General features: G+C 47.1%; 1 protein-coding gene across 2 annotated transcripts; it reads right to left on the bottom strand.

Moving 5' to 3' along the window:
* Nucleotides 1–29,322: 29,322 nt before the first annotated feature.
* On the bottom strand, nt 29,323–68,515 carry nudt21 (nudix hydrolase 21). Of its 2 annotated transcripts, XM_072518541.1 has the most exons (7): nt 68,313–68,513; nt 59,707–59,907; nt 57,307–57,370; nt 56,633–56,722; nt 48,622–48,697; nt 32,288–32,402; nt 29,323–29,611 (listed from the first exon to the last, which is right to left on the bottom strand). In XM_072518541.1, the coding sequence occupies exons 1-7, from the start codon at nt 68,423–68,425 to the stop codon at nt 29,590–29,592; spliced, it is 681 nt and encodes a 226-aa protein (XP_072374642.1). In that variant the 5' UTR covers nt 68,426–68,513; the 3' UTR covers nt 29,323–29,589. The 2 variants fall into 2 exon arrangements, with proteins under 2 accessions (XP_072374642.1, XP_072374643.1); XM_072518542.1 differs by lacking the exon at nt 48,622–48,697 and having other exon boundaries at nt 29,379–29,611; nt 68,313–68,515.
* Between the last annotated feature and the right edge of the window lie 3,574 nt (nt 68,516–72,089).

Genomic DNA, 72,089 nt, shown 5'->3' with positions numbered 1-72,089 from the left:
CCATGCTGCCTATTGTTAATAAGTCCGTTTGTTTCCAAATGCGAGTAAAAATCAACTTGCAACCATCCTTCAGAACAGGATGGACCAAGTAGGAATGCTGCCTGTTCTATTTCATTATCATTTACCTCACAACAAGAGTGAATCTGCATTCACTGTTATCAAATAACAGCAGTAATTGTATGGCTAACTGAACCGTGCATCCAATTAGTTTAGATTTTAGTTCACTTACTTTGTGTTTACGAAAGACCTGCCGCCGATGTTACCTGTCCGAAAGATGAAACTGAGAGAATAATTCATACTTTGCTGATTGAAAAGAGAAAGGAGATTTCAATGAAAGTAAAGACCTCGGGGAGTACATATAATATGTGAAGGTATCAGGATAAATGAGTAGGTAATTTAAAACAGAGGATTCGTCACTTTATTAATGCAATTTATTAATGCGAGGAGAATGCGATTTCGCGTGTTACTCCTCTCAGTTCCTTCAGCGGGCATCGCCCAACACAGAATGTCTGCCGATCAAAGGAGAGTTATATTCGGCTCGAAACATTAACTCTGTTTCTCTGTCTGCAGCTGCTGCCTGCTGAGTTTTTCCAGCACTTTCGGGCTTTTATTTCAAGTTTCTGATATCCGCGTTATTTTTCCCATTATTAAATGTCTCTTGTTGCGTATCAGGCCTACTGGACTAATAGCAGTAACATTGAAACCGGTAAACACATGACTAGAATGTCATCTCTGGCTCTGTGAGGTTAAAATTATCCTCAACAGCACTGAAATGAAAATTAGTGAGATGAGCAACATTGTTAATCCGCATTGTCATTCCAGTGATTTCTGCTACCAGCCCGCTGACTGGAGGCTGGTTGAGATCTCGATCGCACTCGGTTCGAAGTACTCAGGGCTAAATATGTGCACACCTTATTCTCCTACATGAATTGGAATGACTTAGATGAAATGCTGGAAGACCACCTGCGGCCTGCATTGTTATCTTCAGGATTCAATGGAAGATCAAAGGTCTGGTGTTGACCATAAACAACACTGGCTGAAAAACATTGCTCTTCAAGTGACAGCCTTTGGGCAGCAGTTAGTAGGCCAGCTTCTACTTCCAGACACACACACGTCTAAACCCACCTAATACGCTGTTTTAGTCATGTGACCTCTCATGTCCTGTTCACACGTTTCATATATTTACCCAGGAAATCTATTATTTACCCAAACCGTTCTGAATATCGTTCTTATTTACAGCAAGGAGCCAACTAACGTGTTATTTGCAATATGTCGATGCAGATTACAATTCAGTGCATGTCTCTACTGGGCATGGTTTGGACAGGTACCTTTAGCAACTAGATGCTGCCGGTTTCACAATGGCAGATCCTACTTTAAAAGATTCTACATCTGTTACACTTGTAAAATTAGATACTGTAACTTCAGTAACTCGATTGCTGGTGTTTCTTAATGGTTTTTATAATTTACTTGTCTCAGTTATTTTATCTATTCTTTATCACCGTCTTTGTTAATTTTCTAACAGCCGCCGGAGTAACTTCGGACAAAGTGGTCCAGTTCCCTAAATACTTGAAGGTTAGCAGAGGTGAGAATGCTTCCATGTTCTGCACATTTCCCGTATTTCGAGATCTACCTGATGTTCGTTGGTGGAGACGCGGAGAGCAATCCTTTCTCGAACCAGACAGCAGAAAGCGATTTGATGTGAACAAGGGAAGTGGTTCGCTGGAGTACCTAAATGTGACGTTTGCAGATTCCGGAGTTTAATTTTGCAAAGTAAAATATCGGGAAAAATCTAATGTAACTGGAACGGGCACCCAGCTCAATGTGTACGGTAGGTGTTATTGTAAACGGGAGGAATTCAGCTCTGTGCCATATATGTAATTTGTTCTTTTTAATACTGGAGGAAAACCTGATTGTAGCGAATTCATTTCACACAACACCGGATTGTCTTCCATTGACCCCGGTGGACAACATACATCTTAGTTTTGAAATGAAGCAATGGAATCATACCAAATAAAAATATATATTTTTTTAAAGTAGTCAGCAGGCCAGGGAGCCTCTGTGGAGAGAAACAAAATTAACTTTTCATGTCAATGATCATAATCGATCTGAAACGTTAACCTCAGTTTCTCTGCACAGATGTTGCCTGACCTGCTGAATAGTCCCAGCATTTCCAGTTTGGATTTCACATTTGCAGCATCTGCAGTATTTTGTGTTCATGTTGTAATGGGATGAGATGGTCTGCTTCCTTCTCGCTAAAATATCTGTGCCACAATTCAACAATGGGAGCAACTGGAACACCTTCCAGGTCAAGTCATTTACAAAACATCAAAGATCATTTAATTCACCTCAACCAGGAAGGAAGATTCCCGGTGCGCTGGGCGATTCCTGCAGATAGAACTGGGAGGAGTAATCAACAAAACCACCCCCATTGTGGTGATTGCAGGGAGAAAGGAGATTCCAATGAAAGTGAGACCGGTCATTCACGGTATTCGGTTTATTGCTGGTCACCGTTTCCAAATCCGCTGTATCGAATTAGTTGATGTGAATCAGGAGGTGAAAATCAATCGGGATTCCTACTCTCACCGCCGCCCATTTAAACTGAACAAGATGTCAACAAGAACTTCTCTAGTCTCCCACGGAACACAGGCCCCTTAACCCTTGTAAATTAATCACAAATCTTCGCTGAAGTCCCACTAAATGCCTTTTTTATAACCTCAGATCAAACCTCCTAGCACAGCGGCGAATATTCCACAACCCAGACAATTTTTCCGTCAATCCAATGCGCGAAATTGCCGATGTAACACTTTCTATACCGCACTGTCCGAAATTTAAGGAGGCTAGATTTTTGCTATATATGGGTATCAGGGAAATAGAATTAAGTCGGGCAAATGGAGTTAAGGTAGAGATCTGTGGTATAATCTAAATGAATGGCAGAACCGACTAGAGGCGCCAATTGGGTCCATGTTCCTAAGTCGGCAGATTCTACTTAATATTTGTGTCCATTAATAACTTGTTTGAAATTCCAAACTCTTTCCACAAAGGGATCCTACAATCCTGACAGAGGGGAGATGTTGATCCTGCCCTTAATTCTGGATTCCACCCCAATCCTTGAACCTCTGGGATACGACATCGGACTTTTCCTGATTCACTCACAACTGCTAAAGTGAAGGCTGGATATCACCGAACATTTCTATAAACGTTTGGGCTCCGTATTTGTAATTCATGATCCCCTTGTACACACTCCATGCTCAGACAGAGGTTACGGCAGGACACCGTACCAATACTGGCTTCTTTCTGCCCTGGAGGATTTCTGTCACATTCTGTATTGTACATAAAGCAGGTCCATGGGAAAATAATTTCTCTGGGACAAGTTCTGAGAAGTGGGATTTTCGTAGATTTAGTGTAGTTTTGTCGATGCAAATTCGATGGGCCGAAGGTTTTCTTCTATATAATGATAATCTTTATTGTCACAACTAAGCTCACATTAACACTGCAATGAAGTTACTGTGAAAAGCCCCTAGTCGCTACATTCTGGCGCCTGTTTGGGTACACAGGGGGAGAATCCAGAACGTCCAATTCACCCCACAAGCATGTCTTTCGGGATTTGTGGGAGGAAACTGGAGCACCCGGAGGGAACCCACGCAGACACAAGGAGCACTGCAGACTCCGCACAGACAGTGACCCAAGCCGGGAATCAAACCCGGGTCCCTGGCGCTGTGACTCAACAGTGCTAACCACTGTGCTACTATGTCGCCCATGAGAAGCATTTTTTGATGTTTTGCGCGGTATTGTATTGACTCTGTGATTATGAATTCTGAGGCTTTGCTGGGAATGAAGACGACCATAATTTTGAAAGTGAATAATGCATCTAATTTACTAATTTGCTGTTACTATACTGACGGAAAACTAAACTTGTGAATAAAATATAGTAAGGAGATTGATTATAACAAACAAAGCAATGCAAACGTCAGAAGGGACTTCACCTCGAGCTGAAAGGCGATTGTAGATGGAATGGACAGATAGTTCGAGCGGTTCACACAGAAAATGGTCAATTTGGATTGCTCCAGGCAGAGTATTCTCCAGACAAAATGCGTTTAACAGACCGAATAAAATCACAGAAGGACAACCCCCTGGAATTAGCCACTCAAAACAAAGCAAAATACTGCGGATTCTGGAAACCTGAAATGAAAACTCAGTCAGACCTGCCGAGTGAATCCAGCATTTTCTGTTTTTATCCCTGGAATTGAACCCTGGGTTAGTATTTCCTAATCTATTTGGGCAATCTGAATGGGCGTTGTGATATATACAGCGATATATAATTAGCAAAGTAAAATCTTTCCTGCCGTGCAACATATATCCACCTTCGGTCCCCCTCTCGAGAAAGATTCTTTGGTAAAAGATCCATGATTTTGAACCTCCACCATCGACACTGAAATGTTTTTTAACCAATGGTAACGCATGGATTTTAATCTGTACATACAACAGTATCGTGTCTGGAGACTAGTTAGATATCGGAGATATTGTGATTTCACACATCTTAATATTAACCGATAAAACAAAATATGTTTTGAAACATGCCAAATATTCGAAAAGGACATGTTTTTAATATCAGCACACAACTTTGAGCATAATGATTCTTACAAAAAATCCGGAGTCGATCCCAATGTTCATGCAGACTGCTTGGTGCTGCCTTCCTGACATATCCAGACAGGAATATCACTCGAGGTCGCTGATGCCAAACATATTCCCGCGCCAGGATCTGTATTTTAATTCCGAGCAGTAACATTGTTTTCCCTGGTTATAACCAAATCGGCGAGATTGGTCCTCTTTGTGCATCGCTCGTAAAACATCTGGCAATATATTGGATAAAATAAATGCAAATCCAAAGTTTAAAAACTCAACAGCACGGACAACTATTCTCGCAGTATGACTGTAAGAACATATCGAGGTCAGACAAGTGAGAATATGTTCCTTCAAATTCAAAAATGATTTTTTTTTCCCTTTGTTAAAGTTCCTCCAACTCCCCTGAAAATGGTTCAGATTGAAAAGAATTCAGGGACTTCTCTGAAGTTCGAGTGTAAAACGGCTGCTTTTTTCCCGGAGGATTTCAGAATCTCCTGGCAAAGGGATGGTGTGGAAATTCTGACCGGAATAGAAACTGTGAAAAACGAGACAGCGGAGGGTCTTTTTGCGGTTTCCAGCTCTTTGGAAGATGCAAGGCCTGTCCTGAATGGAGTAGTTTATATCTGTCTGGTATCTCATATCTCTCTTAAGGTGCCCGCCAGTGTCAGCTACACCGTTATTGAAGGCAAGATTGGAAACATTTACAGCAGTGAGCGCGGGAAAGGCTGCAACCTGTAGTTATTTATTAGACATGTATCGGAACTGCTCTTCAAACTCGATACGAAGTCTTACAACACCCTAGCTTTCGGAGCGCTGCTCCTTCCTCAGGTGAACTCGATATACAGGGAGAATGTGGCGTGTAGTTGGCCAAGACGGGTGGCAGCAGGGGGAGGGAGAAAATCTCCCTGAAAAGATCTTCTGATGTGGGAACCGTTCAAAAGCTGAAAGCTCAATTCTCGTCAGGTTATTGCCAAATGAAATGAATTTACACACAAAAGTGATGGGTTTTAGCATAGTTACTTTTATATCCTGAATATCTAAATTGAATCTATCGAATGTTATTATGTTAACCTGCTTTCTCTTCACAGTGCCTTCAGGCAGCTAGCTGAACCCTAAACTCCAGGGGCGGGATTCTCCTTTGGCCGAGGCCAAAATCAGGAATGCGTTTGGCGGAGAATTGGTTCGCAGCGGGCGCCGATTTGACGCCAAATTGCAATTCGACAGTGGCGCCGAGGCGTTCCAGAAGGCCCATATTAGGGGCCTGACCCGATATACTTGAGGGCCTCCAAAGGGGCGAATTCTGGACTGTGCAGTTCACTTATGTTTTTAAAAGGCGCGAATGGGGTGGCATGTGGCGCAGTGGTTAACACTGGGACTGCGGCGATGAGGACCCGAATCCCGGCCCTGGGTCACTGTCTTGCACATTCTCCCCATGTCTGTGCAGGTTAGGTGGATTTTCCACGCGAAATTGCCCCTTAATTGGAAAAAATAATAATTGGGTACTCTAAATTTATTTTTAAAAAGTCATGAAACCAGCCTAGTGGCTGCTGAGGGAAAGCGAGGAGGTCGGACATGGAGAGGCGCGATGTTGGGCTGCCACGCCGGACAGCGGTGATGCTGGCTGGAGTGTGAGGGCCCTGCCAGGGCGGGGGGAGGGGGTAATGGGCCATGTGGCCGGGGTGATCCCCACAGGACTGGGGTGGTGAACAAATATTTGTTTTAAAATATTTTTATTCAGTGTTTATATAAACAGTAAATACAAACAAAAACAAGAGCAAGAACAAACAGGAACATCATAATAAATAACTAGCTAATCAACACCCCAACCGCCCTGCGCTACACCACCTCCCATCCTGTCTTCCCCGTTTTAACCCCTTTATCCCACCCCCCCTCTTCCCACCTCCCACTGCTGACACCTCAATCCCCCTTAAAGAAGTTGATGAATGGCTTACACCTCCGGCAAACCCATCGAACAACCTGCTCAAGCCAAACTTGATTGTCTCCAATTTTAGGAATTCTGCCAGGTCACTCACCCACACCCCAAGTTTCGGTGGCTCTGGATCCCTCCACCGAAGCAAAATCCGTTTCTAGGCTATCAGGGAGGCAAAGGCCAGGACATCGGCCTCTCTCATCCTCTGGACTCCTGGGTCATCCGACACTCTGATGGACTCAGGACCACCTTCACCCTCAACAGCAGGCCAACTTAGACTGGGTATTGTGTAATGAGAAGGGAATCATTGCCAATCTGGCTGTGCGAGACCCCTTGGGGATGAGCGACCATTACATGATAGAATTTTTTATCAAGATGGAGAGTGAAGTAGTTGATTCGGAGACTAGGGTGCTGAATCTTAATAAACGGAACTATGAAGATATGAGGCGTGAGTTGGATTTGATGGATTGATGAGAGTTACTTAAAGGGATGACAGTGGATAGACAATGGCAAACATTCAAGGAACGCATGGGGGAACTACAGCAACTGTTCATTCCTGTCTGGCAGAAAAGCAAAGGGAGTAAGAGGGCCAATCCATGGCTTACAAAGGAAATTAGAAATAGTATCCGATCCAAGGAAGAAGCTTACAGATTGGCCAAGAAAAATAATAGGTCTGAGGATTGGGAGGAGTTTAGAATTCAGCAAAGAAGGACAAAGGGATTGATTAAGAAGGGGAAAGTACAGTATGAAAGGAAGCTTGCAGGGAACATAAAGACTGACACCAAGAGTATTTATAGATATGTGAAGAGAAAGAGATTGGTAAAGAGAAATGTAGGCCCCCTACAGACAGAAACAGGGGAATGCATAATAAGGGACAAAGAAATGGTTGAGTAATTGAATACATACTTTGGCTCTGTCTTCACAAAAGAGGTCACAAATCTGATACCAGAAATGTTGGAGGATGAAAGGCTTAGTGAGAGGGAAGAACTGAGGGAGATCAACATTTGTAGAGAATTGGTGCTGGGAAAATTGATGGGATTGAAGGTGGATAAGTCCCCAGGGCCTGAGAATCTGCATCCCAGAGTGCTTAAGGAGATGGCTCTGGAAATAGTGGATGCATTGGTGGTCATCTTCCGGGATTCTATAGACTCTGGAACTGTTGCTGCAGATTAGAGGGTAGCTCATGTCACTCCAATATTCAAAAAGGGAGGTAGAGAGAAAGCAGAGAATTATAGACCAGTAAGCCTAACATCGGTAGTGTGGAAAATGCTTGAATCCATTATCAAGGACTTTATAACGGAACATTTAGAAAACAGTGGCAGGATCAGTCAGAGTCAGCATAGAGTTATGAAGGGAAAATCATGCTTGACAAATCTGTTGGAATTCTTTGAAGATGTAACCAGTGCATTTGACAAGGGGAGCCAGTCAATGAGGTATATTTGGACTTTCAGAAGGAGTTTGACAAAGTCCCGCGTGAGAGATTATTGTGCAAAATTAAAGCGCATGGGATTGGGGGAAATGTATTGAGGTGGATAGAAAACTAGTTGGAACTTGAGGGAGTGCAGTGAAGGTTTACCAGACTGGTTCCAGGGATGGCGGGACTGTCATATGAGGAGAGATTGACTAGGTTGGGATTGTTCTTGCTGGAGTACTGAAGAATGAGGGGGGATCTCATAGAGACTTATAAAAGTTTAATAGGACTAGATAGGGTAGATGCAGGGAAGATGTTACCATGATGGGTGAGTCCAGAACCAGGGGTCACAGTCTGAGGATTCAGGGTAAACCATTTGGGTCAGATGTAAGGAGATATTTCTTTACCCAAAGAGTGGTGAGCCTGTGGAATTCATCACTACAGGAAGTAGTTGAGTTTAAAACTTTGAATATATTCAAGAGGCGGCTGGATATAGCACTTGGGGAGAATGGGATCAAAGGCTATGGGGAGAAAGCAGGATTAGACTATTGAGTTGGAGGATCAGCCATGATCGTGATGAATAGTGGAGCAAGCTTGAAGGGCCAAAAGGCCTCCTCCTGCACCTATCTTCTATGTATCTATGTAACACCTCGGACATTACGTCCGCGAATGCCTGCCAGAACCCCTTCAGTTCCGGACATGCCCAAAACATGTGAACATTATTCGCAGGCCTCCCTGCGCACCGCCCACACCTGTCCTCCAGCCCTTCAAAGAACCTGCTCATCCTAGCCACCGTCATGTGCACCTTATGAACTACCTTGAACTGGATAAGGCTGAGCCTCACACATGACGAGGACGCATTCAACCTCCTCAGAGCCCTCTCCTACATCCCGGCCTCCATTTCACCCCCCAGTTCCTCCTCCCATTTCCATTTAACTTCTCCGACCGGGGCTCCCTCCCAGTCCATTAGCACTTTATAAATCTCGGACACCTTACCCTCATCCACTCCTTCCCTCGATAGCACCTTGTCCTGTAATCCCAAGGGTGGCAAACCCGGAATGGACAGCACCTGCTTCCTCACAAAGTCCCAGACCTGTAAGTATCTAAACCCATTCCCGCTGGGCAGCTCATATTCCTCCTCCAGGTCCTTGAAGGTCGCAAAGCTGCCCCCACAAACAGGTCCCCAAACTGCTTGATCCCTGCCTGTTCATAGAATTTACAGTACAGAAGGAGGCCATTCAGCCCATCGGGTCTGCACCGGCTCCTGGAAAGAGCACCCTACCCAGGCCCACATCTCCACCATATCCCCATAACCCAGTAACCCCACCCAACACTAAGGGCAATTTTGGACACTAAGGGCAATTTAGCATGACCAATCCATCTAACCTGCACATCTTTGGACAGTGGGAGGAAACCGGAGCACCTGGAGGAAACCCACGCGCACACGGGGAGAACGTGCAGACTCTGCACAGACAGTGACCCAAGCTGGGAATCGAACCTGGGACCCTGGAGCTGTGAAGCAATTGTGCTAACTACTATGCTACCATGCTGTTCCCACGACCCGAAACCTTGCATCAACGTCCTGCACCCCCCCACCCCCGCCAGTACCCAACGAGGCACCTTCCAACCTCAGATGCTGCCGCTACTGCCCCTTTACGCTCAGGGCCACCACCACCACTGGGCTCATGGAGTGCCTGACCAGCAAGAATGGCAGAGGCGCCATAAACAGTGCTCCTAAATCCATCCCCCGACAGAGGCCACCCCCATCTGCCCCACGCCAATCCCTCTCCCACTACCCACTTCCTACCCATAACTATATTAGTTGCCCAATAATGGTTGATTTCTTAATGTGTTCATTTTGGAATAAGCACAACTTATCGCTGCTGTGACTTGGATTCGAACCGAGGTTGCTGCGGCCACAACGCAGAGTAGTAACCACTATACGATCATGACACCACATAATAACTGCAGCTGACCAATGATAATTCATTATATTTGGCAAGGCCAGCCAACACCCCACCCCCACAACCCCGCCCTTGCTCCAACAACAGCTTCTTAACCGTGTGGTTTTCCCTGCCCACACAAACCCCCAAATCACCACGTTGACCTTCTTAAAAAATGATTTGAGGACGAAGATCGGGGGGCTCTGAAAGACAAATAAAATCCTGGGAGCACTGTCATATTCACTGTCTGCACCTGCCCCACAAGCGAAAATGCAACACATCCTACCTCTTAAAATCTCCCTTCATCTGCTCCATCAACCGAGGCAGATTCAGCTTCTGCAGCTGTGCCTATCCCTGCACCACCTAGATGCCCAAGTACCTGAGGCTTGCCCCCACCACCCTTGAATGGCAGCTCTCCCAACCTCCCTTCCTGCCCCCTGGCCTCGGTCAGGAACACGTCACTCTTCTGCATATTTAGCTTGTATCCGGAAAACTGGCCAAACGCCTCCAGGATACTCAGGACTCCCCCCCATAAACCCCAATGGGTCCAAAATGTACAGCAACAGATCGTCCGCATACAGCAAGACCCTATGGTGAACCCATTCCCCCCCCACACACAATCCCTCTCCCACTCCTCGATGCTCTAAGCGCCATTGCCAGTGACCCTATTGCCAAAGCAAAATGCAACGGGGAGAGTGGGCACCCCTGCCTTGTCCCACAGTGTAAGTATCCCAAGCTCACCAGATTCATCTGCACATTCGTTGTACAACAGCCGGACCCAATCCACAACCCCCTGCCTGAACCCAAACTGTCCTCACACTTCCCACAGATACTCCCACTGCACCCCATTGAAAGCCTCGCTGCGTCCATTGCCACTGCCACTTCCATGTCCTGTCCATCCGGGCGCATCATTATCGCGTTTAATAATCTCCTAACATTCGGCGACAATTGCATCCCCACTACAAACCCCGTCTGATTTTCCCTTAACACCCCCGGGACACAGTCCTCGATACGCCTTCGCCAGCAACTTAACATCCACATTTAAAAATGATATCGGGTGGTATGACCCACATGGCTCTGGATATTTATCTTTCTTCAATATTAGGGATATGGATGGCTGCGATAGTGTAGTGGGGAGTTCCCCCTTTTCCCTCGCCTCATTACCAGCAGAGGCCCCAGGTCCCCCAAACCTCTTATAAAATTCCACAGGGAACCTATCCGGGCCTGGGGCCTTCTTGGCCTGTATTGCCCGCATGCTCTCCATCATCTCCACCAGCCCAATGGGGGCCCCCAACCCCTCTACCTGTTCCTCCTCCACCTTGGGGAACTCCAACCCATTCAGGAACCGTCGCATTCCCTCCCTCCACTCCCGAGTCGATGACCCTGCTTACAGCGTCTTGTCCACCCTGAAAAAAATCAATCTGAGAATACACCTGGTACATATGGCAGAAGTACGAGAACTTCTTCGCCCTCGGCCTCCCTAACCTCCATGGGTTCCCCCTCCACCCCCCCCCCCCCCCCAACCCCCACCCCTACCACCCTAATGAGCTCGTTGAACTCCTTTGCTGATCTCGGGCTCGACCGCTCTAAACCTGGCTCAATTACCGTGTTAAAGTACCCCCCATGATCAACAGGTGCAAGTGCAGGTCCGGGATCTTCCCAACACCCGCCTCATAAACTCCACATTGTCCCAGTTTGGGGCATAAATATTAACCAAAATTACCGGCATCACCTCCAGCTTCTCACTTACCATCACAAACCTCCCCCTGAATCTGCCACAATGTTCGCAACCTCAGACGCCACTCGCTTCTTTACGCGCACCGCCCCCCTCGTTGTCATGTCCAAACCTGAGTGAAAGACCTGTCCTATCCAGCCTTTCCTTAACCTTATCTGATCCCTAACCTACAGATGTGTTTCTTGCATAAAAAGCCATATCTGCCTTCAAGCTCCTCAAGTGCGCGAACACATGCAACCAGCTCTCTCACATTCCATGTGACCAGCCTGGTCAGGAGGCACCCTGACCCCCACCCCTGCCGATCAACCATATCCTTTCTTGGTCCAGCCCCGGCCCATGTCACGCGGCCCTGCAGACCCACCCTCGGATGCCCGCCATCAACACTCCTTTTTCTGCTGCACCACAGCAGCCACACTTTTGTCAGCAACCCCCCATCCCTCGTCCCTCTCCCCTGAACAAAGCAACAACCCCATTCCCCTCTACTGCACTAACCAACGGGCCACCCGCCACTTGTGTTCCCGTTAGCTAGCCCGTCAAGCTAGCCTGGCACCCCCCGCCCAAGGCTAGTAAGCCTCCTACCACCCCAACTGATACCCCTCCCCCCAGCGCACATACCTCCATGGAGCAAACAACAATGAACAAGAAAAAAGTGCACTCAACCTCGGCGCTCCCCGAGCATCCAGCCATCTGGCCCAACGAAACAGTTCTAAGGAGAAAGCTCTCCAACAACCAACAAATGAAAAGACAAAAAAAAACATCTCCGCACACTCCTCCAATGTTCAGTGTCCTCCTTCTCCTGCCAGTCCACTGTTTCTCAAAAATTCGATCGCTTCCTCTGGTGCCCCAAAATAGTGTTCTCGGCTGTTAAAAGTCACCCAGAGGCGAGCAGGGTACAGCATCCCAAACTTCACCCCCTTATTAAAGAGGGCAGCCTTCACTCGATTGAACCCGGCTCTCCTCTTCACCAGGTCCGCGCCCAGGTCCTGGTACACCCAAAGCTCACTCCCTCCCAGGTGAACCTTCTCACCTGCTTCACCCATCTCAATACCTTTTCCTTATCCAGAAATCGGTGGAGATGCAGCACCATCTCCTTCGGCGGCTCGTTCGACTGTGGCTTCATCAACGCCCTGTGTGCTCGGTCAACCTCCAGGAGCCGGTCAAAGGCCCCCTACCCCATCAACCTCTCCAGCATCTTTGCTACATATGTGCCAGCATCCACTCCCTCGATGACTTCAGGCATCCCCATGATTCTTGAATTCTGTCTCCTGGAGTGGTTCTCCAGGTCCTCCACCTTCTCCTTTAACCGCTTCTGAGTCTCCCGCATCACACCTATTTCGGCCGCCAATGAGGCAAGCTGCTCCTCGTGCTCCCCCACCACCTCCTCCACTTTCCGAATACCCTGGCCCTGGGACTCCAGCCTCTGTTCCACGCGGTCAATTTCTGCTTTTAGTGGCTCCACCGCCTTGGCTAGGTCCTGCTGTGCTTCCCTCCTCTGTCGGCTGAACCTCTCATTTAAGAAGTCCACTAGCTGCTCTGTTGACCATTGGGCAAGCAAGGCAGACCTTTTACCCTCCACCATCTCGACATGTGGCACACGAAGATTCTCTTGCTCCAATTGCTCCCTTCTTCTCGACCCACTTCTGGCACTTGGATCCATACACCAGCCACAACAGTGCAGTTTAACTTTCGTCAGTCACCCCTTCACCTTTTTTCAGCAAAACATCCACCCTACAAATGGGGAAAACATCCAAAAAATCCACCTCGTGCAGGAGCTGTGAAATGTGTGACCACTCACTCCATGGCCACCATTGGAAGTCGCAAGACATGTAGCCCGGTGGACCTGGTTGGCCACGGGGGCATACACGTCGGCCTTTCACCCCCTGCAGACAATGGATATTGGAATACAACCAGCAATGGTGGCCTTCTTGCTCGTCGCCACAGCCCTGGCAGATGACCTGCGGCTGTACAAGCTGGCGCTTCTCGAGGAGGAAGAGGTTGGAGTAGCGGGTACAGCAGCGGCGTCTGCCCCAGAGGAATAGGAAACAGGCGTCCAGGATGGCGAGGCGGTCACCCAATAGGCTGAGGAGGAGGAGGTGCTAAGGAAGCACCATGTTAGGCCTCTTGTATACTGGTAGCGCTTGCCATTCAAGGACGTGCCGGACCGGGCATGCTATCGAAGACTCCGGCTGAGCAGGGGGACAATGTAACATATTTGTCAAATCATGGCATACCTTAGACCGCAGGAGAATGGGGGAAGACACCCACTCCCGGTGGTCGTCAAAGTGACGGTCGCCCTGCACCTCTACGCAACGGGGTTCTTCCAGGCAGCAAGTAGGGATCTCACAGAGTTCAGTTGCATCCACACCATCATGGAGACCCTATATTAACAGATGTTTATAAATATTTACAGATACGTGCCCTAGCCCCGATCACTAAATTGTGCCATGCAACCATGCCAACTTAACTGGTGTCAAACTTTCTGACCTTACGCGCCCTAATACTACATTCAGTTGGATCCCCAGATGGTATATCAGGAGTGGAGGCGGCCTGCTGTGCTTCCCACCCTGCAACATGGGTCCCCGTTGGCAGCAGTATTTTAGGATGACTCAGTCTGGACAGACCCGGCTGCTGCTTAGATTTTTCAGGTGGCGATGTGCCGCCCTGTTCTGGCCGCTGCCCACCAGATGCACCAAGGACAGGAGGGGGTAGTCCGTGGTGTTCCAGCACCGCCCTGCGGGAGACACCGGCATGGGCCCCATCACCTCCTTCTCCCTGGGGTGCCCGATGGTCCCCGGGCTACTCCATGGGTCAAGGGTGTGAAAAGAGCTAACCCCTGAGGCTCCCCCGCCACCTGGCACCTGGAGATCCCCTCTGGTTTCGACCAGGGTCTGCATCCTCGTGACCATGGAGCACAGGGAGTGGACAATCGCCAACTGGGACTGTACCACATCATAATGTGACTGTGCCACCACCTTCTGGGTCTATATCACATCAGCCAGTTACTGCGCCATCTCCCTCTGCATCTGTGCTACATCAGCCAGTGCCTGGGCAATGTCGCCGACATTCTCTGCCATGGCCCGCTGTGACTGGGCCACGCTCAGAAGCACCGCTACAATTTCCAGGTGGCTCTGGCATATGGCTGCCTGTGATCGGCAACCCTGTCCTGGGCCACTGCCAGTGCCTGCACAGAATGCTCAAGGCCTTTGACATACTGATCCATAGCCAAAACCCTCGCCCTCAATGCCTCCATTGCAGACGGCACCCGTGCAGTGTTGGCCTGGGTGGCACGCATGGCTGACACCACCTCCTGCTCCTGCACACAGATGGACTCCTCAGCTGCACCAACAGGTACTGGATGTGCACTGACAACCTCTCATGTAGTCCCTGGCTCTGTGACTGCATCTCCACTGTAGATGGCACTGTCCGTTCCAGAAGCCGGAAACGCATCTGAACAGCAGCTAGACCCTGGGGCCGGCCCGCCTTCCGACCTTCCACCCGCTGATGTCCGGATCAGCTATGTGATACGCAACAGAGAGTGTCCCAGGACCTCTTCACTAAAGTGTCCAACCGAGGTGAGTGTCCCTGGGATGGTGGACGGTGTTGGAGACAGCTGTGAAGGGAAATCTGTGTCAACATCAGATTAGAGTTCCAGGATGTCTCTGGTCTCGCATCGAGGGCACCCGTCCGGGCTGCTCTCCTCATAGCTGCTTGGCTTACGGGGGGGGGCTCAGGGGGGGGGGCTCGGGCTGTGGCACTGGTTGGGGGACACAAGATGGACCTGCCCCATGTTGCTAATTGTGTTTCTCTTTATTTGGCTCTGAATATGGCGGCCAATATGGTTGCCTTCCTTAATTCTAATTACGTTTTGCTCTAGAGTCGCCAGGTATCTCTTGATACCACCACAAGGTTCAAACCAAATACTGATCAAAGACTCGATACATCAGTTAGTTAGTTCAAAGTCAAATGCTTATTTATTTACACACACAGTTAAATATAATCATGTACAAATACTACAGACTAAACTATCACTACTGCTAAAGCCTATACGTAGCTTCGGGTGCCCACTCAGTCAGAGGAACAATGGCCGTTGTTCGGTTCTGAGGCTGCTGGGGTCAAAGTGGTGAAGGGGAACAGCTAAGGTTGTCTGTCTGGTAGCGTGCGTTGACCTTGAACGTACTTGTTCTGGTGCAGCTGTTGGGCAGGTCTCTCCTCGGTGAGAGCCGGAGCCAAGATAACGATTCTCTCTTGGGGGATCCTTCTTATACCCAAAAGGGGCTTTGCGTACTTTTGGGCGGGCCTTGAACTTGGCCCCAATTAATTGGGCCATTTCTCAATCGTTCCTATCGACTTCCTCCAATAAAGGGGTTGGTGCCCTGATGGCTGGGCGTGTCCGAGGTGGCCGTTGGCCTGCTTTGTTCTGGTCTTCTCTGGCGCCGGGGTGCCTGCCTTAGTATCGGTTACTCAAATGTTACTCTTTTGTCCCCGGAGATGGGCCATTAGTATGCTAATGGGTTTGCAGTTTTGGTCTTGTCTGGGAGCTACGGCTCCAATCAACAGACAAACCCTGAACCTGCTTGTTTTCTCAGTATTGTCCATTTTCCCTGCAATCTTTGCAAAGTGTCCATTTTTTAATCGGGAAGTGGCCATTCCAGGTGGCTACACCCATCACCAGCAGGTCCTGCAAGACACAAGACAAGACCCATGATTAGACTGCGGGCTGGGGGAAGTGGCGGTGGTGTGGAGGTGAGGCTGGTGTGTGGGTGAGTGTGGTGGGGGTTGAGGGGGTGGTGGTGAGTGCTCTGTTGGGGGGGGGGTTTACATGCATGTCACGGGGAACCGCACCTCAGTGGGGTTTTACTTTCTTGCACGCAACTGACCTCCACCCCGGCGACTTCCCAATCTTTGAGCCCGCAGACCTCTTCCAGCGCCCGTTGCTCAGTCATGGTCAGGGGCCGCAGATCCGGCCATCCCCCACTAGTCTTCACTAGCTCCCAGTCGTTTAAAAAAATATAAATTTAGTGTACCCAATTCATTTTTTCCAATTAAGGCGCAATTTAGTGTGGCCAATCCACCTAGCCTGCACATCTTTGCGTTGTGGGGGTGAAACCCATGCAAACACGGGGAGAATGTGCAAACTCCACACGGACAGTGACCCAGAGCCGGGGTCGAACCTGGGACCTTGGTTTCGTGAGGCGGCAGGGCTAACCCACTGCGCCACGTTGCTGCCCCGCTCCCGGTGGTTATGGGCAGCCTTCTCCTGGGGGGGGGGGGGGGGGGGAGGGAGGGAGGGGGAGGGTGGTGAAACAGAAAACAACATTGTTAAGACAGTCTGACGCATGCAGCCCTGGGGACCGGTAGCTGGTGCCTTGAGTGGCCAGGGCACTCCAGCCCTGGCAGCTGGTATGGGTGCTGGCATGTGGTGCAGGTGGGGGTTCGGCCGTCCTCCATGTGATGCAGAGGTGGGATCAGCATCCTTAAATCGTGGAGCCGCTCTCATTATGTTGACTGGGATGGTGTGTGGGGGGAGTGAAGTGTGTACATGTGGCTGCAGTTTGTCAGCCTCCTGTGTGTCAATCTTGGACCTGGCGAATCCAGCACCGTTTTTCATTGGAATTGATTGTGTTCCACGTGGTGTGGGTGCTAGCTCTTTGACAGTCACTGGATTTGTCCAGGTGCGGCACCAGTTCTGCTGTCGTGGAAGTCCATGGTTCCTGCCCGTCGTCAACACTTAGTCTCAGGGACAGAGAATCATCCCCCAGACGACCCGCCAAAGTATCTCCGCCTCTCTAACTCTCCCCTTTTCGATGCTCCCTGAACTCGACCTCCAGCTGTGAGAATATCGCCTTGTGTGGCTTGATTGTGTTTGATAATGCTGCATTTTGCAATGCGAGGTGTTCTTGTTCCCAACTAAGAGCTGCAATACGTGTTCATTGGTCAAGCTGATTGGCAGTGTTGAAGAATGGAAGACTTTGCCACTCTTTGCATTTGGCATGCATCTGTCTGGTCTAGCATGGTACGGTGAAATCTGTAGGTCCCTTGTCCTCTCAACAAACAGTGCTCAACTTCAGAGAGAAGCTTCCTGCATCTTTATAGATTAGTTTCCTCCATGAATTGCATGACAGGCTTGCAGCTGATGTAGTTTGCTGCGTTACAATCTTTGCATAGCTCCTGCCGTAGAACCACAGAATCCCTCGTGTAGAAGGAGGCTATTCAGCCCATCGAGTTTGCACCGACCCTCTGAAAGAACATCCTACCTCAGCCCAAACCCCACCCTATACCTGTGACCGCACCTCACCTGCACATCCCTGGACACTAAAGGGCAATTTTATCTTGGCCAGTCCACCTTACCTGCACATCTTTGCCAATAGAAATAAAAGCGTTGGCCACTACGAAGAGTAAATGGACGCAATAACAGGAAAGACACCGTTGCACTTCACCTTCCCGTGCCTGACTCTGTATTAATATCATGGTGTTTTATAGTTTCTTATTTCAATCATATGTGGATCCTATAGCAAATTGCATTATTAATGTGATGTCGTTTGATAAACGTTATAATTATTGTACAGCTACTGCTAACAGAAATAAGCGGTCGAGCTCCACTGACGTTTAGGGTGATTATCCTGAGAGACACATTTGCAACCCGCCCTGTGTATGATCCTTGCTATGTCCCACAGTTTCTGATTTCAATCATTTGCTGATCCTGTAGATCCTGGTGTCAGACTTCCGCTCATTATTGTTTGTGCAGGTGGCATATTGGCTATTTTACTGTTGACAATTATTTTGACGACACTCAAATCAAAAGCTACAGCTGGTAAGACCTTTTATTTTGCAGCATATTTTTCTTTCCTGAGGCCCAGATAAACTGTTAAAACATAAAGGGCAGGTGAATAATGATTTGTTATAGAGAAATAAAAACATGTTGCTGCATCTTTAAAGAATAAAGTTGATACACATGAGCATTATGTGATTGAGAATTGAAAATGACAAAGTACAGAGGGTTTTGAAATGCAGATATTCCATCGTCCTAATCGAACTGTTCATTCGATTTATACACCTCCAATTTGCTACACTCGGAATCCTTAATGTTCCACTTTTTTTTTAAATAACAGGAAGGCTCCAGACCTTGAAGTGTAAATCATAGTGCCAGGGATCCCTGTTCAATTTCTGTGTTGGGTCACTGACTGTGCGGAGTCTGCACGTTCTTCCCGCGTCTGCGTGGGTCTCTCCGGGTGCTCCGGTTTCCTCCAAGTCCCTAAAAATGTGCTTGTTAGATGAATTGGACATTCTGAGTTATCCCTCAGTGTACCCAAACAGGCGCCGGAGTGTGGCGACTAGGGGATTTTAGCTTTATTTAAAAATAAATTTTGAGCACCCAATTCTTTTTTTATTCCAATTAAGGGGCAATTTAGCATGAACAATCACCTACCTGCACATCTTTGGGCTGTTGGGGTGAGACCCACCTAAACACGGGGTGAATGTGCAAAATCCACAGAGGCAGTGACCCGGGACTGGGATCGAACCCGGGATCTGGAGTATTTCCATTTTCAAGGCTCCTTTCCTTACACAGTAAAAAAAAATGTTCAGCATGGAAAACATGTTGTTGATTTTGCTTGTACATTCAGAAAGTTATTCAATCTCTTCTCTTTCCTTCAGGTGTCAAGAAAAATCCCGTAGGTGGTCAGAGTGAAGAGGCGGTAGGGCGACAATGTACTTTATGATTCGGGAGGAATAGCGATATATATTGCAATTGATTGAGAAGAGTTTTATTCAATTTCATAAAATCATGTTTATGCAGCCCCAGGACCCACCGGCCTGAAGTGTGCCAGTGGACACTGCGTGCTCTCTCTCCATGACCACACTGCCCTGAATGTAGCTGCAATAGAGGGGCAGGCCGGTCGGACGACTGCTCCAAACGCCCTCTGCCTGGAGGTAAACACCCCCAGCCCCCTCCCTCACCAGTGAAGTTTATGAGCTTGAAGCTAAAAATGCATCGATAAATTGAGGAGCTGCCTGTTGAAGAGGTCATTGCGCCTATACCACTTCCTTTTTTTCTATAAATTTAAAGTGCCCAGTTCTTTTTCTCCCCTAAATAAGGGTCAATTTAGAGTGGCCATTTCACCTACCCTGCACATCTTCGGGTTGTGGGAGTGAGACCCATGCAAACACGAGCAGAATGTGCAAACTCCGCAGGGACAGTGTGTGCCACTTATTTGAAATAACTATTCAATTAGCCCAATTTCCTACTCGTTACACATCACCCTTCATTTTAGTTTATTCAATGTCATCTCATTCTCGTTTTAAAAGTTTCCATTGTATTTGCTTCTGCCAGCTGGAAATGTATTGCAGACTATAACCCTTGTCTATCCCTGATGATCCTCAGTCTCTGCGTCTTGGATATCGAACCAACCATCATTGAAAACACTGTCCATATTTACTCCTGTCAAAATCTCTCCGAATATTTCCATTTATCATCCTCTGCTCTGAGGAGAACAACCGCAGATTTTCTATTCTCCCCAATGTAAGTCCCTCCCCCCAGTCCCATTCTAGTAAGTTACCTCTGCTACCGCACCCAAGTCTTACCTCCTTCTGTTCCAATCCAGTTGGTGTTAGGAATGTGAAGGTCCCAGAATGGAACCTTGATTCAAAAGAACATGGTCAGGATTCTCCGACCTGCTGCACTCATTTTGTGGTGTGGCACGCCCCCGCGGCAGTGGGATTCTCCGTCCTGGCAGCCGGTCAATGGGTTTCCCATTGTGGGCACCCCCACGCCATCGGGAAATCTGCAGGGGTGAGTGCGCTGCCCCCTCACCCACCCCCCATGCAGGTTTTTCGCACCCAGGCTGACAATGTTCCTCTCCCCGAGCCTGGACAAGCCATTCCACCCGCGGCCGGACTCGCATCCCTCCAGTGCCGTCCCAACCTCAGGATGTTCACAGCTTTCTCTTTTGAATTGCTATCCCACCGGAAACAGAGCAACCGGACACGCACACATTAAGCTCCCGCAATGTCCAGTGCGAAAGTTACCAGAACACCCGCTTTGAAACAATTTTGAAAAAGTTGTTTTGTTTTAAGAGCCCTTGATCAGGAACAGCTGTTCCCTCAGTTGAAAGGTCAGTCACAAGGGGACACAGGTTCAAGATGAGAGGCAGGGATGTGAGGCAAAACCATTTTACCCAGAGGTGCCAATCTGGAATGCACTGTCTAGGAGCGTGGTAGAGGCAGTTGTCTCATATCCTTTAAAAAGTGCCAGGATGAGCACTTGGCACATCATAACATTCAAGGCTATGGCCCAAATGCTGGCAAATGGAATTAGGTAGTCAGGTCAGGTGTTTTATGTGTCAGTGCAAACAGGATGGGGCGAAGGGCCTCTTTTGCACTTAGAACAAAAGAACTCGGAGTAGGAGTAAGCCACGTGGCCCCTCGAGCCTGCTCTGCCATTCAATAAGATCATGGCTGGTCTTTTTGTGGACTCAGCTCCACTTACGCACCTGCTCACCATAACCTTTAGTTCCATGCCTGTTCAAAAATCGTATCTGTCTTTGTCTTAAAAACATTCAATGAGAGTTGGCAAGGTGGCACAGTGGTTCGCGCTGCTGCCTACGGTGCAGAGGACCCAGGTTAGATTCCAGCTCTGGATCATTGTCTGCATGGAGTTTGCACATTCTCCCCGTATCTGTGTGGGTTTCATCCCCACAACCCAAAGATGTGCAGGTTAGGTGGATTGGCTAGGCTAAATTGCCCCTTAATCGGAAAGAAATAATTGGGTACTCTAAAAAAAAATGTATTTAATGAGGTAACCTCAACTTCTTCACTGGGCAGGAAATGCAACAGATTCTCAACCCTTTGGGTGAAAAAATTCCTCCTCAACTCAGTCCTAAATCTGCTCCCCCTTATTTTGAGGCTTTGCCCCCTAGTTCTATTTTCACACATCAATGGAAACAACCTCCTGCTTCTATCTTATCTATTCCCTTCATAATTTTATGTCTCTTTAAGATCCCCTTCATTCTTCTAAATTCCAATAAGTATAGTCCCAGTCAACTCAGTCTCTCCTAAAAGGCCAATCCTCTCAACTCCTGAATCAACCTCGTCAATCTCCACTGCACCCCCTCCAGTGCCAGTACATCCTTTCTCAAATAAGGAGACCAAAACTGTACACAGTACTTCAGGCATGGCCTCACCAGCACCCTATACAGCTGCAAGATAATCTCCCATGTTTTTTAACTCCATCCTTCGAGCAATGAAGGACAACATTCCATTTGCCTTCTTAATTACCTGCTGCATCTGCAAACCAACTTTTTGCGATTCATGCACGAAGACACCCAGGTCCCTCCACACAGCAGTATGCTGAAATTCTTTACCATTTAAATAATAATCCATTTTGCTATTATTCCTACCAAAATGGATGACCTCACATTTACCAACATTGTACTCCATCTGCCAGACCCTTGCCCACTCACTTAAACTATCTATATCCCTCTGCAGACTTTGTGTCCTCTACACACTTTGCTCTACCCTCATCTTAGTGTCATCTGTGAACTTTTGACACATTACACTTGGTCCCCAACTCCAAATCATCTTCATCAATTGTAAACAATTGCAAATCAAAACTGATCCCCGAGGCACACCACTAGCCACTGATCGTCAACCAGAAAAACTCATTCATCCCTATTCTTTGCTTTGTTAGTTAACCAATGCACTATCCATGCTAATACATTACCCATAACACCATGCACCTTTATCTTGTACAGCAGTCTTTTGTGCGGCACCTTGAATGCCTTCTGGAAATTCAGATAAGACCACATCCACCCACCGGTTACCCATTGTCCACCGCGCTGGCAATGTCCTCAAAGAATTCCAGTAAATTAGTTAAACATGACCTGCTTTTCATGAACCCGTCCTGCATCTGCCCAAAGGACAATTTCTATCCAGATGCCAGTTTGCCATTTTCTTTCAATTTTATACCCTCATGTATTTCCTTTGATTATCCCTTTTCCTACAGTCCTTCCTTTTCACTGGTATATACTTTTGCTGAGCACTGTGAAAAATCACTTTGAAAGCCCTCCACTGTTCAATTGTCCCACCATAAAGTCTTTGCTCCCAGTTTACCTTGGCCAACTCCTCCCTCATCACATTGTAGTCTCCTTTGTTTAAGCCCAAGATATGGGTATTGGATTTTACCTCCTCACCCTCCGAAATGTATTTTAAATTCAACCATATTGTGATTGCTCCTTTCAAGAGGATCCCTAACGCGATCATTAATTATTCCTGTCGCATTACACAGTACCAGATCTAGGATAGCTTGCTCCCTCGTAGGTTCCATTACATTCTGTTTGAGAAACTGTCACGGATACATTCTATGAACTCCTCCTCAAGGCTGCCTTGACAGACCTGGCTTGTCCAGTCGACATGTAGAGTAAAATCCCCCATGATTGCCGTACCATTTTTACATGCATGTTATTTTTTTATTGCCCGCCCCATCATAATGTTATTATTTGGTGGCCTATAGACTACACCTATCAGTGACCTTTTCTCCTATTTCCAATTTCCACCCAAATTGATGCAACCTTTTTCTCCATAGAATTTACATCATCCCTCACTATGCCCTGATGTCATCATTAAATATCAGTGCTCCACCAGCTAGACCAGCATTTATTGACCATCCCTAGTTGCCCTTGAGAAGGCAGTGGTGAACCACTGCATTCTTGAACCACTGCAGTCAATGTGTAGGTACACCCACTGTGCTATAAGGACAGTCAAGGAGGTCAACCCAGTGACAGTAAAGGAACAGCATATATTTTCAACTTGGGAGAACTTCCACACGGTGTACCTGGGTATCAGCTGTCCTTGTCCTTCTAGATGGTAACAGTTGTGTGTTTGGAAGGTTCTGCTGAAGGAGCCTTGGTGAGTTCCTGCAGTGTATCTTGTAGATTGCACACACTTCTGCCACTGTTTGTCAGTGGTAGAGGGAGTGAATGTTTGTGTAAGAGGTACCAATCAAATGGGCTGCTGGTCCTGGATGGTGCCCAGCATCTTCACTGTTGTTGGAGCTGCACACATCCAGGCACATATTCCCTTGTAGATAGTGGATGAAATCATTGAGTGTATTGTGACCTAATGTTATCCACTACTGTCTGCATATTTACTTTCTCAGGCTCAGTTCCAATTGATGACAGGTGGCTCTCTGCTTTCAGGTTTCAATGTTTTTTTTTCAGGTTAGAATGGGACCAAATGAATGTTGTTGCCAATGCTAGTCTAAACTTCATGACAACGGACCTTACAAATGGAAACACGAGAAAGAGCACACCATCTGTTCCCAGGTAGAACACAGGGATAGGGGCCAGTAATATCCAAACAATTCTCATACAAGATCCACATCGTGTTAACAGTGTTATTGCTGAAACTGGACAGGATAGTTTTGACTTCATGGAACAGAATAAAAAGACTCCTAAAGTCTCTCCCACTGACTTGCTTGGAAGTCGCAATCAAAGGCGATATCAAAAGGGTGGCGGCTTATTATCCTCGTTTCCTGGCCGGAGCTGGCTATGATGATTGTCCTAAATCACAAAATAAGAAACTCACTTAGCAAGAGTAGGAAGTATTTATATTAGAGAACAGCCTTCCCAACACCAGTCGAAACGAGCACCAGGAAAATGTAAGCCATTAGACAGAGGAGGGTCCGTTTGCACAAGCCTCATATGGTACCATATATTCCCAGGTACAGCTCAGATCGTTAATTGAAACACAGCAGAGTTTAGTACTATACTGAGCTTCAGAGAATGGGAAGGTCACAGGTCTAGTCAACCAACTGGTTGTGTCGGCTGAGCTCAGCCAAGGTTCAAATTTGCCTAGTGTCCCAGAGATTGGCAGTGGTAGGGAAGACAACTGGAAAAGGGAACCTTGAAGCCTTTCCCCATAGGCTAAGCAGATCACTTGGGCTGGCAGCGCCAAACAATTAGGGCTTAAGACTGTAGTTTGCAATATCAGCATTCGGAATACTGTTGTAGAAGTGCTGGGTTCCAATGACTGGTGACTAAGGACTCAGGACAACAGTTCATTAAATACACTGAGCAGCTGCGCGTGTCTGCTCCAGCGGGAACTCTCACGCTACCAACAAATAGAACCATAGAATTTCTGCAGTGCAGAAAGCCATTCGGCCCATCAAGTCTGCACCGACCCACTAAAAGGGCACTCTACCTCGGCTCACTCACCCACCCTGTCCCCATAACCACGCCTAACCTGCACCTATTTGGACATTAAGGGGGCAATTTATCATGGCCAATCTACCTCACTTGCACATCTTTGGACTGTGGGAGGAAACCCGAGCACCCGGAGGAAACCCACGCAGACATGGGGAGAATGTGCAAACGCCACAGTCACCCAAAGCCAAAATCGAACCAGTGTCCCAGGCGCTGTGAGGCAGTGTTAACCACTGTGCTGCCCACCCCTATAGTAACCCTTTAAACATTCACGTTATCACAGCATCCACGTAATCACCGGTATGAAATTCTTTGCCTGCTGTTTAATAAATTGCCAAAGATACCAAATTCAGAGGAATGGTTAACAAAGAATGAGAGGCAAATATAATCTAAAATGTGAGGTGATGGATGGCTGAAGGGTTAGGGATAAGTAACACCCAGTTACTGGCACAGTTCTAAAGATTGTGCAGGACAACTATGTGCATCAATGGCTGGACATATTACAGGAATGGTTAGCAAAAGGTGAAGAGTAAAAAGTTTTGCTTAGGCCACAGAGTTTTGCACCCAGTTCTGGCCACCACATAAGTGTTTGAGTCCAACAGAATGTGCAGAGGAGATGCAACAATGATTCCCAGCGTCAGGGGGGGGAGGAAGAGATTTTTTTTCGCTCCAATGCTAGATTGGAGAAGCTAGGGCAACAAAATGGCCCACAAGATTGAAGGGGAAGAAAGGGAAATTATGTGGCCACTTTCCTTCCAGGTTACTCCATCAGTGCAGGGGACGGAACTGCTCCAAGAAGAGCCTTTAGGCTTGATGGGCCTGGTGACTTTAAACTGAGAAAAAAAATTGATTACAGTCTTATGAACCCAGTTGCCCAAGTAATGCGTTGACGAGTTAACAGGTGGTGATAGTAAATATTACTTTCACAGACTAAACAAGGAAATGGAGATAACAAGTTGACTTACGCCACTCTGCAGCTCGCTGATTCCAAGAAAATATCGAACTCTAAACGACAAGACGAACATGTAGAGTATGCAGAAGTGAACGTGACAAAGAAAGACATGCCAAGAATCTGAAAACAACTCAAATATGAGAGCTATTTATAGGTGTAGGATCAGGTGCTCTGCCTGACGGCAGGTCTGACCCACAACACCATGATCCCCACCATAGATATGGCCAGGAGGCAGGTTCCAAATCCACTCCAGCTGGAATGGGGATTAAACCTCAGACTGTTGGCACCAATCCGATCTACACCATCTACTTTCCCCCCCACTTAAAAAAAAAGTTTAAAATGCCCAATTCTTTTTTTCCCCCAAGGAGCAATTTGGCGTGGCCAATTCACCAATCCTGCGCATCACTTTGGGTTGTGGGGGTGAGATCCACGGGGAGAATGTGAAAACTCCACAGTGACCCGGGTCCTCAGTGCCGTGAGGCAGCAGTGCTAACCACTGCACCACCTTTACACCAGCTACTTTTTACATCCAAGTTGTACCCTGGAACTATGGATAGCGGTGATAGGGGCTTCAGTTATTTCCATCACACGAATGAATCTCCCCCATTCTTACTGTGGGTCATAACCAATTTAGCGATCTTCCTGGGCTAACCGTTCTTGCCCATCAACTCAGAGTGGAGCTGGAACCCAAAGACTTAGAATCAGGGAGTATCTGGTATTTGATTGTACACTACAGTTTCATTTATTGCAAATTACAGAATAATGATGTGAAACAGCACAAGCACCTAGGGCGAGTGTTGAGACGGGCAGGTGAAATTCTCACCTTCAAATGTTGAAGTGGCAAACCAAGTCTGATAGCAGTTGCTTTTTATGCTATTGCATGGGTTTGCTAAGTAACAAGTCACAAATTTGCTCTGGTCGGTGTTGACTGGATTTGAAACATGCAAGTTTTTGAAATGAGATTAATCAAGTCATCCAAATTTTGCAACGCCAGCTTATGATAGTTCTTAAAACTGAGTTGCTATGGTGCGGGATTCCGTATGGAGCTGTTTAATAAAATGCATATTAATTTAGTGTTTAAGAATACAAGCTGCCTTTTAAAAATTTGTTCCATTTGTTTCTGTTTGAGGCAACAGCAAGTTGTAATCTTGAACATATGAATTAGGAGCAGAAGTAGCCTGCTCCGCCATTCAATCAGATCGAGGCTGATCTCTTCCCTGTCTCAAATCCACCTCCCTACCTGATTCTCATATCCCTTCAACCCGTTTTATCAGAAATATATCTATCTTTTTCTTGAAACCATTGAATGACTCAGACTCTACCACACTATGGGGCAGAGTTCACAAATTCACCACCCTCTGCGAGAAGTAGATCCTTCTCATCTCAGTTCTAAATCTAGTGTTAGTGACGTAGAATAAAAGGAAATCCAAAGTATAACTCTGTAAAATTCACCAAACTGTTTAATAGGATCTCAAATTCAATTGAGGGACAGACAAAGAACAATACAGCACAGGAACAGGCCCTTCGGCCCTCCAAGCCTGTTCCAATCATAATGCCCCAATTTTTATTTAAAAAAAAAAAAACTTCTGCCCTTAACTCGGTCGATATACGTCTATTTCCTCACTATTATTCATGTACCCACCCAGATACATCATGTGCCTGCTTCCAACACATCCTCTGGCAGCAAGTTGCAGGCACCCACCACTCCCGGAGTTAAAAACTTACCCCGTACATCACCCTTAAACTTTTCCCTCTCACCTTGAACCTATGCCTCCTTATAATTGACACTTCCACCCTGCCTATGCCTCAATTTTGTAGACCTCTATAAGGACATCCTACCTTTAAAGGGAAAGCATCACAAGGCTATTCAGAAAACTGCAGTCAGCAACTAATGAAACATGAAGAAATTCATTTTGTGCCACTGCCAGAGAGGTGCAGTTGTTAGTGTCAAACCCTGGAGATCAAAATAGCTCAAGGAGTCAGCACAGTTAACATTGACTCCAAAAGGCTCCACCATTATAAATCAACCCATTCCTAGGTTAGTACGCCAATAACATCTAGTAAGGGTGTTCTGGATACAAATGGGTCAGAAGGAGGTTGTAGGATCCATAGCCAGGTTCTACAACCAAGAATAGAAGGTATTTGGAGGGGCTCACCAACAGATGTATTTCTGAAGAACAGCAAAAAAAAAAAAAAAAGTGTTGACTTTCCTCTACAAATAGAATTGAAAATCTAGCCACTATTTACATTAACTAGTCAGCTGGTCGAATATCAGTGCCAATAGACTTGAGGGCCTGGGTGATATAGTTCAAGCATTTTGGTATGAATACTTAATCAGTGTGTGTGTGTGTGTGTGTGTGTGTGTGTGTGTGTGTGTGTGTGTGTGCATGCATGCGGGGAGGGGGGGGGGGGAGAGAAGAACCACTTGGTTACTTTGCCATAACTTGAAGATCAGTTCAAAGGGTCAAGGGAAAAGAGAGAGGGACTGAAACCACAAAGAAAAAAAGTGTAATCAACTGGGTTGTCAAACTTACAGCACGAGACCAATGAAAGTCCCACTGGCCGCTTCACTGTGACTCCGACAGTACTACTAACTGCATCTGCCAGAAGTAATGTTCTAGCATTCCATTCTGTCAGTGTGATGTATCATAATAGGCAAAACCTTCAAGATACAAGATACTTAACTCCATTTAAGAATGTGGATGATACAGGCACAGCCTCATTTGTCACCAAGGGACATTTCTTTAACCCACTGTGGTCGATAATGATTCTACAATTTCCATGTTCTAACTCTCATTTCTTGCCAAGCATGAATAAACACATCTCCTATGCAACGTATCTAATTGAACCATGGACACACTACCAACTCGGGACACAAAGCCAAAGCCTGGAACTGCATGTGGTTTGTTACCTTTCAGGATTACAATTTTTTTTGTTTAAAAAACAGCCCAGGCTAACCTCAATAGCTTTAGTCCAGTACAGATTTCTTCCTTTGTAGTTTTAACAATTTCCCAGTAATTTTTGAATACATGTTGACACAAATTCATGAAAATCTGCAAATAGCCTATGGACTGCCTGCAACGTGGCATTTACTACAGTACCCAGATTCTGATCATTGCAATTTTAAGATTAAAGTACTTTACACAATTTAAATTATACTCAGCAGACACTGAGCAAATTGGACAAGCCCACAAACCAGCAAAAGACAGGTCATTGGCACACCGCAATCACATGGAATGAGCAGAAAACATGAGCGTTTGTGCAAAATGTACAGAGTTAAAATCCCAACCAACAGTATAAAGCCACAAGTCCCAGATCTGATTGTAACCAAATCCAAATAGAATGATGGAGGTGGAATCCAAGAAGAGCAGCAAAAACCTTTCGACTGCATCAATCAAAGCAGCAGAATCCATTCAGTGAATTACCAATCCTACTAGATTGAGTGCTACATCCAATTATAAAGTAGAAGTTAAAAATGAACAGGGTGAAATACAAAAATCAGTATCTTTACACAATTAAAACCCTCAAAATGTATCTTTATCCATTTAATAAAGTAGAAAATGCAAAGAATTACACACGAGCAGAAAGTAACTTTAAAAAAAGCACACGTTCCTAGTCTTCATTTATTGTAGAGTTGAACAAGAGCACCAGTCAAGTAGAGCAGGTGCTGCAAAATGTCAGTGGGTTGGGTTTAAAGAACTGATCAATTCAGTGGCTGACCGAAGCCATGGTTGATGTTGTTCTTAAAAACTGGACTTAGATGGCCACCATGATCTTGTGCCGGAGATGTTCATAAACTTCAGTTATAAATAAAATTAAACCTAGAATTTAAAACAGTTGGAGAGTTTTAGATTACATAAACATTTACTGCAAGGAAATAAATTATTTTCTCCTTTAAGTATGAACAATACAATTCAAGAGCATTAATTAAATCTGTTCAAGGAAACCTGCATTATATTTCAGGTTGCCCAATTGTATGCACTAAAGCAGCCAATGTACCCTGAATTGGAATCTCCCAGAGTTAGTTATACCACACTCACAGGAATGGTTTTAAAAGTGAACTAATTCCTGGCAGAAAATAAAAGTTACAGAAAAACAAATCATGGTACAAAGGGTGGTGGGGACAGATACCCTTTGCTGGAAGTCTGGTCCCCCAGCTCATGCAAATATCCCAAATTTTATGGGAACAAAATTCTGAGGAAAACAAAATGTACAATACACTGCTTAGTGTGAAAATTAGCCACCAGCATTCAGTAGGGAAGGAGATATTCCCCAAAGTTGTGAACTTCCACAAGTTGCTGCACAAACTGCACCAGTTGATTTGGGAAAAGTTCATTTCACTTGAGATTTGCATATTAATTGTTCATTAAACTCAGCACAGAAAGTTAAACCTAGTAATTTTAAAATCATGCGAGTGAGGGTGGCACAGTAACAGTGGTTAGCACACTTGCTTCACAGCGTCAGGGTCCCAGGTTTGATTCCCGGCTTGGGTCACTGTCTGTGCGGAGTCTGCATGTTCTCCCAGTGTCTGCGTGGGCTTCCTCCAGGTGCTCCAGTTTCCTCCACAAGTTCTGAAAGACGTGCTGTTAGGTAATTTGGACATTCTGAATTCTCCCAGTGTATCTGAACACGCGCTGGAATGTGGCGACTAGGGGATTTTCACAGTAACTTCATTGCACTGTTAATGTAAGCCTTCTTGTGACAATAAAGATTATTGGGATCATTTTTAATGACTTACGGTTAACCTCAAGTCCAGAAGGTGAAGAGCACAGTCCTGTTACTTCAGGTATTAAGATAGAAATGATTCCCCCCCTCCACCCCAAATGTAATCTTTGTACCTCTTGCAGATTGGACTCACCCTCTTTTTCAGCCGTTCCATTTCTCAATCCTTAAAATGTAATTAAGGCGGTTCAGAAACTATGCCCCTCGCTCTCTCCTCCCATCGCCCCCCCCCCCCCCACACACCCTCTATCTACTTGCAGCTACAGCAATTTACAAAGCAAAAATTTTCACCTGAAGGTCCAACTAACCAGGCAACCAACAGGTAAAATGGGCAGAATTTGCTGCAGCTGAGCATCTACAGGAAGTGTCTAGGTGATCTAAAGGGGTATCCCCATCTCTATTTTTACACTTAGTGATGAGGTGCTTGAGAAAAATGGAAGACAGGCCCTTCATAGGAATTTAAACAAACACAGGACATGAGAGAGCACCTGGTGTGCAGAGTTCGGTCATAGGTCTGCCATGACATCACTGAACAGTGGAATAGGCTTGGAGGGTTAAATTACCTACTCTGTTCCCTAATCATACAATTTACAGTGCAGAAGGAGACCATTCGGCCCATCGAGTCTACACCCTACTCAAACCCACGCCTCCACCCTATCCCTGTAACCCAATAACCCCGCCTAACCTTTTTTGGGGGGCACCAAGGGTAATTTAGCATGGCCAATCCACCCAACCTGCACACCTTTGGACTCTGGGAGGAAACCGGAGCACCCGGAGAAAATCCATGCAGACAGGGGGAGAATCGTGCAGATTCCGCACAGACAGTGACCCAAGCCAGGAATTGAACCTGGGCCCCTGAAGCCGTGAAGCAACTGTGCTAACCACTGTGCTATCGTGAAATGAAATGAAAGTAGGGCAAAGTTTGATCTGCCCACAAAAACAGTTAACTTATAAACAAGGAAGACCGGTCTTGGAAAGGGTCCAGAGGAGGTTCACAAGAATTATCCCTGGAATGAAGAACTTTCATGTCATATGAGGAACTTTTGAGGACTCTGGGTCTGTACGCGTTGGTGTTTAGAAGGATGAGAGGGGATCTTATTAAAATTTACAAGATACGGCGAGGCTTGGATAGCGTGGACGTGGAGAGGATGTATCCGCTTGTAGGAAAAACTAGAACCAGAGGACACCATCTCAGACTAAAGGGACGATCCTCTAAAACAGCGATGAGGAGGAGAAATTTCTTCAGCCAGAGGGCGGTGAATCTGTGGAACTCTTTGCCGCAGAAGGCTGTGAAGGCCAATTCACGGAGTGTCTTAAAGACAGAGATAGATAGGTTCTTGAATAATAAGGAGATCAGGGGTTATGGGAAGAAGGCAGGAGAATGGGGATGAGAAAATATCAGCCATGATTGAATGGCGGAGCAGACTTGATGGGCCGAGTGGTCTAATTCTGCTCCTATGTCTTAGGGTCTTATGGTCAAACACATGTTGGCAAAGAGAAAAAAAAATGAAACACATTGCTCACAATTTTCTAGGTTGATCTCCCACCCCAGCGCCAGGGTCCTGGGTTCACATTTTAATGTGCAAGGATACAAATAAGTCAGTACAGATCAGATTCATGACTGATGTATTTATCACAGGTCTGTGAAGGCTGCTTCTGACCTTGCCAATGCAAAATAATATCAAAGTAAATTAGAGTTGATCCCCCTCCCCAGCCCATGTAAGCTCTAAACAATGAATGAAGCAGTGTGTGCAGGAACTATATTCCTTTATTACCTGCTCAAAAGCTGAGGAAGACTGGAGATGATGGGTCCATAACCTGGAGCGTTGTCATAAAGCTCAAATAATGGTGCAGCAACCAGCTTGTAATTCTTTGGCACTGCAAACAGGGCTGAAGTCCAACACACATCATTAGACACCAAAAGAAGTCACAAATACAGCAACAGGCATCCATAAAACTATCTATCCTAGTTGCTTAGCTAATAAAGATAGCAGCCTAAACCTTGTAAGAAAAAGTTCAGAACACACACTTATTACAAACAGAATGTTCAGCACAGAAACAGGCCAGTCAATCCAACTGGTCCATATTGGCATTTACACATCATACAAAACTCGCTTCTAGCGCGCCACTCCCCACCTGGGCAAGTTTCCCTTAATTTCCCTGTTGGAAACAACTTTTGTGCCTATCCTAGCAAACGCACTCAACCTTAACGTGAAAATCACTCAGAAGACATAAGCTAGTGACTTAATTCTAGATTAAATTTCTTTCGTCTCTTTCCAATGCAATATTTATTTTTCACACTTCTGCCAACTTAAGGTCACAAAATTGGAGCTGAAGTGTAGCAGGAACAGTAAAATCTAATCGAAATGGTACATGCAAAATGCCCTGTTCCATTAAGGTTTGGGGTTAGAGGAGATGGAAGATGACCACCGGCCGATCACACAAGCATGCACACGTCAAATGTTTGCCACTTCAGAGAAAGTGTCAGAGGGCATCTGTAAACAATATGCCAGATGAGAGATTTTGTATGGCAGGAGCCTTCACGGGCAAAAGAAATTTAAATATGAAAGCACACAAGATTGAACAGCTCAGAAAAATGCAAGCAGGAAGCCACTTGGATCAGACAACACCAATCTCCCCATATCTTCTCTCTCTTTCATCAGGTACAATGCTCTGAGAGGGCATTGATGACCATAGACCTCCACATTAACCTTGCTCTAGGGACATAGACAGTCTTTGTTGGTGGTATATTTATCCAGATTGCAAAGTGCTTCAAAAATACAGTTCTTTATTTATCTCTATCACTTTATTACTGGCATTTCCCATCAGCAGACCTTCTAAGTGCCCAGAATATTCCAACAATCTCAGTTAGCAGTTCTTTTGATCTCAGATTTAAACTAGCACCTCTTCATTGGCCATGAGACTGGTCCAAGATATCTTCATTATTTACCTTAAAAACATCAGTCCATCTTGCAGCCTCAATGGTTCTCTGCACTGTTTCACTGATGGTCCAACACACGTTTCCTATGTCGAAATTGCAGTATTCTGGCATCCCATTTGAATTGCTAATCTTTTTCATTTTTGAATGCATCTTTAGCCACTCCAATCCTTTGTCTTATTTCCTGGTCGCAGTTTGGTGTTAAAATACTTGCTTGGTAACAAAATTTGTCACCTGTTTGAACTTTACATTCTTCAGTGATCTTACATTATGGTATGATTTTCTTTTTGGACACTACTACACATTATTTCCTTCATCAATTTTGTCTCAGGCCTTCCTTCTCACTGACCCATAACGCAATCTAAAATCTTTGTTTCTCTTCAGAGTCAGCAATAAGAACAGGGTCATAGGTGCATCCTATATTAAGGTTGTAACCTCAAACTAATAATCCAGTAAGGTCCTCAATCTAACAATATTTGCACCAGACAAACCAAATAAATCTGGGGAGAAAACACCTCTAAACTTCTGCAAAAATCACTAGGATTGTTCCCAATAACTATTTTTCATCACTAAGATCTTGGAAATCGAGATCAAGATAACACGATCAGTTCCTCATGTTTCACTTTATCAAGTGCCTTCCTACAATGAATAAAATGCAAGAATACATCTTTTTTTCATCTCTGGCTCCTTCAGATAGTATGCATACCATAAGGATATCATTTCTCCTTCAATCTTTTAATAGTTGGCTTTTCTTCAGGTCAGTTGTCCTCAAAGTGTAGTACATATTCAGTCTATCTTGCAAGCACACTTGGGGAAGTTATAGAAAAGGGGCCATATTTCCCGTTGTCAAATCTGCAAGACATACATCCAACAATTCTTGTGTTTGCCCAATGTTGTTAGGCGTTATTCTTCAGTTTGTGTCTTCACATTTTTCTTCTCTTCAACTTGTTTGCTTTATCTTTTTACCAATTTCTGATATTTCCATTGATCTATTTTCTTCACCTGCCTCTTCTGTGCTCCATCAGGCCCGATATTTCGCTGGTCATTCACTTTGATCTCTTTAATTGGAATGGTGCTTCTTGTTCATTCTGACACTGAAGCTTTGAACATTACACATGTTCCCCATAAGTTACCTGCTCAAAACTAATGGCAAATTCGATTATTTCAGACAGATGCCACCATGACTTACAAGTTAGCTGCTGAGCCAACTGACATCTGTTTTACGCTGGGGCTAAAGGATGGTGAGAGGAATTTTGGGCAGATTTTGTTCACAGTAACATCAGCCATGGTTTACTGACAGCACTCGAGCTTCTGATCTTAGATTGAAGCACAAGTCCTTTTCCAGGACCTTTGCACACACAACCCGAGGCTGACTTTAATGCAATAATTGTCTATATGGACTTCAGTAAGACCTTTGACAAGGTCCCTCATGACAGACTGGTACAAAAGGTGAACTTGGTGTACAGGTCACTGAAAGGTGCAACACAGGTGGAGAAGGTAGTCAAGAAGGCATATGGCATGCTTGCCTTCATTGGCCGGGGCATTGAGTATAAGAATTGGCAAGTCATGTTGCAGCTGTATAGAACCTTAGTTAGGCCACACTTGGAGTATCGTGTTCAATTCTGGTCGCCACACTACCAGAAGGATGTGGAGGCTTTAGAGAGGTTTACCAGGATGTTGTCTGGTATGGAGGGCATTATCTATGAGGAGAGGTTGAATAAACTTGATTTGTTCTCACTGGAACGAAGAAGGTGGAGGGGCAACCTGATAGGTCTACAAAAGTATGAGGGGCATAGACAGAGTGGATAGTCAGAGACTTTTTCCCAGGTAGCGGGGTCAATTACTCGGGGGCGTAAGTTTAAGGTGCGAGGGGCAAGGTTTAGAGGAGATGTGCGAGGCAAGTTTTTTTACGCAGAGGGTAGTGGGTGCCTGGAACTCTCTGCCGGAGGTGGTGGAGGAAGCAGGGACGATAGTGACATTTAAGGGACATCTTGACAAATACATGAATAGGATGGAAATAGAGGGATATGGATCCTGGAAGTGTAGAAGATTTTAGTTTAGATGGGCAACATGGTCGGCGCAGGCTTGGAGGGTCGAAGGGCCTGTTCTTGTGCTGTACATTTCTTTGTTCAATACTGGAAGTGGCATTGCCATTTCCGAAATGCCACTCTTTCAGATTGGCCTTTGGCCAGTCTGCCTGCTCAAACAAAGCCCATGGCTTGATGAATAGCTGAGGACTTTCATTGTTACAAGAATGGAGGTTTTCTTCATATTTCAGGAGGAATAGTGTGTTTTTCAGTATAGAAGACCATATAAATGATTTAATTAAGTTGGGAAAAGGTTACAAGAAACCATTTGTCACGAAGAATTAAGTCATGAAAGGATAATGACTTTTGGTTTGTTCATTGGTAATGAGTATGGTGGGATTGAGTTACAAGTAATTAGGTTGGATCTAACATTTGCATTTTCTTTAAAGATGGGTTGAGAGGTTCATTACCAAAAGGGAAGTTCAGAGGTGACAAGAAACATTTTGCAACTTACAGGAGTTCCATGGATAAACCAAGGGTATATTACATATTACTGATCCAAAAGCAGACAAAATAGAAACTGGAAAGATGAGTCCGAGGTTAGGTGTTGGCCTGCGAGGAGGATCTCCTAGAAACGGCTATGGGCTGGGAAAAGGTGCAGTTTGAATCAGCCACCCAGTCAAGCCAGCAAATCCTTGGGCTACAATCTGTTCTGAAGGTTTCTTAGATGTCTACAGCAGAGTGGGGAGGAGGTTTGAGCGGTATGCCTTATTAAAGTGACAGCAACTTTGCCTTGGGTAATATTACTGGAATGTTAAGAGTTAAACATTCATAAGGGAGTGTTGCCTGGAAGTGGTTGGGAAGACTAATTTTAATTATGTAACTATAATCTTGTCGGTTCTAACTACTTTCTTCTGGTTAATAAACCTTTTGACTTATAAAATCCCCCAAAAAAGTATTACTGAACTTCTTTCTTCAGACATCAGTACTTATCTTCTCATTTATAGCATACAAAAAATTCAGAATAAAAAAAAGGTATGGCCTACAAGCCAAATTAATTTGGGATTTGGTTTACTCAGCAAATAACACCACTGTGGCCAAAATGTTACTCTCAACCAATGACACTAACAAAAATAGTAAAGGCACAGAGATGGTATGGGGAGACTTGCACAAAGTGTGAGCGAGTATATCTGAGAATTTGGCACATAACAGGATAGCGGTGCATCAGGCAAAGTTTACTGCAAGAAGTTGGACTTCAAATAGAATGCTGGGAATTGGATAATTGAGTAAGGGGAGGAAGGAAAGAGATGCTCTTTTGCTTTCTAACTTTCTTAACCTTCAGGAAGTGATATTGTGCTTTTTCAGGAGAAACAGCTAGGTTGTTTGGAGAGTATCTGGTGGGGGCTTAGTTGACTCGAAGGTGCAAAATAGTCAGGGGGGGGGAAAATCAGTCACACCTCTTAGGACAGGGCTTGCAAGTGAGGCAGGCAAGAGTATTCAAGAGGGCTGGAGCAGGTTGCCTCAGCTTTTAGAATTGTACAACAGGTCTGAGGCTCGTTTGGATGAGAGTGGAGGCTACAGGGTGGATGAGTTAACTCACCACTGTACTGTAGAAGCCATTCAAATAGGAGGATTGATATTGTTTCTCTGCAGCGAAGAGCACAAGTCCAGATGACCATGTTCCCTGCCAGTGTTCAGGATATCTGCTCAGGATTGGAGAGGAACTTGCAGTGGGATGGGGAGGATCCAGTTGTTTAGTCAACACAGGTACCAACAATATCAGCAGTACAAAAAGGAGCAGTACAAAAGGAGGATCCAGGCACTAAATTAAGCAGAACCTAAAGGGTCATAATCATTACCCGAGACATATGCAAATTAGCTTAGGACAAATCCGATTAGAGAGATGAAGGTTTTCGAATGCATGAATCACAAAAAGCTAGCAGGCAGGTCGAACAAGTAGCTACAGTGGCAAATGGTGTTTTGGCCTTTATTGCAAAGGGGTTGGAGTTAATTGCACAGGGCGTTCGTGAGGCCCCACCTGGAATACTTCATACAGTTTTGGACCCCTTACCTAAAAACAATACAGTAACATCGGAGGCAATTCAAACGAGATTCACCAGGCTAATTCCTGGGATGTCTCATCAAGCGAGATTAAATAGTCTGGATCGGTGTTCCTTTGAATCTCGAAGAGGGAGAGTGACCTTATTCAAATATACAAGATCCTGAGGGGGTTTGACAGGGTATACAGTAATGTTTCACTAGTGGGAGAGTATCGAATAAGGGGCATAACTGCAAGATAAAGGGCTGGTTATTTAAAACAATAGAAATTTGTTTTTGCAGTGGGTGGTAAATCTCTAGAATTCTTTGCCCCAGTTGGCAGATCATTAGAAGTATTTAAAGTGGATAAATATTTGATAGATCGAGTAATAGAGGGCCATGGGGAAAGGACACAGAAGGAGTTGAAGCCGCCATAGATCAGCCATGATCCTATTTAATGGCAGGGCAAGGCGGATGGTACACGGGGAGAACATGCAGATTCTGCACAGAGAGTGACCCAATGCGGGAATCGAACCTGGGACCCCAGAGCTGCGAAGCAACTGTGCTAGCCACTATGCTATCATGTCACCCATGGGGCACTGGCACCAGTACTAGGGAAAGTCAGATCTGTACCATTGGGATGCCCTACACCTGAACTATGCTGGGAGCAATGTTCTTGCCACAGTACTAGGGAAGTAGAGGGGGTTTCAAACTAAAGTGGGGGCAAGGGATTACATTTTGGAAAATGTAGCAAATGAAAGAGAAGAGACCAGACAAAAGAGAAAGCTATTATTATGGGAAATGAAAAGTGATAGGAAGGGATAGAGTGTACAAATCTAACAGTAAATCAAGGGACAAGGTTAGGAGATTAAAATAACAAAAGGATAAAACGGAAAACAGTGTCGGAATGGACATAGCATTCAAAACAAAACAGATGAACTCAGAACACACGGAAAGAAGTAAAATTTGTAGCCATTACAGAGACATGGCTGCAGGAGGATATGAGTGGGACCAGGATGTCAAAGGGCACAGGAAATAAGGAAGCACAGGGAGAGGGGAAAAAGTTGAGAACTGGCTCTGTTAGTTAATGATGCTAGAACAACACAGAGGGAGGGCCTACGTTCAAGAAACCAGGATGTGGAAACCGATTGGGTAAAGATAAGTCCCTTGGGGAATTAGTGTACAGGTCTCCCAACAGTAACCACGTTGTAGGGTGGAGCATAAAGGAAGAATTAATGAGAGCTTGTTCGTAAAAGGTACAGCGTTATCATGGGAGATTACAGATTGGAAACATCAGATGCACAAAGGTTGAGTTAATTGGGTGTTTTTGGGGTAGTTTCTTAGAACAGCATGTTCTGAAGCCAACCAGAAAGCAGGCTATATTAGAAATGGTATTGTGCAATGAGATGGGAGTAATTACTGATCGCATAGTGAAGGTGTTCCTTGGTAGCAGTAAGAATGACATGATTGAATTTTACAGTCAGTTGGAGGGAGAGGAGAGTTGCTCGGAGACTGTTTTTAAACTCAACAGGTAATTATGAGGGCATGAAAGCTAAGCTGGCTAAAGTGAATAGGTAAATTAGGTTGAAGGATAGGTAATAGAGATGCAGTGAGACGTCCGGTGGCAGCTATGAAGGAGTAGGTCACACATTGTGGCTCCCGCTCGAGTCGGACCTATGCCCCCGATTTTTTACAGGACTTGATTTGGAAAATTGATGGTAGAGACAATTGTTGATTGGATTCCCACATCGATGCATGGAGGCGGACTAGAACTGCTCACAAAGGAAGAAACAGACGACAGAGAAGGCCTGGGCTGAAGCTGCAACGGGTGAAGGCAGGCGAGGCGGACTAGAACTGCTCGCAAAGGAAGAACCAGACAAACAGAGAAGGCTCGGGCTGAAGCTGCAGCGGAAGAAAGCATGGTGAATGACCAGAGTCCTGGCCCGAAGACCCAGCGGTCAACGGAGCAGCTGATGCAATTTATCCAGGATGGCTTCGCCAAGCAGAAGCAGGAATGCTTGGACCCGATTAAAGAATCAATTGCGTGGCTGGAGCTCAGATTGGGCGCCCAAGATCAGGCGATCCAGAAAGTAGAGAAGTCGCTGGCTGAGCAGGAGGAACATCAAACTGCGGTGGAGTTGGAGGTGGGGGTGCAGAGAGACCAGCAAAAAAAGGCACCTGGAGAAGGTGGAGCACCTAGAGAATAGGTCCCGCCGGCAGAACCTGAAAATTGTCGGTCTCCCGGAGGATCCGAAGGAGCGGATGCTGGGGCAGACATAGCGGGCATGTTCGAGAAGCTGCTGAGGGATGGGATGTTCTCCCGACCTTTTGAGGTGGACAGGGCTCACAGAGCGCTCGCGAGGAAGCCGCGAGTGTTGGGGGCAATGGTGGTGGGATTCCACAGGTACTTGGACAAGGAACATATTTTACAGTGGACCAGGCAGACACGGAGCTGTAAATGTGAGAACAGTATCCTGCGGATCTATCAGGACCAGAGTGCAAAGGTGGCCAGGAGAAGAGCGGGGTTTAATCAGATAAAGTCAACCCTTTTAAGAAAGTTTGGACTGTTGTATCCGGCCCGTCTCTGGGTCACATATGAGGAGCAACATTTTTATTTCGAGTCGCCTGAGGAAGCGATGGACTTCACGAAAAGGAAAGGGCTGGTGGCAGAATGAGGCCGTTGAATGTTGCTGCAAAAAAAGAAGAAAAAAAAAAAAAAGTTTCTTGTTTTTCGTTTGCTGGACGTTATTTGTAATGCCTTCTGTATTGATTTCTGTATTGTATTGCAGTGAGTTAAAGTTTACATTTGCACTGATGGGGATGGAGGTGTGTTTGTTAGATGCTGGCTCTTCGGTTTGATCTTTTCTTTGTTTATAGTTTTTTTTCCCCTCGGGCAATTGGTTGGGACTGGTTTTTTGTTTGAATGTGTATGAGCGTGGGGGGTGGGGAACAATAGGTGGGTGAAGGTCTGGCGCCGGGCTAGCTAGGTCAGGGAAGCGCAGTGGGGGTGAGCAGATGTTAGGCTTATCAAAGGGGTTGACTTACATTGTGCTGTTACTGGGGGGGGGTTTCTGCTGACGAGGGAGGGACTTTTTCTGATGGACAGAGAGGAGATCGGGGGCGGAGGCTGCCTGGGGGCGGGCCAGTGGAGGCGTGGGGCATGGGCTGGAGATTGGCCCAAGAAAGATGATGGCTGATCGGCATGGGGGGGGGCGGCGATGAGCCCCCCAACTAGGCTGATCACCTGGAATCTAAGAGGGCTAAATGGGCCAGTTAAGAAGGCACGCGTGTTTGCGCATCTAAGGAGGACCGAAGGCAGACGTGGTAATGCTACAGGAGACACACTTTAGAGTAGCAAATCAGATTAGGTTAAGGAAGGGATGGGTCAGGCAGGTTTTTCACTGGGGCCTGGACTCGAGGACTAGAGGGATCTCGATCCTGATTAATAAGCGAGTGGCGTTCGAGGCGGGAAGAATAGTTACGGATGTGGGAGGCCGGTACATTATGCTCTGTGGGAAGCTGGAGAGGGTGCAAGTGTATGCGCCAAATTGGGGTGATGTGGAGTTTATAAAGAGGATGCTGGGGAAGATACCAGATCTAGATTCACATAAGTTAGTTATGGGAGGGGACTTCAACACAAGTTATTGATCCTGGTCTAGACCGGTCGAGTTCAAAGATGGGCAGGGTGCCAGCAATGGCAAAGGAGTTAAAGGGGTTCACGGAGCAAATGGGGGGGGCCGATGGAGATTTGTGCAGCCGAGAGTGAAGGAGTTCTCCAGCCAATCACACATGCATAAAGTGTACTCCCGGATTGATTTTTTAAATTTTGAGCAGGGCTCTACTGACGGGGGTGGTGGACACGGGGTACTCGGCGATTACAATCTCAGATCATGCACCACACTGGGTTGACCTACAGGTTAGCAAGGAGAGTAGCCAGTGCCCACACTGGAGGCTAGACGTGGGAAGGCGAAGTTTGGCTTGTTAACCACAAGGAGGTAGTAGAGCAGCTGAGAAAGGTGAGGGGGGCGATTTATGAGCATGGAGAGAAGGCCAGCAGAATGCTTGCACAGCAGCTTAGAAAAAGAGGGAGGCAGCCAGGGAAATAGGGAAAGTAAAGGACGGGGACGGGAACCTGGTTGGAGACTCAGCAGGGGTGAATAAGGCGTTTAAGGAGTTTTACGGTAGGCTGTATGGGTTGGAAGCCCCAACTGGGATGGAGATGAGGCACTTCTTTGGGGGGCTGGTAGAAGGGCTGGGGGCCCCCGATCGGGTTGGAAGAGATAGCAGAGGGTCTGAAGGCATGCAGTTGATTAAAGCCCTGGGGTCGGAAGGGTACCCAGTGGAGTTCTATAAAACATTCTCTGGGATATTGGGGCCGCGGTTGTGGAGGACATTCAATGAAGCAAGGGAGCATGGGGTGCTTCCTCCGACAATGTCACAGGCCATGATTTCATTGATCCTGAAGCGGGACAAATACCCCGAGCTGGTTGATATCCCCATTGAATGTGGACACCAAACTACTGGCCAAAATCTTGTCCTCTAGGATTGAGGACTGTGTTCCGGACGTTATTGGGGAGGACCGGACGGGGTTTGTTAAGCGAAGGCAGTTGGTGGCCAATGTAAGAAGGTTGTTAAATGTGATCATGAAGGTAGGGATGTGGAAGGTAGGGATGTGGAGGTAATGGTCGCAATGGATGCAGAGAAGGCTTTTGATTGAGTACAATGGGAATATCTGTGGGAGGTACTGGGACGGTTCGGATTTGGGCAGGGCTTTATTGACTCGGTCAGGTTGTTGGATCAGGCTCCTGTGGTGAGCGTACGGACAAAGAGGACAACATCGGGGGACGAGACAGAGATGCCCCCCTCTACCCACTGTTGTTTGTATTAGCCATAGAGCCTTTGGCAATTGCGCTGAGAGCCTCAAGGAGCTGGTCCAGGGCGTAGAACACAGTCTCGCTTTACACAGACTACCTGCTCCTGTGTGCATCAGACCCATTAGAGCTGATGGAAGCAATTAGGAGGATTCTGGGGGAATTTGTCCGGTTTTCGGGGCATAAACTAAATATGGGGAAAAGGGAGATGTTGACGGTCCAGGCAAGGGGGCAGGAGAGGCGATTCAGGGAGCTGCTGTTTTGAGTGGTAGGTGGAAGCTTTCGGTACCTCGGCATCCAGGTGGCGCGGGAATGGGAACAGCTAAATCTGGCCCGACTTGTAGACCAAATGAAGGACGATTTTCGGAGGTGGGACGCGCTCCCGTTGTCACTAGCTGGGAGGGTGCAGACAGTGAAAATGACGGTCCTCCCGAGATTCCTGTTTGTTTTTCAGTGTCTCCCCATCTTTATTCAATGGTCCTTTTTCAAATGGGTAAACAAGGTAGTTACTGGCTTTGTATGGGCGGGTAAGACCCCGTGAGAGCCAGGGGGAGGGCGGGCTGGTGCTGCCGAACTTCAGTAATTACTATTGGGCGGCAAATATAGCCATGATCAGGAAGTGGGTGGCGGGTAGGGGCGGCATCATGTAAGTGCACCAATTTGGGGGCGTTGATAACAGCGACTCTGCCGTTCCTGCCGGCACAGTACTGAACCAGCCCGTAGTGGTGGTGGCCCTGAGGGTCTGGGGGCAATGGAGGAGGCATGTGGGAGCATCGGTGTGGTCTCCAATAAATCACCGGTTTGCCCCGGGAAGATGGATGGAGGGTTTCGGAAATGGCAGAGAGCAGGGATTGAGAGGATGGGGGAATCTGTTTACAGAGGGGAGCTTTCCTAGCCTGAGGGAGCTCGAGGGGAAACCAATTTAGCTACCTGCAGGTGCGGGACTTCCTATGTAGGCAGGTTTCAACCTTCCCGCTCCTACCACCAAGGGGGATACAGGACTGGGTAGTTTCCAGAGGGTGGGTGGGAGAAGGAAGGGTCTCTGACAGCTACAAGGAACTCATGGGGTCACAGGGGACACAGACAGAGGAGCTGAAGTGCAAGTGGGAAGAGGAGTTGGGAGGAGAAATAGAGGATGGTCTCTGGGCAGAAGCGTTGAGTAGAGTCAACACGTCCACAACATGTGCCAGGCTCAGCCTGATACAGTTTAAGGTTATTCACCGGGCTCACATGACAGTGGCCCGGATGAACAGGTTCCTTGGGGTGGAAGATAGGTGTGCGGGAGGGCCAGCGAGCCATGTCCACATGTTCTGGACATGCCCAAAGCTTACGGGATTCTGGCAGGGGTTTGCGGATGTCATGTCCACGGTGTTAAAAACAATGGTGGCAATGAGGCCACAGGTGCCGATTTTCGGAGTATCGGAAGATCCGGGAATCCAGGAGAAAGAGGCAGACATTCTGGCGTTTGCTTCCATGGTAGCCCGGAGACAGATAGTATTAGCTTGGAGGGACCTAAAGCCCACAAAGTCGGAGACCTGGCTATCTGACATGGCTAGCTTTCTCTGCTTGGAGAAAATCAAGTTCGCCTTGAGAGGGCCAATGTTAGGGTTCGCCCGGAGGTGGCAGCCGTTTGTCGACTTCTTTGCAGCAAATTAATTGTCAGCAGAAGGGGGGGGGGCTAGCTTAGTTTAGAGTAGGGGGTTAATAAAGGTGGGACCTGTAAGGGAGGAAGACGGCTTTTGCACTAGGTTTATAGATTCATGTACATTGTTTACTTTGTTGTTGCTGTAAAACCATAAATACCTCAATAAAATGTTTATTAAAAATAAAATAGAGATGCAGTGGTAAACATTGAAGATGATGTTTCAGAATACATTCCAACAAGTAAGAAAAAGTCTGAGGGATGGACCCATCATCCACAGTTAATTAGAAAGGTTATAAATAAGGGCGGCATGGCGGCACAATGGTTAGGACTGTTGCCTCACGGCACTAAAGTCCCGGGTTCAATCCTGACCCCGGGTCACTGTCCGTCTGGAGTTTGTACATTCTACCTGTGTCTGCGTGGGTGTCGCCCCCACAACCCAAAGATATACAGGGTAGGTGGACTGGCCACACTAAATTGCCTCTAAATTAGAAAAAAAGAATTGGGTATTCTATTTTTTTTTTTTAAATATATAAATCTTGTGTACCCAATTCATGTTTTTCAATTAAGGGGCAATTTCGAGTGGCCAATCCACCTAGCCTGCGCATATTTGGGTTGTGGGGGCAAGACCCACGCAAACACGGGGAGAATGTGCAAACTCCACACGGACAGTGATCCAGAGCCGGGATCGAACCTGGGACCTCAGCGCTGTGAGGTTAAGAATTGGGTATTCTAAATACCCACAGTTAAAGGATAGAACACAAAGAAAAAGCATATAAAATTGTGCAGTCAGGTGACAGATCAGAGGATTGGACCGAATACAAGTTACAACAAAAGGATGACAAAAAGATTAATCAAGGAGGGAAAAATTAGAGTAGGAGAGACAGCTAGCCAGTAATACCAGATGGTGGAAGTGGTTAGCACTGCTGCATCACAGCACCAGCAACCTGGGTTTAATTCCAACCTTGGGAGACTGTCGGTGTGGAGTTCATACATTCTTGGTGCCTGCATGGGTTCTTCTGGGTGCTTCAGTTTCCTCCCACAGTCCAAAGATGTGCAGGTTAGGTGGATTGGCCATGCTAAATTGCCCCTTTAATGTCCAAAGGCTGCCGAAATTGCCCAACGGTTAGGTGGGGTTACAGGGTTGGGGCAGTGGAGTGGGCCCAGGTAGGGTGCTGTTTCAGAGGGTCGGTGTAGACACGATGTGTCGAATGGCCTCCTTATGCATGGTAGAGATTCCATAATTCTATGGTAAGAATTTGAACTGATAATGGAAAACAAGGAGATGGCAGATGAATTGAACCGGTAGTTTGTATCAGTCGTCATTGCTACAGGATGGAAGAAAGATCCCAGGAGTACCTATAAACCAGGAAATGGAAGGGAGAGAGCAACTCAGGAAAATTACAGTCACTGGGAAGTGGGACGGAGTAATTGTTGGAGCTCTGGGCTGAAAGAAGTCCAGTTCCTGATCGGCTTCATTCATTCCAGAATCTCAAAAGTGCCTAGCGAGATAGTTGATGCGCTGGTTTTAATTTTCCAAAATTCTCCAGATTCAGAGCAGATCTCATTAGATTGGAAGATAGCAAATGCAACTCCCATCATTTAAAAAAAAAAAGGACACTCAGCCCAGTTTGCCCAACATGTTGTAGAGAAAATATTATAAGCTATTATTAAAAGAGGTTAAAGCAAGTCACTTGATAAGCTCACGGTAATCAGGCAGAGTCGACAGTTTTGTGAAAGAGAAATGATATTTAAACAACTTGGAGTTGGAGCTGAGGAAGTAACTCCTGCAGCGTATAAAGAGGAACCGGTAGATGTACTGTACTTATATGTTTCCAGAATGCTATTTGATAAGAGTTCTACATCAAAAGTTATCGCGGAAAATAAAAAGTCATGCTATAGGGGTAACATATTGGCATGGATTGCTTCCTAAGTAGACATAAATAAGTATTTTTCAGGTTGGTAAAACGTAACAAGTGGTGTGCCAGGGATCAGTGTTGAGGCCTCAATGGTTTGCAATTTATGTAAAATGACCTGGATGAGGGATTTAAGGGATGGTGCCAAATTTGCTTCTGACATAAAGATAGGCAGAAAAATTATGATGAGGACATAAGAAGGCTACAAAAATATGTAGATGGATTGAGTGGGCAAAGATCTGGATTTGAGTGGGCAAAGATCTGGCAAAGGGAGTATAATGTGGGCAAATGTGAAATTGTCCATTCTGGAAGGAAGAATTAAAAAAAGATTATCAAAATGATGAGAGATTGCAGAGCTCGGAGGGATCTGGGTGCCCTACTGCACCATGCAAGTAACTCGGAAAGCTAATAGAATGATATAATTTATTGCAAGGGCAATTGAATACAAAAGTAGGGAGGCTATAGTGCAGTTGTGCTGAGCATGAGTGAGACCACATTTGGAGTGTTTGTACAGTATCGGTCACCTTTAAAAGGGAAAGATGCAAATAAGACCATAAGATATCGGAGCAGAATTAGGCCACTTCACCCATCTAGTCTGCTCCGCCATTCAATTATGGCTGATACTTTTCTCATCCCCATTCTCCTGCCTTCTCCCCATAACCCCTGATCCCCTTATTGTTCAAGAGCCTATCTATCTCTTGTCTTAAAGACACTCAGCGATTTGGCCTCCACAGTCTTCTGCGGCAAAGAGTTCCACAGATTCACCACCCTCTGGCTGAAGACATTCCTCCTCATCTCTGTTTTAAAGGATCGCCCCTTTAGTCTGAGATGGTGTCCTCTGGTTCTAGTTTTTCCTACAAGTGGAAACATCCTCTCTACGTCCACTCTATCCAAGCCTCACGGTATCCTGTAAATTTCAATAAGATACCCCCTCATCGTTCTAAACTCCCAACGAGTACAGACTTAGAGTCCTCAACCATTCCTCATACGACAAGCTCTTCATTCCAGGGATCATTCTTGTGACCCTCCTCTGGACCCTTTCCAAGGCCAGCACGTCCTTCCTTAGATACGGGGCCCAAAATTGCTCACATTACTCCAAATGGAGTCCGACCAGAGCCTTATATAGCCTCAGGAGTACAGCCTTGGTCTTGTGTTCTAGCCCTCTTGACAGGAATGCTAACATTGCATTTGCCTTCCTAACTGCAGACTGAACCTGCACATTAACCTTAAGAGAATCGTGAACAAGGACCCCCAAGTCCCTTCGTGCTTCTGATTCCTAAGCATCTTCCTATTTTCTATGCCTCCATTTCTCCTTCCAAAGTGCATAACCTCACTTTTCCCATTGTATTCCATCTGCCACTTCTTTGCCCTCTCTCCTAGCCTGTCCAAGTCCTTCTGCAGCCTGCCTGCTTCCTTAATAGTATCTGTCGCTCTACAGATCTTTGTATCATCTGCAAACTTAGGAACAGTGCCTTCTGTTGCTTCTTCAGGATCATTAATGTATATTGTGAAAAGTTGTGGTCCCAGCACTGACCAGAGGCACACCACTGGTCACCAACTGCCATCCTGAAAAAGACCCCTTTATCCCCACTCTCTGCCTTCTGCCAGTCAGCGAATCCTCTATCCATGCCAGGATCTTACCCTTAACACCATGGGCTCTTAACTCATTTAACAGTCTGCTATGCGGCACCTTGTCAAAGGCCTTCTGGAAATCTAAATAAATCACGCCCCTGGTTCTCCTTTGTCTAACTTCCTTGTTGCTTCCTCAAAGAACTCTAACAGATTTGTCAGACATGACCTCCCCTTGACGAAGCCGCGCTGACTCAGTCCTATTTTATCATGCACTTCCAAGTACTCCCCAATTTCATCTTTAAAAATGGACTCTAAAATCATACCAATGACCAAAGTCAGGCTAACCGGTGTTAGCTCATAGAAGGTTTACCACACTAATGGGTGGGCTGTCTTGAGGGAAAGGACAGACAGGTAGGCTTGTATCCGCTGGAGTTCAGGAGAGCAAGAGTCAACATGATTGAAACATTGATATCCTGAGATGTCTTGATAGGGCAGATGTGGGTGGATGTGGAGATGATAATTCCTTTTGTGAGAGAATGTAAAACTAGGGGTCCCTGTTCAAGAATAAGGAGTCGCCTGTTGTGTTCCTTAGAAGAGATAATCACCACACTGATTTAAAACAGAGGCGAGGCAAAATGTTTTCACTCAGCTGTGGAGTCCTTGGAACTCAAAGAGTCTGTGAATATTTTTAAGGCAAAGGGTGAACAGATTCTTAGTAACCAAGGAAGTGATAGGTTAAGAGGGGTGGGGTAGGAGGGATACAGATTTTAGGTTACAGATCAGCCATGATCTTAAAATGGCAGAGCAGGCTTAAGGGCTGAATGGCCAACACCTGCCACTTGTTTGAACATGTTCACGTTTATCTCATTCTCGTTCATTGCACCAAGCTCAGCACAAATTGTAATGTGATCGAGCACAACAGCCAAACAATTAATTTGTTGTGAAATATACTGTGAATTATACTACATGCATGCAAGCTCATTTCTAAACTGTAAATCAATATCTTCATCTTAAGAGCACCTCAAGTACCAGATCACATGCAAATGCAATCGCATGTCCAAGCACATTATGCACACACACTTGCATGCAGACATATCATCACATACCTTTCTCTTGAAGTTGTACTAAGAATAGTTTCTTATGCTCTTTGGGCTTGGTGATGTGAGCTGGAATGTAGGGATACTGGAGGAAATGAAAAATGTTAAGAACAGAGCAAATGGAGGTTAGGCTAGAGATAGATCCAAAAAAAAAAAATAAAAAAAGGTTTACTGCAGACAGTTAAATTCAGGAGTGTGCTGTTATATTACTCATTAATGATTAGGGAAAGGGGTACAAAAACTAATATCCTCTCTCATAGTGGATAAAATCACCTCATAATTCCAAAACCTGCGCAGCACAAGTAGCTTTACCAAACATTTTCCCTTGGTCTGGTTTGTACCAAAGCCTCACTATTTAAAGATAAGAGGTAGGAGAAGTAGCTTTATCAGCAGAATTGCTCTCAGGAAAACATTTCTGCTCAATATAAGATGCCATATTAAGTTAACACCAAGAGTTAAAATAGCAGCCACAGAACAATTTCTACAAACATGTTGCTATCACATTGGTGAATGACATTCCAGAAACAAACATTCATGATTTCAGCCAAACACTTGTTGGCTGTGTAGAAAATTGATCAAGTTACCGATGGCACAATGAGACAAGGAAGAAAAGTAGCTCAAGTAATCTATTCAGTCAATAGCCAACCCTACAGAACAAGAACAATCTGGGGTTTAATGCCTGGTCTTTACCAAGTGCCTTGTGGAGGGTAGCAATAGGAAGGCTGTACTTGGTCTGCAGAGGGCAAATAGAGAATTACCTGAAAGGTTTCAATCACTACAATCAAATTTTGAAAGCAAAGAGAGAGGAGGGAAGAATGAATGTGTTGAGGGTGAAATGACTTTGCAGAGAAGCCATCACTGACACGGAGCATAGTGACTGGGGCCAAAACAGATATAATGTCCATTTTCATTACACAGACAGCATCAAAGGCAAGGGAAGGAGGTACAAGAAATGCATCATAACCAGAAAAGTCTGTACCAAAGTGTTATCAGTGTGGATTATGATCAAGTAGAAGTTAACCCGATTAGAAATGTGTAATTCAAAATATATTTTAAAAATCATTGTTATAAAGTGGAAATAGGCAGTGTTTATTCCTATCAGATCCAATTGTCTGAGCTGCTGGGAAATAGATGTGCGGGTAATTGCTAGAACAGATGAAAATTGAAACATGGGAAATTCGCTACAAGCTAAGGATGCTTCTTTTTGAGGGCCTCTTATTTGATTTTTAATGTCAAGTACAGCACAAGGGACTAAGCACATAATTTCAGTAACTTGCAGCTAAACAAAGTTCGGATCCTTTGCTTCATGCCTGTGTACTATCCAGTTAAACTCAATCTAGTTACAGAGTTCCAGCAAGGCAAAGAATTTGAGCTATAACAATTTTGTTCCAGACTTCCGGTTGCGGCTATGCCCGGGTAGGTCGCACGGTCGGCAGCTCCCGCTGACAACGGACTTTTGGACCCTTGTACGGAGCTCCAGCGGCAGTTGGACAACGATTCCTGGTGTGGGAAGGAAACAGTGAGGATCCCCAGCGCTGTATGGAGTGGACCAGGAGTGGGGCGGTCAAAAAAGCTGCTTTGGAGAGGAGTGGAGAACGGGTGTGAAAAGGCAAGATGGCGGCCGGCGCGGATCAGGCAGCGTGGACCCAGTGGTCACGGGAGCAGCAGGAATTTCTCAAAAGCTGCTTCACTGATTTAAAAGCTGAGATGATGGCCCCTATGAAAGCTTCTATTGAAAGGTTGGTGGAGACCCAGAGGATGCAGGGGACGGCGCTTAAGGAGGTGCAGAAAAAGGCCTCTGACAACGAGGATGAGATTTTGGGCCTGGCGGTTAGAGTGGAGGCGCACGAGGCCCTGCACTAAAGATGGCAGGAGAAGCTGGAAGACCATGAAAACAGGTTGAGGAGGCAGAACCTGCGAATTCTGGGTCTCCCTGAAGGCGCTGAGGGGCCGGATGCGAGTGCGTTTGTGACCACGATGCTAGGGACGCTGATGGGCGCGGGGGCCTTCCCACGACCCCTGGAGCTGGACAGGGCGCACAGAATCCTGGCAAGGAAGCCTAAGGCGAAAGGGCCGCCGAGAGCTATGGTGGTAGGGTTCCACCGCTTCACCGACAAGGAATGCATCCTGCGATGGGCAAAGAAGGAGCGAAGCAGTAAGTGGGAGAACTGCGAGATCCGTATCTACCAGGGCTGGGGTGCAGAGCTGGCTAAGAGGCGTGCAGGATTCTACCGGGCCAAGGCGGTCCTCCACAGCAAGGGGTGAAGTTCGGGCTGCTACAACCGGCGAAGCTGTGGGTCACTTACCAAGACCGGCACCATTACTTCGATACACCGGATGAGGCGTGGACTTTTATTAAGGACAAGAAGCTGGACTTGAATTAATGGACAGCTGTATGTTGTTGGGGCACCCCGGTGGGGGCGGTGTTATGTTGGTTTCCCCCCATATTTTCTTTTTTTTTGCCCCTTTGTTCTGGGCCCTCGAGGTTCTGGGTCTGTTTGCTGTTTGTATAGAGCTGCGCCACAGGCAGTGGGGACTGGTCGGACAGAGAGAGAAGTTTGCGGGGTGGGGGGAGTTGCTTGTCGTTGGGGATAGCACCCGAAGTTTGTTTCTTTGAGCTTTTCTTTCTTGACACACAGGAATAAGGGGGGGGGCTCTCTCTCTCCCTCACTTGGTTTGGGGGGGGGGTTGAGACCCGTAGAGGGAGCAACAGTGGGATTGGAGGTAGAGGCAGGAGTGGCCGGGGTCAACATGAGTCAGCTGACTTACGGGAGTGTAATGGGGGGGGGGGGGGTGAATTGGGGTTAAGCGGATGCTTGACTTGAGAGAGGTGGATCGAGGGGGTGGACGGCTGGGATGCTGCATTGCTGGCTGTAACGGAAACAACTTTTGGAGTCAAAGGGAGAGTCGGGACGGGGAGCCTCCGGCTGGGGGCTGGAGTGTGTAGGAGGCGCGGACACGTGGCTCGCCTAAAAAGGGTCTGGTTAGTCGTCGGGGTGGGGGGGTTAATCAACCCTCTGACCAGGCTGATCACGTGGAACAGGAGGGGCCTGAATGGGCCAGTCAAGAGGGCCCGTGTGTTCTCGCACTTAAAGGGGCTAAAGGCAGACGTAGCCATGCTACAAAAACCGATTTGGAGCTCGCTGATCAAACTAGGCTGAGGAAGGGATGGGTGGGACAGGTCTTTTACTCGGGGCTGGATGCGAAGACCAAGGGGGTCGCAATCTTGGTGAGCAAACGGGTGGCATTTGAGGCAGGGGGTATTGTGGCGGATAAAAGATATGTTATGGTGAGTGGCAAGCTGCAGGGGGTCCGGGTGGGGCTAGTGAACATGTATGCCCCGAATTGGGACGATGCAGTCTCGGACCATGCTCCGCACTGGGTGGAGTTGAGGCTGGGGGTGGAGAGAGGCCAACGCCCTCTATGGAGACTGGACGTAGGACTATTGGTGGATGAGGAGGTCTGTGGGCAGATTAGGAAGAGTACTTGTCGTTGGGGATAGCACCCAAAGTTTGTTTGTTTGAGCTTTTCTTTCTTGACACACGGGAATAAGGGGGGGGGGGGGTCTCTCTCTCCCTCACTTGGTTTGGGGGGGGGGGGTTGTTGAGACCCGTAGAGGGAGCAACAGTGGGATTGGAGGTAGAGGCAGGAGCGGCCGGGGTCAACATGAGTCAGCTGACTTACGGGAGTGTAATGGGGGGGGGGGGGGGGGGGGGGGGTGAATTGGGGTTAAGCGGATGCTTGACTTGAGAGAGGTGGATCGAGGGGGTGGACGGCTGGGATGCTGCTTTGCTGGCTGTAACGGAAACAACTTTTGGAGTCAAAGGGAGAGTCGGGACGGGGAGCCTCCGTGGCGACCAATGATACAGGGGAGGTTTCAGTGAGTATTGTCTGGGAGGCGCTGAAGGCAGTTATCAGGGAGGAGCTAATTTCTATCAGGTCCCACAGAGAGAAGAGGGATAGGATGGAGGGGGAGAGGTTGGTGGGGGAGATACTGTAGCCAGTTAAAATGGCTAACTCCCGATTTAGAATGGCCAACCCCGAATTAAAATGGCGAACGGAAAAGGCTGATGGGAATACCAGCCAACAGGACTCAAACAAGCAGCTGCAGGTAAAACTGTGCATTCGCCTCTGGGGAGGCCAGACAGAATCGATACCTGCAGCCATCAGCATCACAAAACACCAGCCACCTGAATATTAATTAGCAATCCCCGGGAACAATGTGCAACAAATTAGACACACAAAGCCAACCCAGACTTTTCGGCGCCAGCAGGAGCCTACACAAAGAGAGGAGAACGACCACCCCAAAACCGCCCATCGATCAAGGAATCGCTCCAGCATTGGAGAATATCGAACCAAGAGATTGGGACGAAGTCCAATCACTTGGAACCAAGTACAGGGTCCGCCCCGAAAGGCAGGAAGACCCTGGGGACTATAAGTATAGAGTCCAACTTCAAATCGACCCTTCTTCATCCTTCCGCACCCTTCGAGACCCTTCTGCAACAACTGCTCAAATCATAAGTCTTACTTCAACGCTCGCTACGAGATAGGCGCTCCTAGCTATCGACCTGTACCAGCTTCGAATCCCGCAGGCTCAGAACCCATACGAAAGGCCATTCGTTTCCCTGACCTGGTGGGCCACTCCCAAAGTTAAGTATTGGCCTGTTAGTTGTGGGAAGTAGCTTAGAAGTAGAATTAATGTATAAGTATTGATTACAGTATATAATAAATGTGCGTTGATTTAATTATTACTAAGCGGTGTGCTGGATTATTGATCATTACTCGGACTTGAACCACGTGGCGCTATCAGAAAGATACCTGGCGACTCAAGAGCAAAGGTGATAGAACAAGAGCAATTAAACTAAGGCTAAAACGTGCAACAATACTCAGGGCGGACAGGAGGTATGCAGAGACCCCCGAGGAGGGGCTGCTAAAGGAGCACCGGAGCCTGCAGGCGGAATTTGACTTGTTTACCACAGGGAAAGCAGAGGCTCAGTTGAGGAAGTTGCAAGGAGCGGTGTAAGAGTATGGGGAGAAGGCAAGCAGGATGCAGGCGCACCAACTACGGAAGAGAGAGGTGGCCAGGGAAATTGGGGGAATTAGGGGGGGGGGGGGGTGGTAAACACGGTCCTGAGCTTGGAAAGGATCAATGAGGTCTTCAAGGATTTCAATGGTAAATTGTATGAGTCAGAACCCCCAGAGGGGAGGGAAGGGATGAAGCAATTTTTGGACCAACTGAGGTTTCCAAAGGTAAAGGAGGAGCTAGTAGAGGGATTAGGGGCCCCGATTGAGTTGGTTAAAGGTTTGGAGGGTATGCAGTCGGGCAAGGCCCCGGGGCCAGACAGATATCCTGTAGAATTCTATAGGAAATTCTCAAGAGCTGTTGAGCCCGCTATTGTTGAGAATCTTCAACGAGGCTAAGTAAAGAGGAACCCTTCCCCCGACGATGTCGCAGGCCTCGATTTCACTCATCCTTAAACGAGAGAAGGATCCATTGCAATGTGGCTCCTACAGGCCGATATCGCTCCTTAATGTAGACGCCAAACTGTTGGCCAAGATCCTGGCCACTCGAATTGAGGACTCTGTCCCGGGGGTGATTAATGAGGACCAGACAGGGTTTGTCAAGGGCAGGCAGCTGAACACGAATGTGCGGAGGCTCCTGAACGTGATCATGATGCCCTCGGAAGTAGGGGATGTAGACGTGGTGGCTGCAATGGATGCGGAAAAAGCCTTCGATCGGGTGGCGTGGGAGTACCTGTGGGAAGTGTTAGGCAAATTTGGATTTGACGAGGATTTCATAGGGTGGGTCAAATTACTGTATCAGGCCCCCGTAGCGAGCGTGTCCACAAACCACTGCAGTCGGAGTACTTTAGGCTGCATCGAGGAACGAGGCAGGGGTGCCCCCTGTTCCCCCTGCTGTTTGCCCTGGCAATCGAGCCGTTGGCCATGGCGCTGAGGATGTCTAGAAACTGGAGTGGGCTGGTCCAGGGAGGGGAGGAGCATCATGTTTCACTGTACGCGGATGACCTGCTCCTGTATATTTCAGATCCGGTGGAGGGGATGGGGGAAGTCATGCAGGTCCTAGAAGATTTCGGGGATTTCTCAGGGTATAAGCTAAATGTCGGGAAAAGGGAGCTTTTTGTGATCCATGCGAGGGGCCAGGAAAAGAGACTGGGAGAGCTCCCGCTCAAGATGGTGGAGAGGAGCTTTCGCTATTTGGGCATATGGGTGGCTAAGAGTTGCACAAGCTCAACCTAACTCGGCTGGATGATCAGGTGGCGGGGGACTTTAAGCGGTGGGACATGCTCCCGCTTTCCTTGGCAGGCAGGGTGCAGTCCGTGAAGATGACCGTCCTCCCCAGGTTCTTGTTCGTCTTCCAGTGCCTTCCCATCCTCATCCCCAAGTCCTTCTTCAAGCGGGCGAGCAGGATTATCACGGGATTTGTGTGGGCAAACAAGACCCTGCGAGTTAAAAGACTGTTTTTAGAGCGCAGTCGGAAGGGCTGGCGCTGCAGAACTTCTGCAGCTATTACTGGGCAGCGAACATATCCATGATTCGGAAATGGGTAGTGGGGGGCGGAAGCGGCTGGAGGCAGCGTCTTGCAAGGATACTAGCTTGGGGGCACTGATAACGGCACCGCTGCCGCTCGCGCCTGCACGGTACACCACAAGCCCGGTGGTGATGGTGACACGGAGGATCTGGGGTCAGTGGGGGAGGTAGGGGCCTCAGTCTGGACCCCGATACGAAACAACCACAGGTTTGTCCCGGGTAGAATAGACGGAGGGTTTCTAAGCTGGCACAGATTGGATATCAAAAGGATGGGGGACTTGCTTGTAGATGGGACTTTCTCTAGCCTGAAGGCGCTGGAGGAGAAATTCAGTTTGCCCCCAGGGAATACCTTTAGGTACCTGCAAGTCCGCGCTTTCTTGAAGAAGCAGGTGGTGGAAATTCCGCTGCTACCTTCCCGCAGGATACAGGACAGGGTGGTCTCGGGCATGTGGGTAGGAAACGTAAAGGTATCAGACATATACCAGGAGCTGCAGGGTGTGGAGGAAGCCTCGGCGGAGGAGCTGAAGGGCAAGTGGGAGGAGGAGCTGGGTGAGCAGCTGGATGAGGGCCTGTGGGCGGACGCCCTGGGCAGGGTCAGTTCCTCCTCATCTTGTGCCAGGCTTAGCTTGATTCAGTTTAAGGTGGTCCACCAGGCGCATATGACAGCGGCAAGAATGAGCAAGTTCGTTGGGGTGGAGGACAGGTGTGTGATGTGTTCAGGGAGCCCAGCAAACCATGTCCATATGTTTTGGGCATGCCCGGCACTTAAAAGAATTCTGGCGAGGCTTTGCAAAGGCTATGTCCAAGGTCCTGGACACTCGGGTAAAGCAGAGTCTGGGGATAGCGATATTTGGAGTGTCAGAAGATCCGGGAGTGCAGGAGCCGAAAGAGGCCGGAGTCCTGGCCTTTGCCTCCTTGGTAGCCCGGAGACGGATCTTGTTAATGTGGAGGGCTGCAAAACCCCCAATTGTGGAGACTTGGGTTAGTGACATGGCTGGGTTTCTAAGTTTGGAGAGGATAAAGTTTGCCTTGAGAAGGTACTTGCTGGGGTTCCCCAGGCAGAACGGTAAGTGAGGAGGTCAGCAGCAGCAGCAAACCAGGGGGGGGGGGGGGGGGGGGGGGAAAGAGAGGCAGGGAACTGTATGGTTTGTGGATAGATTTCTCTTGTAAATTGTAGTTATCCCACCTTGTGTTAAGTTGTTAAATTTTTTTTTCTTTCCTTTTTTTTGGTAGTGGTTTTGTAAAAATTCTGTAAAATCTTGAATAAAAATAAGTTTTAAAAAAAAACAATTTTGTTCCAATATATTCAAGAAGCCAGAAAGTGCCACTCAAGCCTGTATATCCAAGGCTTCTGCACATTTCACAATGACCAATGTCTTGCATTGAATCATTGCTGATTTTACAGCAGTGAGTCACACACCACCCTCCCCCTCCAGCACCCCCCCCAAAAATGGTAACATTTTGCACTGACCTGAGGGGGTTCAAAATTAGGTCGCCACCAGTTCCCGATGCAGTCATCAATGACCCAGTCTTGCTGCACACCATCTTGACGGCCTAAAATCTGTGGAAATACGCAGTTGAACATGTTTTTTCCCCCTAAAAACCTCACTAGGTACATTACTTTCTCTCTGAATCATGTTAGAACATCACCCTTTTTAAGCCATTCAGAAAGATGCTAGCTTTATTGGATTTGTTTACTTGAAGCTTTCCACGCACTCTCCCGGAAAATGTTTATGACAGTCGTACAGACCATAACACATTTAATATTTACTTAGCTTCTAAACAGAAATCAAATGATCAACCATTATAAAGTTTATTTTGCTGTACTCTACTTCCATTCTACCCCTCCCTCATTTGCGAAAGACCATATTAAATGCAAACAGCATACTTCAAGTTGCAAATAAACCCTTCATAGAAAAGGGCACAGAATTTTAGAGCAGACAGCAATTTTCCATAAACTTTCTGTAATATACCCAGAGATACTGAAAGTATACATAAGTAGAAGTACCACTAATCAGGTTCTATTTAATCTTGTGACACAAGGACAGTACCAAAGATCAAGTCGAGTCAGACTGACAAGCTGATCCTTTAGCACATGCACCACACAACAAGTGAAGTACAATTATCTGAGCACATTTTCAATACCTCCGTCATTAGACGTTTCAGACCTTCCACCTCATCTTCACCAGGATTTAGTTCTCCACCTGGCCTAAATGCACAAAAAACAAAATCACAAAGATTATTACAATGCAAAAGCAACAAAAAACAAACAAACTAGGAAGCAGTTTACCAATCTTGAAAATCAAAGGCAGAAATTAGTCACTCTTTAGCCTGGGGAGTTATAATAAACAGCTGGCTTGTAATGCAGAACAATGCCAGCAGCGCAGGTTGAATTCCCGTTAAATTCAATTTATCCAACCACCCCACTTTCTGCTGAGTTCTCGATTGCAATTGACCTTGGACCCTGGGTTAGGGAGAAAGATAAAAGAGTTCCATTTTTTGTTGAATGGCTGATGTTAGAACTTTGCACATTAGGCTAGGCAAGGACTAGAAAAAAAACAAAATTGCTCGTGTTGACAATAATCACTTTAGGCACAAGGATGCAAACAGGGTGGAACAGGCATTAATGCCTTTTAAAAAATTGATTAATGAGACGTGGGCGTCGCAGGCTGGGCCAGTATTTATTGCCAATTCCCAATTGCCCTTTCGGGGGCAGTTAAGTGTCAACCACATCGCTGTGGGTCTGGAATCACATGTAGGTCAGACCACGCAAGGACAGCAGATTTCCTTCCCTAAAAGGACATTAGTGAACCAGGTGTGTTTTTACGACAATCGACAATGGTTTCATGGTCATTAGATTTTAATTGAATTCAAATTTCATATTCTGCGTGTTGGGGTTTGAACCTGGGTCCCCAGAGCACTACTCTGGGTTTCTGGATTACTCGTCCAGTGACAATGCGGCAACAGCTCCCCACCTGCGGGGGAGCAAATTGTCCAGAAAAATAAAAAAGGTACATACTCTACCCTCCCTAGTGTACTTAATACGTATCCAAAGTCTTGATCAAGTTGAGAGCTGTCAATGTCTCAGCAGGGAACTTGCTCCGCATTTTGGAAAACTGGTGCCAACAAGACACTCAACACATTCCAGTCAGGTGAAGTAGATCCAGTTAATCCAGACTAGGGAGATCTTTGTGGCACAGTAGTAGCTACCTCTGGGTTCACATTCCACCCCAGGACCTGATGGCCATGGAGGTGCATTGATAATGTGGCCAAGCCAAACAAGTGGTTTGTCAGTCTGCAAACCCTTCCAAAAGGTCCGAAGGCAAACGGTCTGAAGGCAGGCAGTAAAGAACGGGAGTGTTTCTTGGTCAGCCATACTGCAGAAGGCAACAGCACACCACTGCAGTACTTTGCCAAGCATAGACATGGATCAAACCCATGGAAGTCCATTGTTGCCAATATCCTCTTAGCTGAAGGAGGATGAATCTTAGCATATATAGTGCATTCCCTCCGACACCACATCTACATTCTCTCACTAGGCATTCTTCTATTGCAAGGAATCAAGTTGAGAACAGATTACGTCTCGTTGCTTGCCATGAACAAAAACTATGAGGAATAGAGTAAATATTACCTGGACAGATTGAATTCAAAGAGGTTAAGAGTAGCTTGCTCACTACACCTGGTTGCATACAGCTCCCTTGAGGGGGGAATTAAGGGGGCATACAACTAAGATTAAGGCAAGTTTGATCGCTACCATTTGGGAAGATTTAATACAGTGTAAAGTGACGACACTGCTAACCTGTCATACACAGCAGTCAGCATGTGAAAACAGATTAGGTCTTCTCTGGCATGATTAGAGGTTAAAAATCAAAATCTGTCACCCCTTCATAAAATGACTGACCCACAACAGTACTGGGAAGCAAGTAGCTGCCTTCAGCCTCCTCCTCCTCCTTCTCTCTCATTGGAAGGTTGTAAGGAAATGCTCAGTACTGTTCACTAGCAACCCAATGCTCATTGACCTACATTAATTTGGTGGACAGGCCAGCACGGTGGTGCAGTGGTTAGCACTGGTGGATTGGGTGCCAATTTGAAAATTCACAACTGAATGCTCAAATCTATCCATGATTTCATCCTCCAATCTTAAATCTCCTCTAGCTTTAACCTTTCTCCAACACTGGGCTCTTGTGCAGAATCCTTGCATGTCTCTCTCTCTCTCTCTTCCCATCCCCGCTTCCACCCGAAGTCTGGCTCGACTCGTCCCAAGAGCTTCCTTAAAAATTTACATCTGATCAAAACGGTCCGAAATGTCTCCTCTTATAGTTCTGGTGGCAAATTTGGTCTCAGTCTCCTGTGACTGGTCATTGATGTTTTCCTCATTAAAAGTAATCAGTATTTTGTTAATTTCCAGTAAAAAGGAAAACCAAAACAGTTCCCTATAGTGCAATGCAATCAACTAACTGCATCATGTGCACATTTGTGGAAGATCACCCAGGGGTTTGCTTCAACATTGGGAAATCTTCTTAGTCAATTGTTGTCTATACTCACAGTTTAAAGAAGGTTGTCCCCAGCTGCAGTAGCAGTACATGAGGCAGTCTGTGCTCATGCACAATCAGAACACCCTCCACAGTGCGCCTCATGCCAATCTTCTCAAACTCCTCTCGCATCCGTTGGAATCGAGCTGCAACAGAGCAGTCCTTCTCATACAAGGGTTCCTTGGTACCAAAGGTGTAGTTGGTCAGGGGATACCTGAAAAGAAATTCTCCACAGTATAGTTACATGCGACACTGAAAATATCAAAATCCTATCTGGAGACAAATATCGGAAGTCAGGTATCCTTGAAGAATTCATAGAATCCCTACAGTGCAGAAAGAGGCCATTCAACCCATCGAATCCGCACTGAAAGAGCACTCTACCGAGGCTCACTCCCCCGCCTTAACCTCATAACCCCACCTAATCTGCACATCTTTGGACTGTGGTAGGAAACCAGAGCACCCGGAGGAAACCCACGCAGACACAGGAAAATGTATAAAAACTCCACACAGTCACCCAAGGCCAGAATTGAACACGGGTCTCTCGTGCTGTGAGACATCAGTGCTAACCATGGTGCCACCCAGAAGCAAACAAGAACATTTTCAAAACTGGAATGGAGCCAAAATCAGTCTGGACCATTCCTGGCAGGAACGGATAGATATGCCATCTCCCTGAAAGTCCTAATGTCCTTTTAAATGGAAACTCAGTAACAGGATCTGATCTATTCCATTTACAGCAGATTCAAATACTGGTCACAAATCAGTAACACATAAAATTTATGATTTTTAACAAATAAAAACTGAGCCCAAAATATTTGAACCCTCAACCAATCCGGTCTAATGCAAAAAAAAAATGAAGTACAAAATGTAATGTACGCTTACTAAACAATTAAGAATACTAGATTTGAAAAGCCAATTGAAAATAAGAACTTGTTACGCAGAAGAGTGGTTTACCTATTCCTGGTGAGGTTGGTTGACTGAGGAACACAGACCAGGAGCAAGAGAACGTGAAACCCCCTCACCAGAAGTAGGTACCATTTAATTTTCTTTTCTTAAATGTCTCAGCTGAAGGATGGCACTTCTGACAATGCAACATGCTTTCAGCACTAAAGTGCTATCTTGGTTATATGCTCAAGTGAGGCTCAATGTCTGGGCTGGAGTGCTGCAAAATGAATCAAGCTGATAATTACTAGGTAATCATTCAGAAGCTTGAGCCCAAAAAGTAATACACAAATTAAAGAAATTACACAACCTGAATTGGAAGTCGAAGGAAACAGAAACTTCAAATTAAAGCTGGTACGAGAACAGAATTCCAATTAGCATATAAAAAAGGACCACCGTCCAAAATGTTAACTTGCCACGACCCCACATTAAAAAAATCCAGACGCTGATTGATCCACGTCATCCAGAGCATTTTTGGGTTTCTAAGTTTGGATTTCTAATATTTGCTGATTTTTCTTGGTGCCTCCCCTAGCACTGGTTGACCAGCTATATCAGATCCTACTTTCCCCACCACGGAACAGTTTAGTTAATTTGAAAACAGTTTGATTTCCATTTTGACGTAATCAAGACATGAATGAAATGTTCATTGAATCACCATCATGCCCAAAAAGTCAGAGCAAAGTCAAGAGCTAAACGTTGCAGTGGAAGTAAACAATCAATATTATCATGTGGATGTACCTTTAATAAATGGGTGTTTATCAAATAGCTGCAGTGATGTCAGTGTGTGGGTGGAGCTGGGCTGTCTTTCACTTTCGTTTTGAACCAAAAAGCTGCTTTGTGGCTGTTTTTGGTTTCGTTTTCAGTGTTGGAGAGCTGCATTCAAAGCAAGCAGATGTTCTGATCTCTCGCTCTATAAGCTAAAGAATGTCTTCAGCTCAATTGATGATTTCAAAGTAATACCTGATTTTGTAGAGAATTTAAACCTGCTGTCTGGTAAAAAGGGTTTAACTAATGGAGGTTGCTAGGAAAGGTATTAAGGGTTATCTATAGAGTATTGTATCTGTGGGGTTATGTGTGTTGGTAGTTGACAATAGGCTTACTGTGTGTTTATAAAAATGTTAACTGGGTTCATAGAATAAATATTTTTTGCTTTAAAAATACTTAAGGTCTCTGTTGCATAACACCTGGAGTGGACCCTCGTGCTCCCATAACCAAAATATATTAAAAATAGTGGGTCAGGTAAACTCCACAATATACTTTAGAGTTTTCTGAACCCTGGCCCATAACAATATCTTAATACAGATGTGCTCACTTTTAGGAACCATACTTTCAGAGGAATATCAAGTGTGCAGAGGGGATTCACTAGGATGGTACCAAAGATATGGGGCTTCAATTACATTCAGAGACCAGAGAAACTGCAATAGGTCTGAGGCTGAAAGGTTAGTGGGATGTGCAAAAATCATAAAGGTTCACACAGTGAAGACATGAAGTCAGTTGAGATGGCATTTTATGGCGGAAGGGATGTCGGTGCTAAACCCGCTGTGCGAGAATCATGAGTTTGAGCTCAGGGGATGGATAGTGTCTGTAGGATGTGGAGGGAAGTGGGGCTGGTCAAGGTGAGGGATTTGTATTTGGAGGAAGGGTTCGCCAGTCTGGAGGAGCTATGGGAGAGGGTTGAGCTGCCAAGGGCAAGTGAGTTCAGGTATCTGCAGGTTAGGGACTTTGTGCGACAGGTCTGGAGGGGGTTCCCTCGGTTGCCGGGATACACCCTGCTAGAGCGACTGCTGCTTCCATATGTGGAAGGGGATGGAAGAATTGGGGATATATACAAGTGGCTGGGGGAGCAGGAAGGCGAGCGGGTGGTGAAGATCAAGGAGAAATGGGAAGCGGAGTTGGGAGGGGAGATCAATTGGAGAGTGTGGAGTGAGGCACTGCGTAGGGTAAATGGGACCGCCTCTTGTGCAAGGATGAGCTTGCAACAGTTTAAGGTGATGCACAGGGTGCATATGACTCGGGTGAGACTGAGTGGGTTCTTTCGGGGGGTAGCAGATGAATGTGAGAGGTGTGGGTGGGGGCCAGCGAATCACACGCACATCTTTTGGGGCTGCGAAAAATTGGGAAGATTCTGGGCAGGAGTGTTCACAGTCTTAACCAGGCTAGTGGAGGAGGAAGTGGACCCGGACCTTTTGGTGGTGATATTTGGGGTTTCAGAGAAGCTGGAGCCCGTGGAGAGGAAGAAGGCCGATGTCTTGACCTTCGTCTCGCTGATTGCACAGCGGCGAATTTTGCTGAAGTGGCGGTCGGCAGCGTCACTGGGGGTAGCGGCTTGGTTGGGTGACCTGTACGACTTCCTGCAATTAGAGACGATAAAGTACGAGTTAAGGAGCTCTTCAGGGGGGTTTGAGGAAAGATGGGGGAATGTTTGTGACCATGTTTGAGGGGCTGTACGCCGTGGGGCACGGGGGAGTGAAAAAGGGGAAAATCTGTACGGACTGTATAGTTGATTGTTGGGAAGGATGTTTCCCGGGGTGTTTATTCGCTGTAACCCGTTTTGATATATGTTTGTAATAAAAATACTCTTTTTTTAAAAAAATCATAAAGGTTTTGATTTGAGTAACTGAGAAGAAATGGTTACCAGTGGCAGAAGAGCTCATAGATTGAGAGAATTAAGGTGATTGGCAAAAGAATGCCTCGAGTGCCATGGGTGGAGTAGTGGGTAGACCGATGTGCATCCGGCCAATGCACAACTACAGACAGGCGTATTTGTCAACCATTGTCCTCACGTGAAGCTGAACATTCCTGCATCCAATAGTGAGTCTACCTGGAGACGTTTGAACATACAGTGCAGAAGGAGGCCATTCGGCCCATTGAGTCTGCACCGACCCACTTCCATCCTACCCACATAACTCAATAACCACTCCTAACCGTTTTGGACACGAAGGGCAATTTAGCATGGCCAACCCACCTAACCTGCATGTCTTTGGACTGTGGGAGGAAACCAGAGCACCTGGAGGAACCCATGCAGTCATGGGGAACGTGCAGACTCCTCACAGACAGTGATCCAGCAGGAAATCGAACCTGGGACCCTGGTGCTGCGAAGCCACAGTGCTAGCCACTTGTGCTACCGTGCTGCTAGTTTGACTACAGATAGCAGGAAAAATATCCAAGAACAGCGTGCTTTTTATTTAATGTTTTGCACATTTATATTATCAAAACCTTTGAATACGAATGTTTTTTAAAAAAATATATTCATTAAAGTTTTTTAACAACACTTTTTCCCCTTACAAACAATAACCCCCCCCCCCCCCGTAACAAAATAACACAAAATCACACCGAGCAAGACGTATACATGGCAAAATGGTATTTTTACATAGCTTTATACACTGGCTCTCGCCCGCACGTGCCAGTTTCCCCCATCCTCCATGTTATCTCCTACACATCCATCCCCTCAAACAATCTTGTTCTCTCTCCCCCCCGCCCCCCCCCCCCCGCCACCACCACCACCCCAACCCCCCCCCCCCACCACCACCACCCCCCCCCACCACCCCAACCACCACCACCCCAACCCCCCCACCACCACCACCACCCACCCCAACGCCCCCCCGCCCACCCCAACACCCCCCCGCCCACCCCAACGCCCCCCCCCCCACCACCACCCACCCGCCCACCCCAACGCCCCCCCCCCCACCACCACCCACCCACCCCAACCCCAACCCCCCCCCCCCCACCCCAACCCAAAGAACCTACTCAACCTCGCCCCCGTCAAGTGCGCTCTGTGGACCACCTTAAATTGTATCAGGCAGAGCCTGGCACATGAGGAGGAGGAATTGACCCTACCCAGGGCATCAGCCCACAAACCTTCCTCGACCTCCTCCTCCCATTTACCCTACAATTATTCTACTAGCGCTTCCCCCTCTTCTTTCATCTCTTGGTGTATTGCCGAAACCTTGCCATCCCCGACCCATACACCCGAGATCATCCGGTCTTGAATTTCTTGTGCCGGGAGCAACGGGAATTCCCTCACCTGTCGCCTCACAAAAGCCCTCACCTGCATACATCTAAATGCATTTCCCGGGGGTAACTCAAACTTCTCCTCCAGTGCCCCTAGGCTCGCAAATGTCCCGTCAATGAACAGGTCCCCCATTCTTCTAATCCCCGCCCGATGCCAGCCCTGGAACCCCCCCGTCCATCTTCCCCGGGACAAAGCGGTGGTTACCCCTGACCGGGGACCACACCGAGGCTCCCACTGCACCCCTGTGCCGTCTCCACTGGCCCCAGATCCTTAACGTTGCCGCCACCACCGGGCTCGTGGTATACTTTGATGACGAGAACGGCAGCGGTGCCGTCACCAACACCCCCAAGCTCGTTCCTTTACATGACACCATCTCCACCCTCTTCCATGCCGCCCCCTCTCACTCCATAACCCACTTGCGGATCATCGCCACATTTGCTGCCCAGTAGTAGCTCCCTAGGTTTGGCAGCGCCAACCCTCCTCGGTCCCTACTGCGTTCCAGGAACCCTCTCCTTACCCTCGGGGTCTTATTCGCCCACACAAACCCCATAATACTCCTACCTACTCTCTTGAAAAAGTCCTTGGTGATCACGATGGGAAGGCACTGAAACACAAACAAAAACCTCGGAAGGACCACCATTTTGACCGACTGCACTCTACCCGCCAACAAGAGCGGCAACATGTCCCATCTTTTGAAGTCCACCTCCATTTGCTCCACCAACCTCGTCAGATTTAATTTGTGTAGGGCCCCCCAACTCCTGGCTATCTGGATCCCCAGATACCGAAAACTCCCCACCGCCCTCCTCAGCGGTAATCCCCTATCCCTCTTTCTTGGTCCCCTGCCTGTAATACAAAAAGCTCACTCTTCCCTACATTGAGCTTATAGCCCGAGAACTCCCCAAATTCCCTCAGAGTCTGCATGACCTCCACCATCCCCTCCATTGGGTCCGCCACGTACAGCAGCAGGTCATCCGCATATAGCGACACCCGATGCTCTTCTCCCCACGGACCACTCCCTCCATTTATTAGACTCCCTCAGTGATATGGCCACGGGTTCGATCGCCAATGCAAACAACAGAGGGGACAGTGGGCACCCCTGCCTCGTTCCTCGGTACAGCCGAAAGTACTCTGACCTCCGCCGGTTCGTCACCACACTCGCCACCGGAGCGCTGTAAAGGCGCTTAACCCAGCTAATAAACCCTCCCCCGAACCCAAACCTACGCAACACCTCCCAGAGGTACTCCCACTCTACTCGGTCAAAGGCCTTGTCCGCGTCCATAGCTGCCACTATCTCCGCCTCTCCCTCCTCCGATGTCATCATTATCACATTTAAGAGCCGCCGCACATTAGTATTTAATTGCCCGCCCTTTACGAATCCCGTCTGGTCCTCATGAATCACCCCCGGGACACAGTCCTCAATCCTCGTGGCCAGCACTTTTGCCAATAACTTAGCGTCCACATTGAGGAGCGAAATCGGCCTGTACGATCCACATTGCAGTGGGTCCTTGTCTCGCTTTAGAATCAAGGAAATTGTCGCCTCCGACATCGTCGAGGGCAGGGTCCCCTCCTCTCTTGCCTCGTTAAAGGTCCTCACTAGTAGCAGGGCCAACAGGTCCACATACTTTCTATAGAACTCCACCGGGAACCCGTCCGGCCCCGGGGCCTTCACCGCCTGCATACTCCCCAAACCTTTACTCAGCTCCTCCAACCCGATTGGTGCCCCCAAACCAGCCGCCTCTTGCTCCTCCACCCTCGGGAACCTCAGTTGGTCTAGGAATCGTCTCATCCCCTCTTCCCCCCCTGGGGCTGGGATCTGTACAGCTCTTCATAGAAGGCCTTGAATACATTGTTTCTTTTCATTGCACTCTGAACCGTGGCTCCCCTTCCATCTTTGATTCCCCCTATTTCCCTCGCTGCCGTCCTCTTACGGAGCTGGTGTGCCAGCATCCGACTGGCCTTTTCCCCGCACTCGTAGGTCGCCCCCTGCGCCTTCCTCCACTGTGCCTCCGCTAAGATCAATTGATGCAGGACTGGCCAGCAAATAAATTAGACAGCTTTGGCTATACATCCTAATCTGACACAGAAGTATCCTTGCTCACCTCAAGGATAGTGCTAGAAATCAGAATTGCTACAATTAAACTAAACAGCAGAACCGAAGCCTTTAATGGAAGGGACAGGATACCATTGACAGGATCAGTTTCTGGGTTGAATAACCTGAAAACTGTAGAGGGCTGTTGGATAGGGTGATGTAGAGGAAAGATTACACAAATATTCATGGCTGAGGAGATCTAAGAAACACAAAAAATGGAAAACAAAAGTGTCCACAACATTAAATGGAGTTTTTAAAATCAAAATAATGGAGTTGCTGTCAGTCCAGGAAAAGGAGGAAGCAGAGAGGTCAGCAACTACAACCTCTGATTCGTCCACTGTTGTATAGTGACAAATTCTGGCCTTTCCTCTCCAATCAAGCCCAGATATGATGCCCAATACAAGAAGCACCTCTAGCTGTACAGAAAGTAACTGCATAGTTATGACAGATAAACCAATTTACTCAGATACATTATCCTCTCTTCTCATACTAAGCTGTTCTGATTCAAAGTCAGACAAGAACTATGACAGGACTTGCATGCACATGATGGGATAGAGACAAATCAATAATACACAAACCAGACACTTGCAGAATCAGCAAATGGTGTATTAAGTAATGCCAGACAGATTCATACTAGTTTTAATTTTTCCAATTATGGGGCAATTTAGCATGGCAAATTCACCCCACCTAGTGTCGAGAGGGGCAGGGAAGGCAGAGGACCTCCTTGTGAACTTGCTCCTGGGTCTGGCAAAGTGCACCATTTATAGGTCCAGGCAGCAAGAGGGTCATCCGACCAGACTGTCTGCCCCTCTTCTGCAGCTACATTCGCAGCCAGGTGTCCCTCGAAAGGGAGCATACGGTGTCCACCGGCACCATCAAGGCCTTCCATGCCCAGTGGGCACCACAGGGGTTGGGGTGCTTTATTGACCCCTTTTAATTGCACTCTTATTTGATGTTTTTAAGTTTCCATTGATCTTTGTTATGTTCAGGCAGTGCCCCTAACAGGAGCAGCCCTTTTTTGTATTGTCTCAAAGTTTGTTTCCTTTCTTCTATTTTGTTGGTGGACCTCAATAAAAAGAGTGGCCAATCCGCCTACCCTGCACATCTTTGGATTGTAGAGGAGGGGGGCGGCGGGGACAAACCCACGCAGACATGGGGGAAAGTGTGCAAATTCCACAGGGACAGTGACCTGGGGCCGGTATTGAATCCGCGTCCTCAGCGCCGTGAAGCAGCAGCACTAACTACTACACCATGACAGATTCATACTTAAAACACATACCCAGAATTTCAAGATTACGGCTGTGCCGGCAGATACTGACTGATACCCGAGAAACGTGTGAACAGGGAACAACTTGAACCTGTGGTGACTGGAGTCGAACACCCAGTACCGAATACACTAACATCCACATATCAACAGGAAATATTACTCGGAGCAAGGGATGCTCAGCTCCACACGTTGATCAACGCTCGGAACGTGTCTGCAGTTATCTTTCACCGTTTTAAAGCACAATGATTCTATCCAGGCTGAGGTTCATACAGAGGCTTGCGGCCAGTACATTAACTCTGCTGCTTTACTCACAGGTTGATCGTCCTCTCCAGGGTCAGCGGCTTGGCCTGCAGGTATTTGTTCGTATACTGAGAAATGCTGCGGGGCCAGCCGGCCTGTGAGCGGCTCGGTGGAACCACAGACATGGCAACAGATACCGGGCTCGCACACCGGGCCTAGTACAAGGCCGCCTTCGCGCTTTAACCCGTCCACGGTGCTTCCGGGTCAGTGGATCGTTTCCGGGTCGGAGAAAAGCGCCAAGTGCGGCGGCTCCACGTGACACGCCAATCAGAGGGGAGGGAGGCTTGTTTGCAGTTCCAGTTTGGCATTTCAGTTCTGGGTGAATGAATCCCCAGCACAGCTTTTATTTAGCCGGGGGTTTGGGTGACTTTTCCTTCAGAGTTAGTGCAGTTCTGATGGGGAGGCTGCATTTTAACACGTGGCACGCATCTTTCGGGTTACATTTTGAACTAAATCCTGTTCCAAATGAAATATTTAAAAATATCACGTTTAAAACTCAAAGGTGCAGCCCTTATATAGGGTAAACGTTCCGCAAAAAAATTTTTTTTAAAGGATGCTGAGTAAAGCTTGTTTGGTCATCTGTCTCAGTTGCTGTTTGAGGCACCTTTATTGAATATTGGCAACTGTGTTTGTGTTTCCCTCTGGGTACTCACTGAATGCCTGGACTCTTAAGCATGACCAGTGATGGTACCAAAGTCTGCCGGATGCAAATGGGATCGCACAAAGTCTGTGTTGTCCAATGTAGTGGGAATGGGCTCTTGCGGTACTTATAGCCGAATGATTTACAGCTACTGCTCTCCCTGTCTCCATCCTTGGGCCCTCTTGAAGAGGTCATATAGTCATGACACAGGAGGTCTTTGCCATTCGAGTCTATGCCTGTTCTCCATAGAGCAATCTACTGAATTCCATTTCCCAAATATTACATTTTGCTAAGAAAAATAAGGAGGTTGCATATTACTTAAAAAAATTAATGTTAATGAAGTAGGGACCTGTGTGTACAGATACACAAATCACTAAATGTTGCAATGTAAATCGATAAGACTTTTAAAAATAAAACAAACACGAGGATTAGTTCTCTAGACAATCTTGGGAGATATAATTGAAAAGTAGAGAAGTTATAATAAACTTATATTGAACATTGATTAGACCACACTTGGGAGTACTGGGGATTATATATCAATGAAGGACTAAAAGGTTGCATATCCAAGTTCATAGATGACATTATGTTAGGAGGAGCAGCCACAAAGGAATATAGAATGATTAGCTCCAATTTTATTATAGGATCGGACTACACAAGGGAGTGTGTGCCTGAGAAAGAAATACAGAAATACAATTACCTCAGGTGGGGGAATCCAAATCTAGGGAACATAACCTTGTTATGGGCCAGGGTTTAAAGAACCCCAAAGTGTATCATGGAGTTCACCTGACCCACGACCTTTCATTGATTGTGGTATGGGGAGCACACGGCCCACTCTACAGTTGTGGTACAGCAGAAATGGAAAAGTATTTTTGAAAGAAAAACAATGTTTATTCTGTGAACTCAAGTTAACCTTTTTAAAACATAGTGTGATGCGACCATCAATTCATTCGAGACAAGAGTAAAGGTAAACCGTGGCTTTAGTCAACTTAGAACAGTGCCTGCCTGCGACAGATACAATATTTTGCGCCGCCTACAGGTCGACTGCTCTCCTCGAGGGGAGGAGCCATGGGCGGAGCCCATACATGTCCCAACATGTTCCTCTATGGATGATGCCATACAATGGCCCATAGGTGGAGCCCACAAGGGCAACAACATAGCATAGATGCAAATACAAAGGCAAAGCATGGTACTGATACAGTGGTGGATTATTGGTATAATACATTCATCACATTCACCCCCTGTTAAAAAATGAAGACCAGCGGGGGTGACGGGTTCATAAGTTCAGCCAGTCCGGCGCACGAATCGTGCGCTGTGATCGCCGAAGCTCTGGCGTTGCTGCTGGCCTGGGTGTCGAGCTCATCCATGCTGGCATCGGTAGTGGGGGTGCCGGTGCGGGCACAGACGTGGCATCCGGGAGCGTCTCTTCTGGAGCTTCATTCCTGTGGACCGGTGAAGGGGGGATGGCGGGCAGGAGGGAGCGCGGGAGCCATATAGGGGCGGGGGGGGGCGCTGGTCATGGTAGGTTGGGCGGGATATAGTGGAGGGGCGGCAGTGGTGATAGTGGTGGAACCGGCGGGCGCCAGGTCCCGGAAGGAGACTGTATCCTGTCGGCTATCGGGGTGTTCGATATAAGCGTACTGGGGGTTGAAGTGTAGGAGCTGGACCCTCTCTACCAGAGGATCAGCCTTATAGCTCCTGACGTGTTTTCTGAGTAGGACTGGCCCCGGTGTCTTCAGCCAGGACGGAAGCAAGGCCCCTGAGGTGGATCCCCTAGGGAAAACAAATAGGCAGTCATGAGGGATCTCGTTTGTGGCCGTGCAAAGTAGGGACCTAATAGAGTGGAGCGGATCGGGGAGGACCTCCTGCCAATGAGAAACTAGGAGATTCCTGGACCGCAGACTTAGTTGGACGGTCTTCCAGACCATCGCGTTCTCCCTCTCCACCTGCCCATTTCCCCTGGGGTTATAACCGGTAGTCCTGCTCGAGGCGATGCTCTTTACAAGCAGGTACTGACGCAGTTCGTCGCTCATGAACGACGAGCCCCGGTCACTGTGGACATAATTGGGGAAACCAAACAGGGTGAAGACACTATGTAGGGCTTTAATGACGGTGGACGTGGTCATATCGGGGCAATGGATTGCAAAGAGGAAGCGGGAGAACTCATCAATAATATTGAGGAAATATGTATTGCGCTTATTGGAGGGAAGGGGCCCTTTGAAATCGATACTGAGGCGCTCCAAGCGCCAGGACGCCTTTACCAGGTGGGCCTTATCTGGTCGATAGAAGTGTGGTTTACACTCCGCACAGATCTGGCAGTCCCTGATCATGGCTCTGACCTCCTCGGTGGAGTAGGGCAGGTTGCGGGCCTTGATATAGTGTATTAACCGGGTGACCCCCGGGTTGCAGAGTAACCCGTAGTCGGTCATCTTGCGCACTGGCGCATGAGCCGCGGGACAGGGCATCTGAGGGCTCGTTGAGCTTCCCAGGACGATATACTATATCATAGTTGTAGGTGGAAAGTTCGATCCTCCACCTCAAGATCTTATCATTCTTGATTTTGCCCCGCTGCGTATTTTCGAACATGAAGGCTACCGATCGTTGGTCAGTGACGAGGGTAAACCTCCTACCAGCGAGCTAGTGCCTCCAGTGCCGTACGGCTTCCACGATGGCTTGGGCTTCTTTTTCGACTGAGGAGTGTCGAATTTCAGAGGGTGAGGGTGAAGGTGCGTGAAAAAAATGCTACCGGTCTGCCTGGTTGATTGAGGGTAGCGGCGAGAGCGACCTCTGATGCGTCGCTCTCCACCTGGAAGGGGACGGACTCATCCACTGTGTGCATCGTGGCTTTGGCAATGTCCCCCTTGATGCAGCTGAAGGCCTGGCGGGCCTCAGTTGCCAGTGGAAAGATGGTAGCCTTGATTAGTGGCATTGATTTGTCCGCATAGTTGGGGACCCACTGGGCATAATATGAGAAGAACCTGAGGCACCTCTTCAGGGCCTTGGGGCAGTGAGGGAGGGGGAGTTGCAGGAAGGGGCGCATACGGTCAGGGTCGGGTCCTAGGACCCCGTTCTCCACGACGTAGCCGAGGATGGCAAGTCTGGTCGTGCGGAAAACGCATTTCTCCTTGTTGTAGGTGAGATTGAGGGTTTGG

Source organism: Scyliorhinus torazame, chromosome 10, assembly GCF_047496885.1.
Source record: "Scyliorhinus torazame isolate Kashiwa2021f chromosome 10, sScyTor2.1, whole genome shotgun sequence".
Classification (NCBI taxonomy): Eukaryota; Metazoa; Chordata; class Chondrichthyes; order Carcharhiniformes; family Scyliorhinidae; genus Scyliorhinus; species Scyliorhinus torazame.
This window is presented reverse-complemented; position numbering and strand designations above follow the sequence as displayed.

What these genes read in the sequence shown, in the direction of transcription:
- nudt21 (XM_072518541.1), bottom strand. Translation starts at nt 68,425, where the DNA reads ATGTCTGTGGTTCCACCGAGCCGCTCACAGGCCGGCTGGCCCCGCAGC. An exon ending in CTGGAGAGGACGATCAACCT is followed by an intron (nt 59,908 to 68,312) that starts GTGAGTAAAGCA and finishes ATTTCTTTTCAG; the next exon opens with GTATCCCCTGACCAACTACA. An exon ending in AGTACAACTTCAAGAGAAAG is followed by an intron (nt 32,403 to 48,621) that starts GTATGTGATGAT and finishes GTTGGACTTCAG; the next exon opens with CCCTGTTTGCAGTGCCAAAG.